This window comes from Cynocephalus volans, chromosome 5, assembly GCF_027409185.1.
Source record: "Cynocephalus volans isolate mCynVol1 chromosome 5, mCynVol1.pri, whole genome shotgun sequence".
In the NCBI taxonomy this organism is placed as follows: domain Eukaryota; kingdom Metazoa; phylum Chordata; class Mammalia; order Dermoptera; family Cynocephalidae; genus Cynocephalus; species Cynocephalus volans.
This window is the reverse complement of record NC_084464.1, coordinates 137,558,819-137,630,907: the sequence shown is the minus strand read 5'-3', so window position 1 is coordinate 137,630,907 and position 72,089 is coordinate 137,558,819. Positions and strand designations below refer to the sequence as shown.

Below are 72,089 nucleotides of genomic sequence, written 5' to 3'. Positions count from 1 at the left end.
TGAATTCCAAAGCATTCTGTAGCTGCCCATGAAACTAAATATAATATTAAATGATATGGTGATTTGATTTAACCAAAAGTATTTCTTTTCACAGCAGCAATGGGAACTCTTCTTTCTTCAGAAATTTTTTCTCATGTTAGATGTGCTCAATGTTCTAGATGGTATTTGCTCTTGTTAGTGAGGAGCTCTTCTACTCTCGGGGGCAGGGGCTGACTGACTTGGCCCGAGTGCTCTCAGGGGAGGCCCCTCAAGGATGTAAAGAAGGTCCCGGGGCTGTACTCAGTTTTTTGATGACTTTGGTCCCAATATAGCTTGTATTCTTTCATAGTCTCATACTGAATTCTAAGTGTACAGTCAGTTTTAAGAGAACAACCTAGTGGTTTGTTCACAGATTATGCTTTTGAGAATTATCTGTATCTTGCAAACTAAGGAATGCAAAAATTAGGAAATCTTGGTCACGTTTAATTTATTTGGATACTCTACTGATTCTAAATTAATAGGAATTCCTAAAACATGATTGAATTTTTCTAAAACATGATTGGTAGTATAAGCTCTATTTTTACCAGATATTTATAAAGTACTAGAAGAATCTGAGTTATGTTACTTTTATCATACCTGCCCACTCTCACTTTCTGCTCTTCCAGTCTCTATAAATTAATATAAAGGTTCCAGCTACCCAAAGTGTGGTCCACAAAGCAACAGCATTAGCATCATCAGGAGATGTCTTAGAAATGCAGAATCTCTGTCCCCATCCTAGACCTACCCAATCAAAAACACTCAGGAAATTCACAGACACATTTAAGAGTCACTGATATCCACAACTCTTGATTGGCTGTGCCAATAGGAATGAAAATAAGAAAGACCAAATGCTTAATTTTAGACAGTTTGATGTCATCCTTGTTAATATTTTCAAGAAATGCTACTAAGTTGCTATCCACTGTGGTTGGCTTTTCTTTTCACTTCTCTCAGTCACTAGTAACAACTGGTGAAATTCCTAAAAGGACAAGGAATGGCCAACACAAAAGTAAAGCATACACACCTCAGCTGGTAAAGTGCAGGTTGGCCCCAGGAAAGTGAGAAACAACTCTGCCTCCTACTGGGACTCCACTTTACGTTATAGTTACATTATCTAATACATATTCGTGTATAGTATAGACTCCACTTTACGTTATAGTTACATTATCTAATACATATTCATGCTATCTAATGAATATTCAACTAAGAGGGTGGTTCCCAGTTACATAAATGAGTCTTACACATTCTCTGTTGGTCTCCTTTCAGGGCATGTTCATAGGTTAAATCCTATCAAATGTACCAGACATATTCCAGAATATTCTGTGCTCTTTTGTGCCTCCAGTGGAAGGTCATTCAAAGGATAAACTCCCTTCTACTGAGCATGCTCGGTCACTGGGGTCTTATAAACCTGTATGAATTCCTTTTACTGAACATGCTCAGCTTCTAGATTTGCATAAGTCTGCCCCCTGTGGTGTCAGTCTCCAGTGTTGGTACCAAAAATAGGTCCAAGGAGTGACAGTGACTCTCCTCTAGGAAAGGGTCCAGAGGAGGGACTTGAGACCTTGGGGACTGGCTTGAAACCCAGAGGTGTGTCTTAAAACCTGAACACATGACAATTGAGCACCTCCTATCTCAGTACCAGGAGGGGCAGCAGGTCACAGTCCAAGTAAGCAGTTGGCTTGGAGCAGGTAGGGAAGTGGGGCCTAAGGAGTAGGTGGTGCTCTCCCAGGCAAATAGAGGCCAGCAATAGGGAAGAGCGAAAAGAAAGATCATGCTCAGTTCAGACAGGTTATCAGTGCCAGGAGGCAACGCCTAGCAGGACTACCAAATTATTATTTTTTTATTAGTAGTAGTAGTATATTCATTATTACAAATCATGATTTTTCGTTATGCCCTTTACCCGACCTGTCCCTCCTAAAACCCCTCCCTCCTTCCCACCACCTCCAGTAACCGTAGGTTTGTTCTCTCCTTCTGAAAGTTCAATGAATTGTTGTGGTCTTTGCTTTCTTTCTTTCTTTCTTTCTTTCTTTCTTTCTTTCTTTCTTTCTTTCTTTCTTTCTTTCTTTCTTTCTTTCTTTCTTTCTTTCTTTCTTTCTTTCTTTCTTTCTTTCTTTCTTTCTCTTCCTTCCTTCCTTCCTTCCTTCCTTCTTTTTCTTTCTTTCCTTCTTTCCTTCTTTCTTTCCTTTCTTTCTTTCTCAGCACCCAGTTATAAGTGAGAACATGTGGTATTTCTCTTTCCTAGTTTGGCTTATTTCACTTAATGTAAGTTTCTCCAGACTCATCCGTGTTGCTGCAAATGGCATTTCATTCTTTTTGATGACTGAGTAGTATTCCACTGTGTGTATGTACCACATTTTCATTTCTCAGTCATCCGTCAATGGACACTTAAGTTTGTTCCATACTTTGGCTATTGTAATTAGAGCTGCAATGAACATGGGAGTGCACGTGTCCCTTCGACATGATGATTTCCATTCCTTTGGATGTATGCCCAGCAGTGGGATTTCTGGATCATATGGTAGCTCTATCTGTAGTTGTTTGAGAAACCTCCATACTGTTTCCCATAATGGCTGCACTAATTTACAGTCCCACCAACAGTGTAGGAGGGTTCACCTTTCCCTGCATCCTTGCCAGCATTTGTTACTGTCAGTCTTTTTAATAATGGCCAGTCTAACTGGAGTGAGATGATATCTCAGTATGGTTTTGATTTGCATTTCTCTGATGACTAGTAATGCTGAGCATTTTTTCATGTACCTGTTGGCCATTTGGATGCCTTCCTTTGAAAAGTGGCTATTCATCTCCTTTGCCTATTTTTAATTGGATTATTTGTGTTTTTTATTGTATAGTTGTTTGAGTTCTTTATATATTTTTGATATTAATCCCTTATTGGATGTATAGTGTGTAAATATTTTCTCCCAACCCGTGGGTTGTCTTTCTGCTCTGTTGATTGTTTCCATTGCCGTGCAGAAGCTTTTTAGTTTGATATGATCTCATTTATTTATTTTTTCTTTTGTTGCTTGTACTTTTGGGGTCTTATTCATAAAGTCTTTGCCTGGTTCTATTACCTGGAGTGTTTCCCCTATATTTTCCTTTAGCTATTTTATGGTTTCAGATCTTATGTTTGGGTCTTTAATCCATTATTTTTTTTAAAAAAGTGGCAAGCAGGGATAAGGCTATTAGTAAAGATTAAGTTACCAGAAGGTCTGTTGAGGCCTAAACCAAGCTCTAATTCCTGGCTTACTGAAAACATTTGATATATTGACTGGATATGTTCTCTGTATCCTGCCCTCTGGATATAGAAAGATGTGGCATTTTAAGACAAAAAAATATGGTTAAATTTCAGATAAAAAGAATGTTTCATATACTAACAGCCAGTCTTCAGAATAAACTCCCAAAATATTATCTCTACCTGTATAATGTCACTTGTCTGCAAAGGTGGAGAGAGGCATCTGGAGGGACAATTTGTGCACAGACACATGATGGGCAAAGTCCAAAGATGACATTTCCTTTTCCAGATTCGGACCCCTAGTCAGAGGGTGATTTACACGTCAGTTGCAGCATGTTGGTCAATGTTCCAGGCTGTCAGCTCAGCCCCGCCCTCAGAGCTCAAGCTACACAGGGCATTGAAAGGTTAGTCAAAGGCCACATTATGTTCCTCTTGCTGCAGGAGCAGCTGCACTAATTTGGATTGTGATTTGGCTTGTCTTGCCCCCACTCTTCCTGAGGTCTGAGCTGGGTTTGTGTCAATCAGTGGTGTCACATAATGCAAGCATGGAAGGATGATGGCCCTTCCCAACCTTTGAAGTCATTTTTAGGATAAATTTTAGTGAGATATCTGAGACAGTGTGATGTCATTCTCACACTCGATGCCAATGGTAGTCTCCATTGCATCTTTGTGCAGACTTCTAGAAGGCGTATATCACATTTAGTGCATTTAATTTGTCTACTAATGGGTGAGAGGAATATTAGATCTGGGTCCAGAAGGCCTGGCTTTGAGTCCTGCCTTTGCCACTTATCTTGTGCCTCAGTTTACCTACTTATAAGATAGGGATATTATCTATCTCTCATTGTAAAGATAACACACTTGAGATCACTTTGTAAACTGTAAGTAGGTATTATGCAAATTAAAATGGATTATTATTCTAACTGTTGCAATATTAGAGGGAAGCCACATCTGAAACAAAGATCAAATCCAATGTCATCAGTGCTGCATGTTAGAGAATGTACATCATGGTCAGATGTTTTAGATTCAAACACTATCTAAAAAAGCCAGAATTATCAAAGGATCGTTAGAATCACAGGTTACTCTATTACAATGTTTGCTTTAGTGGCAAATGTTGATTAGGTTTCCACCAAGCATGAATGTTTATCAGTTACAAATAATGATGGTAACTGCCAAATAAAACTCTAATAGAAATATCTTCTGAGCTAATGGAGCAGATGAACAGGAGTTAACAAAGCATGGCTTTTTCATTTTTACAGATAATAATGTCTGGAACAAGTCACTGCTGTGAAGTGGCCCTGCCTGGCACAGGCACGCTCTTTCCTCTTCCCTCCTTCTGAGAGGGCTTTCTCCATTCTCTTGGTCTTAAGAGATGACAGCATACCATGCTCTCCAAAAAAATCTCCTTTCTTACTCTCCTTTCTTGTTTTCCTGAGTACTGATTACTCCTTTGGGTCTCTTTCTCCTGATCCTTGTGTCACTAACTTTTGTCTCTAAATGTTCAGCTTTCACGAATCTTCCCTGAGTCTAGTCTCGGCCAAATCCAGGGTACAGTCTCCTGAAATTATCTCATTTGTGATGTGTACAAAAGATAATTTATCCTTATTGTCTCATTCTTTTCTTCTGAACTTCCCATGGTAACTTGGAATATTTTGCTGTTTTGAAAAGAAGTGTTGTGGTAAAAGAAGAAAGTAGACTCTTTTTAACACGTAAAGTATGTAGATTTGATGGAGGAAAATAAGGGCATTATTCCCATCTTTAACTAATCAGAAATATACCAACAGGAGTGTTTTGTGGAATTACAGAAGGTATTATTAATTGCTTTGAGGAAAGACTTACTTTTGGAGGGGAGGGTGGTGTTAGGGCCCAAGATACCCTATTCACATACTTGACAATATGCATGGATTAAGACTGATGAGGACAAACTGGTAAGCTGAAACATAGGGAACTGATGATCCTAGCAGCACTCATGGAGTACAAGTGCTGTCATGACATCACTTGGTGTATTATTCTAAAAATGTCTCGAATTTCCTAGATTTTCTCATGCTTCTTATATTCTATGTAAACATGCAGCTGCTAACACTACGATTCAGGTTTCAGGACCTTGGCCACCTCCTCTCCTCCTCCACTGAGTCCCTCCTTGGTAGACTCAGAAGGACCAAAGCTTTGGCATCTAGATGGAAAATGTCTTGTTATATAAATGTATAAGACTTGTTCAGTAGCTATAGGGTTATTCATATAATATTTCTTTGGGACACTTAAGGTCTCCTAAAGATTACTAAGCAATCAATCTCTTTTCTTATGATATGGACAAACCATTTGGTTTTTAGAGGATAACATTTGCTGAGAACTAAAGCATTTCTTCTTGTTGGTCATAGAATAAAAGGACCAGAGTCTCAGCCAGAAATGGCACCATGGGAGTGGTCAGCAGGACTGGTGAATATAATGAATTTCAGATAGCTGCAGCACAGAAAACAAGACTATGATTTTCCCATGCTAGCTAGAGATTTCCTGTTCTTTCTGAACCAAATTGGGTGACTCTTGTTAGAATGGAATATGTTTATTCTTATTATACTTTATGCCAATAATTATAGTCCTGTTTTTCATCTCCATTTAAAATTATTGTTCTAGAAAGCATTCATCATAGTCATTAATAATACAAATCACCAACCCTGAGAAATTAATTCAAAAATCACTTGTGTATTTATGATACAAATCCCATGAAAACTGGAAATATTGCATGAAGTATAGTGCTGCCCCTGAGAAAAAACAGCAACCAATCCAAAGGAAACTGTCAGTAGATCTGATGAAAATCAGAAAATAGGTCTAAGAAATGTAATAATAATTACCATTTTTGAATATCTAACTGCTTAGTTTATGGTTCACATTTTTTAATCTCTAATCTTCCTAGCAACTCAGCAAGAGGTGTTATCTTCCCATTTTTTACATGGTGAGAATAAGACTCTGAACAGTCAGGCAACTGACCCAGATCACTTAGTTATTAGTTTCTGTCTGACCCCGAATACATGTTCTTTCCACTGTGCCAACTATATAGCCACACTCAAAAATGTCCTTTTTATTTGGCTTCCAAAATTAATCTGTGTTTGTTTGAGAATAAAAAGCTAATTCCACAGTGTGCAGCAGTAGGCAATGAAGGGTGGTATCAAGATTAAGGGTAGTGAAGAGAAGATTAAGTTAAATTAGAAACATGAATGAGACAGATACAAATTTTATAGTAATTTGAAGTGAAAGACAAAAAGAAAAAGAAAAACAGATTCTTGAATTATTTTCAAGATTCCTCTGTTGAAATGAAGGGAATTAGAAATTTGTCTTTCAATAAATTTTTTCTTATTATTCCAAAAAATTGTTGCATTCTGGTAAGTCTGCCAAATTTAAATATTTGTTAATTTTAACATTTAAAATATAGTCAAGAACAGTTTAGTGGACTACATTTGTTTTTGTGTGGTTCCTGAAATTTTGGGCATTAATTATTGTAATTTTTTGTTTTTATTCATAAGCATAGATATATTGTGCCTCTTGGAAATATATAAAGTGCTTCCTTTTTAAAAAGAAAGTTATAACTTTGTGCTTACTAAAGAGCTAAAAAAGAGTCTAATATACTATGGGTTAATTTAATTCAAAGCTGATCTGTAAGAACACAAAGTCTTGTGGCATATTTTCTTTACTTCAAACAAAACCCATTTCCATGCAAACTTACATTCTGTGTAAAGGGCCATTACCTGGGGCTCTCTCTGGACATGATGCACAGGCTGAGTGTCCATATTGGAACTGCCAGTTCTTTTGATGGCCCTGCCCATTTCACCACTATTGGGTCACAACTCTTAATCAAAGTCACTTCAAAGACTCCAAACAGATTGATTCACATGTGAATGCTATCCAAACTGTCTTCGAAAGGAGGAGGGATCCTAGACTTATGTTCCTTTGAACCTACTGTTGCTCATTTACTACTATTTACTTTGCATGGCCTATGGCTGAACCATGGAAATTGGAAAACAAACTCCTATTCAGCAAGTCATGTCAAAGGTGACTGCAGAGCCAGAGAGTTGACTGTGGGACAGGCATTCTTTCTGATCAGGAGGCCTCTTCTGCAGTGCTGCTGTCTCCACAGTTACATACCTGTCCATGGAAGCCTTTCGTTTATCTTGTCTAAGTGGGAAGTCCTAGACGATGCCATCAATCTGGGAGATGAGAGAGATGCTCATTTGACACTCTAACAATAGTTGTAGGGGAAAATTTAAAAAAAAAAAAAAAAAAAAACAATTAGCCAGACTCTGAACAAAGTTCTTTGGAACTGAACTATGGTTGTAGAGAAGATCCAATAGGCATTCTGTTCAGAAACATACTTTATACTCTGTTAAATACACAGTTAAGCCAGCATTTCCACTTAAGAATGTAAAATGGGTACTGTCCAAGGAGAAGCACAGGAAACAACTACATTTCTGAGTTTTTTATGGGGGAAACTCAGATTCCCCCAGAATAATGAAGCTGCAGCATGCATCACTGCCTAGTAGTCATTTATGAGAAAATATTTCCTATTGATTTTTCTCATGGCAACATCAGTATAGGGGTGCAAAGTATGTCATATTTGAATGGTGTGCAAATTCTGTGGTTCCAAAAACAGAGTTGCTGGTATTATTACTAGTGTAGATTGAACATCGAAAAAGGTTAAAACTGGGTTTTTCAGAGATACATTCAAACATATTTTAAAGTTCATTTAGATGTGAGAAATCCAAGAACCCAGATTGAATTATTAGTCTTCTCTTTTCCTGGGGAAAAAAAAAATGCTATGCATATGCATTTCTCACTGTATGGTGTTCTAAGGTCCAACTGTGAGGACCTTTCATGAGGCACGTGAAAGAGCCTGGAAAAGTATGAAGTGCTTCACACCATCACAACCACCCTCCTCATCGCTGATAGAATCCTTTGGAAGCCCAGCTGACTGCCGTGTCGATGATGGAAGCGAAGTCCCACTCATGTCACTACGATTGCAATGAAGACGAAGCTTTTCTTATGAGAAGGTCCTTGACTAAGGGACTTGCTGCCAAACACACAGTGCTCCCTCCTGCCAGCTGACCTTTAGGGCAGGGTGCAAAGTCCATCTGTTTACACAGACTTTCACTCCGTGGGGTTTAATTTGAGAAGAAATTTCTCAACTATGGTATGAAGGAAGATGTGACTGTGACTATGAATGTTTATTTAGTACTATTTATTTTTGTCTCACGTTATACATTACAAATATTCTAAATGCCTCACAAAAATATACCAGTATATTCATTTAAAACATCAAAAAATGTTACTTACAAATCTAATTGAATAAATTATGTTAAATAAAAGAATGAAAATTTTAAATACACATTGAGAATACAAATTTAAGTATGTTGTGACAGGAATAGTGCATTGTGTTTTAAATGATTGTGTTTTAATTGCCACTCAGATCTCAATATAGCTGAAAGAAAAGGAGATGAAGAGATAAAATTAGGAAAGTATCCATTAAGAGGAGAGTTTAATGCCGATAACAGTGATCTCATGTGTCTTCTGCATAGAACACGTCTCCATTCTTAGAGTGTTGTGACTGAAGAAATCCTCTGCAAGGCTATCTCCTTAAATGGCATGCTTAGACTTAGATTCCACAACTCCTGCTAAGACCACAAAATGCCTCACATCACGTTACTCATCTTGGCTTTGTCACCTCTGGGGTGGTGCATGTGGACATGAAGAAAGGCGAAGGTAGGTAAGTAGTTAGAAATACACTAGATAAAGGCACTAGATATCCTGTTCTCACTTACTGCCTGTTCTCTACACCCTCCTGCCCCTTAAAGATCTATTTCCTAGATTTTCCCTGTTAGACTATGAGTGAGAGAGATCAGATTTGAAATATTTCCTTGTTATCAAATCATTTTCTGAAAACTTAAGGAAGCAGTAGTGACTATATACATATTTAAAGAATTAGGGGGAATCTGGCCAAGAACAGACTTTCCTTTCTGTGAGCCTACTTTTCAATTCAGCAGACCCACATCACCCATGACCACCTACTTTGTGCAGGTAATGGAAGTGATAAAGTGACTATTGGTATATAGAACTGAGAAATAAATAACACTATGGCTCTCAACAATATTATAGGTCTTGAAAGAGGTCTATCCGACCTTGGGTTGAATCCTGAATCTGCATTTTTCTCCTCTTTGAGACAAATCTGCACACTGAGCCGCAATTAGTATCTGCTGGAGATTGTTTGTTCAGTAATATCTGACACTGACTGGTGTTTCCAGCATGCTATGTACAACTCTAAACACTCTTTTAGGCTGTGTTTCATTTAAATTTCACAAGAACCCTATGAAGTGGGTGCTATTTTTTCTCCACCTTACAGATGAGGAAACTGAGGCCTAAAGAGCTGAAGTAACTAGCTAGCAAGCAGGGAGCTGGGACTGACTCCAGAGCCTGTGTTGTTAACCTCTGTGCCCTGCCACTTCCTCCACACAATTTGAGCCTATGGGTGACCCACGAGACTGGGTGGAAGAGCAACACCCACTAAGTGGGGGACACTCTTTCTTAATTAGGAAGAGGATTGATATGTTAGAGGAATAGCTTGCGACATAGCTAGACACAAGTAAGTCCTGGCCAAGTTTGGGATAACCAAGGGAACATCTGCCCCAAACAGCCTATTTTGACGTACGAGGATCATTTTTTATTGGCACAGTAGTCATTGGAATACAAATGGAGGGTGATATAAATTTATACATTTTGCCCTCCAGTGGGAGAGGTTAAATACTCTCTTTGAAATCTGGTTCACAGTATAAGGGTACTTCAATAGGTTTGTGGAAAAATGGAATTAAAAGATAATACGAATCTTTCCATGTACTTCTTAAAGTACCCTCCTATTTTTTTCTTAAATCTACACCTACCAGAAGTCTACTGTCTAGGTCAGAATTGTGAGGAGCCCTGGGTATGTAGTTTGGAGAGTTGTAAGATCTTGGTGCATCTGCCTTTCAGTCTGTATTTGAGTCCTGGGTGTGGCACTCTCCTACTGGTGACATGCTTTTCTCTAAATGAAGCAGACTGGAACCTCAAATTTCTCTCCCTGGAACCCTTTTGACCCCGCATGTAACAGAATGCAAGTCTACCCCTGCCAGCAACAGGTGCAGCATGGGGAAGAACACTGTTCCACAGATAACAGGCACACATATGTCTGGTGGATTTAATTAGACACAGAGCCCATTAACAATTTCTGCAGATGTTCACATCACAGCAACTGAGCTAATTTTCTCACACTCTTCTGTTTGGCCTATTTTCTCTTTCCCAAGTGTATCTACTCTCTCCTTAACCTTATGATGCCTACATGGAAGCAAGCTTCCTTCTGCTCCTAGAATCCAGATACTTGGTTCAGTGTGATGCCAAAGAGATACGACTGCTAGTTGAAGTTTTGTCTTCATGGTGAAGTGCATATTATTTATAGTTAAGGGCTTTTTCTGGAGGGTAGGGAAATAGTGGCTGTGTCCAGCTGAGAGCTCCCATTTCTGGCACAAAGAACATGCGCACTGGGTTCCTGGAGATGCACTGGCGCACCCAATCAAATAATTAGAAAAAACAGTGGCAGCATTTAGCCATCCTGCAGAACCACTTTGCAAAAGCAAGTGCATGTGATCCTGGAAGCAAATGCTTTTTCTAAAGTGTGAGACTTACCCCTCAAGGGTTTCTTAGAGTATGTCTACATAGCTAAAGAAGCTGGATTTAAAAAAGGATCATTTTGTAACTCAGTGGAAGAAGACTTGAACTAGGAATGAGGCAGTGTGGGTACTCGTTTCAGTCCTGTCTCTAACTAGCTGGGTAATAGTGGCAAGTTACTTCACCTCTCTCGGCGTTAGTTTCTTCACTTAGGAAACAATAGGGTAGGAAGTTTTAAGCTTTCTTTTAACTCAAAAGTTCTGTGTGTTCTTTTGTTAAATATAGCTAAATTACATTGTCTTTCTCTGCCCTACAAACATAGCTTATAGCCATATAATAACGTTAGAATAACAGGCACTGGGCTTTACATACATCCTTTCTTTTAACTCTCACAAAAGCCCTGTCAGACAGATTTAGTTACTATTCCCATTTAACAAAAATCACTCCCACGGGCAGATTTAAAAATTATATTTCTAAAATAATAGAGATCTATAACAGATCGGCATTGACACAAACACAGAAAAAAGGTCTAAAATGTGGTATGTGCCCACTCTGCTTTCTTTTCCTTTTTGTCTCCCTGAGCCTCAACTACCTCCATGAAAATGGGTATATCTTACCTCTTCAAAGCAAAAGTCCAAAGCAGATGAGCACCACAGGTTGCCTCCAAATCTAAAATAAATGCCTGTGTTCACATGGTCTCTTCTAATTGGCTTGGTTATTAGAAAGTCTGGGGAAAATTTCTGTTAAGAAGGAGCATTCATAGACCATCTAGAAGTAAGACTGTAGCTGTATAGAAAATGTCTGACTCTGTCTTAGAATCTGCCTCCGATGATTGACGTGAAGTTGGGAGAATAAAGGAAGACCTGATAATTATGCAAACCAATAAAATAACTTAGGTGCATTTGAAGCCAACCTAAAGATTTAATATGAATAGAGTTCATGTTAAATATCATGTAGATATATATTTTAGTTTTTTCCTCCATTTTTCCTTCTTGTTTATATGCTAGCTTGTTACTTTCACATTACTACTATTTTCGAGATACGTTTTCTAGTTACTGTAAGTTAGAGTTTTTGAAGTCTCAAATTTAAGTCACTTGTAGACCCAGTGGATGCACCCATTTCCCCATAAATGGTCCAGGATCATGCATGACAACCAGACTTCACATTTTAAGATGAAGCGTTGGAATCTGTGGATGGTATTGACAGATGTAACACAGTGACAGGAAAAATGTGTCATGGGATTCCCCAAATCCCATGAAATCATTGAAATTAGAGGAGTAAATGTACATTAAGTGAGCCCGCATAGGTAATGAGTGCTGTTAGGTCAATAGCATTTGCACAGTTTAAGAGATCTATACCGGAACTTCCATGTCAAGCTCCAGGGTACAAACAATGCAATTTGATAAAAAATAATTCTGCATCCCTAAAATGAATGCCATACACAAAAATAGCAGGTTAAGAGATTTATGAAGAAATTTTATCTTCCTTTGACATACAGTAACCACTGCTGATGACAAGATGAATTAATACAGTAGTGATTTATATCAACATTTATTTCTCTAACCATTTGATTTTTAAAAAATAGTGTACTTTGAATGGTCTTTTCCAAGTTTTTAGAACTAGAAATTGAAATTAGCTTTGGTGGGTTGTGCCTTTAATCCTGGAAGCCTTCCTTTTAGGGGTAGGATTGGTAGATGGGTTCCCATAGGCCCCTCAATGAGCTAGACAGCCAAGTCCACTGTCACCCTCAGAAGACAAGCATTTTCTGTCATTGAAAGTGGTACACATCTTTTCTGTCTTTTTAGGTAAGCCTCATAAGGGCAGAGTTATCTGTACACCAGTTAGTAGGCTGATTACTACCATTTTAAGGAAATATTTACACTATATCAACACTCTGACAATCAGTATTAAGCATAATGAGCTATTAAAAATTCCCAACTATATACTCAAGTGCAGTGTTTTATTATCCATCTTTAGAGATTAGTATGTTCCACACTAGCAAATGGTACAATAATTTAAACTTCACCACTTATGCAAAAAGCTGTTTTTCTCCCCTATTTTTCATAGAAATTTGCTTTAAATATGCATTTTACATTTATGCCTTCTTAAACAGAGAATAGTGATATTATTCTCTGTGATATTATTTAAACTTATCCTGGTGCCTTGGAGTTGTCTCTAGAATTATATGTGTCTTCTGCAGGGTTATCATTGTGTCCTGAATTTCTCCTTCTTCCTAACAGAATGCCAATTGTCACATCACCTGTCCTTTAACAGTTCTCCTCACCTTCAGGTTTCTTTTTTTATTGTGACTTATGATCAGAAAAATACACCCAAAGAAATAATAAGGCTTGGAGTGTGTTACTAAGGAACTGTCATGTGTATCTCTAAGGCAAGAGATTTGCAAAAACTACTTTGGGGACCAGTGGCCTCTTACTTTGATGCTATCCTGGAGCACAAGGTTTTCTTAAATCTGACTCTAGAAGAATGAAGTGTTAATGTCATCACTTGCATATCCCTTAAAGATTATAATGCAGTGTATGTCAAATGGTTGAAATACAAAAGGCCACAATATGAATGTGCAATCTGTGTGGGCCAGGGACCTTTTTCATGGGATGTATAAAGACAGCATCCTTTCTTTATCTCAAATTCCTCCAGTCTGAATCCATAATTCCCATCAAAGTTGTACAGAGAGAGTCTTTGCAGGCTTCTCCGTGATTTGATCATCTCGGCCCAACCTCCCCTCCCCAGCCATTTTTGTTTTCATGCTCCCCAGTATCACTCTATAAAGAAAGCCACAAAATGGGCTGGGAACGCTTCTGGCAAAGAATGCCTTCTTCTGTGGGGTACCCCAGAGGTGTCCCAGAATGAAACCACAGGCGTCCTTAGGAGGCTGACCCGACCCTGGGAACTCTGGAGGTTGACACAGGGGTCGAGAATCGATGTCCCTTGGATGCCTGCAGTGCTGTTATATGACCCCACCCCACTGGGAGGTTGTCAGCAGCCCAGCGGACAAACGTTTTCACTAGAAATTGTGCCTTATTGTGAGAGGTTACTCTGGTATGAAAAGAACATTTTCATAAAAAGATCCATTAGAGGGCTGCTTGGAAAATTAGGGACCTGCTCGATTTGTATGCTTCAGGTTATTCTTCATCAAATGTACTTTCTTACCTTTCTATAGATTGGGATCAAAAGATAAATCACGTTGTCTTTCTGCTGCAGACAAGGAACATCTCAGGTGATGCATCTTCCGTTCCTTCTTCCTGCGTATAAAATACAGAAGGTATCGCCAAGGTCATCTCGGCACAGTTAGTGTTCATCTCCACACTACAAAAGAAGAATCACTTCCCCTCTGCATCTGTGCCAGGCATTATGCCTTAAGCCTGTGTACACCGAATGGCGACATATCTCAGGGGACAGAAATTGAACTTCGAAGTGCCTTTGGTGGCTTTCTTTTCTACCCTACCAGTCTCCTTTACCTGTCTCTTTTTGACTTTTGGTTTCTCAAATTTTGTATGCGGGGGCAATATCAGAATATGTACATGTATTTCCAGCTTTCCCTGGCAATTCCGAAGAAAACAGGCCAGTGCCCCAAAGCATGCAAAGGAGTCCCCTGACACCTGCTTGATTCCCAGTTATGTTCTCAGGTTGGAAAACCAGTTGTCCTTCACCTGTGCAGTCCCCTCCCCCAGAGAAAGCATGGGAATTTAGGGATGGCTCGCCTCCTGTTGAAACCTCAAGAAGAGTCTCAGGGAAGTGACAGTCCTTCCTGGAAGGTGCAGGGAGATCCAATCTGCTCTCTGGGGCACTGAGGGGGTGGCGGTGGGGGATATTCAGGAAGTATTAATTGTGAAAAGCAAAGTCACTAACCCTAGACCCTGAGCTGCCTCAATTTTATGTGGGACCATCGACCCCGGACGCTGCTATGAAGGAGACTGCCCAGCTTCCCAGACTCAAGGGTTCCACAGAGATGAACTGGATCCTGCCTACGATCACTGCTTTCCCAGCCAAGGTACCCTGTACACTGCTGGGTCCTGCTACCCCAATCCCTGCTCCACCCACTCAGCTAACTTCAACCACGTTGTTACCATCTATTCACTGCTTAGCTCGCTCAGTGGAAGGAATGTTTCTGTCCTTGCTCTATATGAGAGGGCTTTGTCAGGGGTTCGAGAAACCTCAAGAAATCTGGGGAATTCAACTCACAGTAAAAATAAGCAGCAAAGACAATAAAATAAGAATCTGATCCCCTTTATTTAAACTAACATTAAATAAATATATATTCAAATAAATGGTAATGCGAAAGTAATGACAAGAAAAATATTTTTATACACACGTAAATAGATTGCTCTGCACTTTCGTGATTCTTGAAGCTTTAGATTTATCCTTTTAATTTTGCAATTCACTCTATAACACAGATTTTATACAAATTATTATCATGTTAGACATACCAAAAAGTGTAAATAGTTTAGTATTGTTCCTTGGCAAGTGAAAGGAGTAATATTTGAGGTCAGATTATATTAATGTGCATAGAGGTGTTTCGGAAATATCTAATGTACCCACCACTGTACATTACTATGTATTTCTTATAGCTAAGATTTTACCAGTGAAAATATGGACATGAATGCATTTAGCAATCATCTCGATTTAACAAAATTAACAGCCGGCTAAAACTATTTTTTAAACTAGCCTTAAAAATACAACCCTCCCACAGTTACTTCATGCACTTGTGTTTTCCAAGCTTCTTTTAGAGTAAAAAACTCTCCTCATTCAATGTCATCTTAGTAAAAGTGATATCTAAATAATACCAATGAAAGAAGTTCTGTGCACATTTCTCCTTCTTTCCTCCATCTCCACCACAATTTTCTTAATAATTTCTTTAATTTTTCTCTATAATTAACTTCAAGAAACCCTAGTAAAGGTAATAAAGAGAGGACCTATTCTCAATGAGGGTATAGAAGTTACAAATTATTAAAGTGGAGATTTAAAGATCATTTTTGGTCATGTTATAACTCAGAGATCAGGGTATGAACTGAGGCAGCTTTAACATAAACAAATATCATATTCATTTTTTAAATGTTTAATTTTATTATCTGAAAGGATAGTCCACCAAAAAGTAATTATACACTTCAAAAGTAGCATAAAGAACATTTTATTGATACGTGAAAGACTCTGAGACCACATATATTGTGACATAAATACACTTCTTAGTAAAATACCTAGTTAACCCAGTCATTTGAATCATATTCCTGACCTTAAGAGATATTTGAATATATGGACGTTAGAAGCATGTTATAGCCCTATTGTCTTTCCTAACTCTTTACGTTTTTGGAGAGATGAAAATAAGAGTAGATGGGAGAGGAGTTAAATAAAATAGTAAAATATGAGGGCAGCTTTAAAAACTAGTAGATCTTTTTTATTCTCTTTCTTTTCTCCCCTCTTGAATGGTGTCAGGGCACAAAGGCTCGGCGGGCCTCCCTCGGTAGCGCTCAGCCAGGGATCTCCCTGCTCCGGGGCCTCTGCCGCCGGGAGGGCTCCACCCTTTCTCCACTGCCCTCCGCCCCTCCTCCACTCACTCCCCTCCCCCGGCCTCATTCCCCAACGCCATGTGCTCTCAAGTATGACCCCAGCCTGCTCTGCCTTCAGAGGGGCCAAGTGTGTTAAGTGGCCAGCTTCGGGGAAGACCAATCAGCTCCATAAAATAGACATGTGCATCTTTAAATGCAAGGTGACATAAAATTATAGACATAAAATGAGCGATTATCAGTTATCCAAAAGAAAATAACCTACAGCAAGGGCTTTGTTAACTTTAGGGTACTGTATAAATAGGAGGAATTGTTTTCTAGGTGCATAAACTCGTATCCTGTACCTGCATAACTCGGGGAGGTTGCTGGTCTCATCTAATCAGGAGAAAGTTTCACACATCAAGTGACACTATCGCTACTTAACGAAAAGGGAATTTACTGGAATGTGAAAAGCAGGAAACTGGTCCCCAAAATGGAGAATATCGCACTTGGATTATAGTCTGCCTCCCACCTCTGTGCTGATGCAAAAGACGCAAGTGCCTTATTCCTCTGGGTAACTAAACGTAGAGACAATGTTTTGCAGCTTTTAACACACAGGAAGAAGTATGTTAGGATTCCAGTTCCCAGTTCAGAACTTGCAGATGCAGCATCGGAGCCCAGCCTGGAACCTGGGAAGGGTGTCACATCATTAGCGATGAAGAAAGCCAACAGTTCACAATCGCGATCATTTATAAGACAGTCCGATCGATGACAGGATGGTGTCTAGTGCCTACTATTAATACATAGCCAGTTCTGTCCAAGGCACTTGGCCTTTGGTTTCCTGCCTGACAGCACAATAGCCGGGGAATTAAAGCAATACTACTTGCTCATTGTCCTCTCTGCTGTTTATGTGTATCAAAGGAAACAACTTCATTAAGGCTTGAATTATTTCATGAAGATGGTCTTTCTGTCTTTGCCCCACTCTGCCCACATAGCACATCATCTCCAAAGATGAACTCCAAAGGCCTATTTCTGAAGTTGGCGCCAATGATGCCATCTTGTGGGCACTAACCCCTCTACTGAAAATACCAGCCCCTTCCAACGAGCTCCTGCCAGCCTTCCAGGGGCCCTGGGAAACCTGCCTCTCCGTGCCTGGCAAGGTTATTGCTAGTGGCCCAGCCCGCAGCCACATCGCTCTCCACCTGAACTGCCCGGTCTGTTGGCCTCTTGAGGTTGGCACACAGCTCAGTGCCCGGCGCTGCTGTGCTTGCTTGGAGTTAAGCAATGCAGCGTCGTTCCCGGCCCTGCCCGGCTTTAGCAGGGGGAGGCCCACATCGCTTCCAGAGGGCCTCGCATGTGATTAGTGGGAGCCAATGAGCAGCCTCGGAAAAGACAGTGGTTGCCAAAAGAGCAGATGTGTCTGAATTCTGCATCGGTTCAACTGATGACCTCCTGAAATCAGGGAAAGATTTATATTGCTAATTATAGACTTTTTCTCTAATTTAGTCATCCTTCCCTTCATTAAAAAAAAAAAAATGGAGATACGTTTGCTGTTTAAAATCCAATGTTACTTTAGGAAGGGTTTCATTTTCAGAGGTTTTGCAAACCACAATTTAGACTTTCTGAAGGTACTCTGGAAACACACACACAGCACTTTTTACAGCGATATACCAAATTACGGAGCTCAGAGCAATAAAAAACAAAGTGTCCTCTGGTTGGAATTTGGTGCCCATTATAACTTAGAAGTTGTGAAATAAACTAGAGTTGACTGGGAATTTGTGTGTGCGTTGGATAACTACTATAGAGACAAGAGACTGTGGAAGAAATTGGATGAGTAGCCAAGCCATATTGCAGTGGTGAATTGTTGGAAGTACTGATTTTTAGTCCGATATTGTTTGGACCAAGAGGATTTTCTACTGTGACTTAAAAAAAGAGCAAATCCACAAAGCTTTCTGAAATGGTGGAGTAAAGGGAAAGGTGGTTCTCTATTTTTGCTAATGACTCGCTGGTTTGCCTGTGAGACTGCTTTACATAGGTTCAAGATTTTTATAGATACTTCCACTAACAACATCAAGATGAAAACAATTCCCTGTCAGTGTGCCTTGGAAAATGAAAAGACAGGTTTCCTGTGTCTCTCAGACAGGTTTAGCCACATCAATAAAAGGATGACAAGTGTAATTCACTCTTAGTCAGTGAATTTGCTCTTGCATTAAAGAATTTAAGGTGGGCCCTAAATATACCTTCCAATATTCACTGCAAAGCTCCAAGTCCAGAGATAGCGGTGGTATGCATGCATTCTTAGCAGGTCCATGCTGAATCAGTAATATTTTGGATTATTATAGTAACAGCTTTCTTGCTGTGTTGTTCCAGGAATGAAATGCAAGTTGTTTGTTTTGAAGGATTTTTTAAAATTTTAAGCAGAAGCAAATGAACCAAGTGGCATGACATTGTTTTCAATGTTAGCACTTAAGTTACTTTGATATTACTGCAAATTTCAGTAGATTTTGATCAGAAAATCTACATTGTCTATGCAGTAATGTCAGTTTTAGGTTCTGCTGGGTAAAGTAAATGAATTCATCTGCTTTTGCCAAGAATTCCTCTAGCAATGTCATAGGTGACTGTGTCTGGGTCCCATCACAGACCTAGATATATAGAACATGAACCAAAATGCCCAGATGGAGACAGCTCCAAACCAGTTATTTTCCAGTCCAGGAAAATTTGTTGTCAGGGACTTGATTATGTATGAAAGGAATGTTGTTTTGTTTCAGAACCAAAAATTTCCGACAAGATAGAGCATGAGCTTTCTGAAAGGAGAGAGCTTTTTGTTTTTTTCTCACAAACATGCTCAGACATAGCTTTCCTTTCAGCTAATTAAGCTGTTTTAAAGCAAACTGGTCAAACAGTGACATCTTAGTGGGGAGCTTTGGAGTCTATTGCATGATATAGAAGGCAGGACACTTAAAGGGTGACTTTTGCTATTGTGTTCTCTGGCTGAATATTTTCTACTTGGTCAATGCTGCCAGAGTGACCCCATACAATTGGGAGAATTCAAAGCCACTGACCTTAAGAGATGCCATTAAGAAGGCAACCACAGAATAAGATTTCATGGTCAGAAGCCAAACTTACTCTCTCCTACCAAGTCCTGATGCTTACAATATTTTATATGTATGTTTTCTTCCTGTCATTAGCATACTTTAAAACAGCTAAATGAAAAGAGAACACAGACATCGAGAATTGCTATAAATAATTATTCCTGTGTCAATGTAAAACTCTCAGGCTTTTTCATAAGAGAAGTAGTTGAGAAAAAAGCCAACTTCTAGATTAATGATGGTTCCTTTAAAAGTGTTGTGAAATACCTAGAACACATTTCTCTTAGCTAAATACACAGTAAGGATGATGGACTATCTCCCCTGTCAAATGTTATTTAAAAATGTATGACACCCATTGTCTTTTGAAACCAATAGACATAAAGTTAGTGTTTTGACATCTGTCAAGACAGCATATATTTTCCCATGCTGGAGCAAAAAGAAAAAAATTAAATTTTCTATAAACAATTGCAATGTTTTTGAAAATGCTTGTCCTTCGAATCTCTTATATTAAACCCCAGCAAATTGAATCAGTCAGTAGACTGGAAATGAGTGTTTTGAGACCCTAAAGTAGGTTTGTTTTTTTCATTAATAGCAAATGATTCATTATTTCTTGCCAAGTAGCACGATGTTTTTACTAAACAACATAATTCTGTGGCTAATTACAATGAAAACGTTGTGTTAAGATAAGTGTCAGATGCCGTCTGTTTAGATAAGAGACTTGTGTGAAAAGGAATTTTAAAAAATACTTAAAAATAGAAAAAGGAAAGGGACACAAAAATCAACTACACTGTATATTGATAAATTAAAATAAAAAGTAATTTTTTTAAAAAACAGAAGGAGGAATGATTAGTTATCTTCCAACTCTTCTTCATAAGAAATGTCACACTTACGTCAATACTCACTTAAAGAAAAAAAAAAGTATTCACTTAAACGAGATCCTGTGTTTTTCTTTGACTTTTAAACATCAACTAAACCAAAAATAAGTGATCCACAGAAATAATCATCCTGCTGATAAGGAAAAGGGGAGATGAACACCAACATTTAACTAGGTGCCTGTGATTGAGAGGAGTGTTACTGAGAGAAACTTCAGGAGTCAAACTGCTTGGATTCATATTCCCAGTCCACTGCCTCTCACTGTGTAGGCTCAGGCAAGGCATGTGACCTCTCTGTTCCTCCTTTTCCAAACCTGAGGGGGAGGCGGATAAGAGTGCCTACCCCATAGGGACTCTTGTGAGTATTAAATGAGTTAAGAGTCTGGCACACAAGAACCCCACTGTAAATGTTGGTGCTTATGATCACTATGTGTCAGGCATTATGCTAAGTGCCTCACACATGTTATTACTATTAATCGCCACAAAAGTCCTGTAAGGAGAAGATCATTCTCTCCTTTGCAGGGCTGAGAAAGCTAAAGTTTATAAAATCCAATGAATCATTCTACTGTCACAGAGTTCATATTTTAGCCCCATTTGCCTGACTCCCAAAGACTACGTTATTCCATTGTATCTTACTGCTTCCCAAACAGACATCAAAACAGATATTTTTGTGTGATTGTGAAAATAGAGAAAAACAGAAAGAGAAAATAAACACTCAAAATTCGATTTTCATGGAGCACCACTCTTGACATTTTATATAAATATAAGAGATTGTTTTTTATGTAAATATAAAGTATTATATAGATGCATCATTTATGTAGAACACAACTATAAAGGGATAACTTGGCCATATTTATACAGCTATGCTGTGGAAAGATGGAACCCAGTGACGAAGTTACTATAGAACTGTCCTAAAGGTCAGGAGAATGAAGGGATTAAGCGGCCTTTAACTAACTGACACTTCCCAGTGCTTTGAGTTAAAATCTAAAGGCAGCTCTGGCAAGATCACACACTGGCCCATGTCGTGCACTGACTCCAGGTTTCTATCCTCAGTCCTGGACTCATGCTGCGGAATCAGTGGCACACAGCAAGGAGGACCCGACCAGGCCCTCACCCTACCTCAATGCAGTGCCCAACATCCTTCTGGCAAAAGGCTGTCAGATGAGTCAGGCAGAGGTAAGTGCACAGTTGTTAGAACCAGGCAGACCTGGAGACAGACTCCAGTTCTGCCATTATGCTATGCATGTGACTTACTTATCTGAGTCAGTTTTTATCTCAAAGTTGGGAATAATTTATATCTTGCAGGATGGTTGTGAGAATTAGAAAAAAAAAAATGTTTGAAATGCCAGATATAGAGCCAGCCTCAGGGAAAATGCTTTGTAAGTAGCAATCCATATAATAATTTGTAATAATCACTTAAAACATGTTTTGAGTGCCTACTACCTCCATGCACTATTCCAGGTGCTATAGATATTCTTACCCACTGTTCAGAGGACACTGTTCTCACTTGCTGTCCAGACGACCACAGGGATGTTTGTCTCTGGAGAACAGTGCCATCTTCAAGTTTAGGAGCAAAGTCTCTTCTGCTAGAGATGCCTTACGTTGACAAATAATTCAACTCTGCAGAGATGGTCAAAATGACAAATGAAACATCCAAGTTTTTAAAAAGTAGCTGCTAAGATAATAATGTCTGGGCCAAGGAGTGGGACAAAGGAAATGTGACTTTATAAGATTAAACACAGAGAATTTGCACAACTAAAAGCTACCAAACCACTGAAGGAATCAGGCACTGTTGTTCTATCTGCACACAGCTGAGTCAGGAAAGATGAAAGGTAAGAAGAACCCACTGCTGAGTGATGGAAAGATTGCTAATGTCCCTAAGTATAATCAACATAAGATTTTGGGTGTGAGAAATGCTCACTTGTAGAAAGGAGATTCAGAGAACATAGGAAGGTGAAGATTCCAACATAATTTTCCCATATGCACGAGAATACTTTACATCTGACTTAAAGCATGGTGTGTCAGTAAAATGCAGAAGGGGCATTGGTTCATGCAATTTTTCTCCAAATTTAATGCTTTGAACACAATCAAAAACAAACTTTGTCACAATTGATGTTTTATCAATATTTGAAAATCTTAAGAAAAAAAGCTGAAAATCTGACAGGAGCAATTTTTTTTTAGTGCAAGGAGTGGCTGGTTTAGTCCACAGTTTTCACTACATTAAACAATCTGTACACGAATGTTTACAGCAGCTTTATTCATAATTCCCAAAACATAATGGAAGGACATCAACCAAGATGTCCTTTGGTAGGAAAATGGATAATCAAACTGTGATATATTCATACAATGGAATGTTATTCGGCAGTAAAAAGAAATGAAATATCAAAGCATGAAAAGACATGGTGGAATCCTAAGTGAATACTGCTAAGTCAAAGAAGCCAATCTGAAAAGGCCACGTACTGTACGATTCCAACTATAGGACATTTTGGAGAAGACACAACTAAAACTATGGAGTAAAAAGATCAGTGATTGTCAGGGGTTCATGGGGGAGGAGGGGTAACTATCGGTGGGGTACAGGGAATTTTTAGAATAGTGAAACTAATTTTTTTGAGTGGTATTGGAATGGTAGATACATGTCATTATATGTTTGCCAAAACTCGTGGTATGTACAACACAAAGAACGGGCCCTAATATAAACTGTGGACTTAAGTTAGTAAAATGTATAATAAGAAAACTTTTTAAAGGAATCTATTTTTAAAAACTATCTGGAAAGCTACAGTACAGATGAAGAAACTGTGAAGAATTTCTTCTTATGTTAAAAAAATTTTTTTTGATTCATGAAGAAATCCACATCTTGAATCAGGTTACTAATTTTGATGAGATATCTCAAAAGATTGTAGAAGCCAGGGTTTAAGGCTGACTGTGAAATGCCGTGATTGTTGGACGTTTACCTTTACTAGTATTCATATTAAAGTTGCTATTGTTTCTGCTAATGCTCTGGTTACAAATTCTATGGGTTTGTCCCAACCTGTTTTGCCCCTGAGCTCTGTTACTTTCAGCATGTGCCTTGCAATTTTTCAGAGCATGAGCCTTTTCAAGGAACACATACCTTGCTTTTGAGCAGAAATATCATATTTCTTTGCTACAATTATAATGCAGAATCTCTCCTTCTTGTCCTTTGACTAAATTTCTTTACTGTCTGATCTTCTGAATAGACTAATACTTTGAAAATAATAAATCGATGTATTTGTACCCTCTTTCCCATAATTCTCTAGCAAAAATTCTGTCATCATGACCCCAGAAAAATGGAAGACCAGTAGCTACCGTGAAAAAGAGGGGAGAAATATAGTACTAAGGAGAATCCCAATAAAATTAGAAGAAAAAGGAGAAACAGATGGTGAGACACATGAATTCCAAGCTCTTCTCTTGCAGCGGAAGCCCTAGAAGAAGGAGATGTGTTAGACTGCAGAGAGAACTCTAAAGGCAGAAGTCAGTGAGTCCTGCAGTGGGTGCGAGTGGGTTAGGAGCAGAGGCTGTGCAGTTCATGCCTAAGCCAGAGCTCAGGAAGCAGGAGAAGCTCAGGGAGGGGATCTAAAAGACCAACACAGAGCCCCAAACGGTCCTCATTACCCAGGAAGGACCCTGTGTCAGTTGGGTGGGTGAGAACAATCTCTAAGGTCACCAGGTTTCAGTCCCAAGCAGCAGCCAAGGAGCAAGGGCTGTCACCAAGGAGATCAAGGAGGTCAGAGCAAGGACACCCTTGGGTCCACCAAGGCCCTGGCAGTTAACAGAGGTGTCTCAATGAAGGAACTCAACAAAGAGATTACTTGCAGCAGCATGGGCAGAGTTGGGGGAGCAAACCATGGCTGCTGAGGCAGCTAGAGACTGGCAACTTCAGGAAGCTGCTCCTACCCCTAGGCCCGAGGGGACCAGAGGAGAAAAAAGCAGAGCCCACAGAGAGCTGGAATTGTGCCAATGTGTAATCGTGGAGGCACACAGCTATGCGAGACACACGGTGCCAAAGCAGGGAGAGAGCAGGGAAGACATGCCCCCCATCTTTCACCTTCTAAACACCAGTCTCCTGCTGGTGCCTCCCATTAACCAAACTAACAGAAGTCAACAGCCACCAGCCTGGGAGGCAGAGTCTGCAGGAGTCAGCCCTCCGGGACACAGAGAAGGGCACAGAAAGGCAGGTGTGGGGGCGGGGAGCAAGCAGAGAATAAGCCGACATGGAAACCCCTTCCTTACACACATGGACACCATGTTGGAGAAGAGCCATGGGAGGTTCTGAAATGTTGAATATTTACCAAAAGAAACTGAGCCACTTAAAAGGAGTGTTTAAATTATTGAAATAGACTGAGTTTACTAAACTAGACTAAAATATACTGTATTTTCCTCTCTGCCCATCAGGCCATTATAATGAAAATTAGATCAATTACTTAAAGAAATAAAAACGTTCCATTTTCATTGCACAGATTACTGAAGTGTGAGGAAGTATATGAATCCTCCCCACTTTGTACCCTCTCTACTTCCTAAGTAGCTGAGGTGACCTAAAGATGAAACGTGACAGAAACATCCTGACAGAGACAGAAGGAAGAGGATATTTCAGACTCCTCTTGTGAGCACATACATCTTAAACAATTACTGGGTGCTAAATTATTTGACATCTAAAATGGCAATAAAATGAATTGTGTTAAATCCTTGATTACTTAAAATAAAAATACAGATTTATTGAAAGAAATGAAATATGTTCTGAAACTCCATATAAAGAACAATTTATCACAAGGGTTCTTCTATAAAGCACATTGAGTGATATTGAGCATAGCCTCCCCTCAGATTTTCAGAGATAATGTAATGATGTTCAAGCGTGATATAAAGTCTGTGGGACCTCACATGTCCTAGATTTCGCTTCTGTCTCCTCTGGGACGTTTCACGCTATGTCCTTACCTGTGCCACACACCAGTAGTCAATTTCCTGATTTCTTCTGGACAGATTAACAATGACCTCCAAACCTTTCCAGAATTACTTAGATCAGCATGCCAGAATGTCCTCTTTCATGCACAGACCCAGCCTCTGTCTCACAGGGCTTCTCACTAAATATCTCAAACATTCAAATGTAATTTTATATTTTTTTGTTCAACCCTTTCTTTCTTACGTTTAACTATCCCAATATAGAATTCTCCTATAAATGTCATGCCAAACATTTTTGGACCTGCCATCATAACCTTTAACTGAACTCTTCCACTAAAGCTATTTTACATCTGTATTTTTTCTGCATATATCTATGTGCCATTTGTTTTTGTCTGTCAACTCCCTATGTCATTATAAATCAAAATATCTGAGGACAGAGGCTGTGTTTAATTTTCACTGTATATTTCTGAGAGCAAAATTTAGCCACTCAGGAGAAGATCAAAAACTCTATTAAAATGGATAAGTATATAATACTAACAAATTTATTTGGAGGAAAATGGGTTTTTTTCATTACATTAAAAATATTTTTTTAAAGATCAGAGAAAATACCTGAAATCCATAGAGCAATCTAACTATGGCATGATTTTGCTCTTATATTTTTTTCTTTCCCTTCTTTTTTTTAAAGCGCTTTTTCCAACTCTCAGTTAAGTATCAAATATTGTGATAACAACACCCTCTCTTCCCCTAACACACACGCACTCAAACCAACAGCTTTCCTGGAGAAGTCACCTACAACTAATGGGATTGGAAACCTGACTTAAATGAGCCTTTACTGAGAAGCAGCATTTTGGAAGACTTTATGCCTAATCGTGTCTCATTTGACAAGAAGTTCTAGGGGTGGCTTCTGATACCTTTTCCTGGACACTTGCTACTTTTCCTGTGTAGTTGCATGTTAAACATGATGACTTGCTGTATAGAAGCCATGTGTTGTCATAATGTAACATCATTAAACAAAGTGTTTAGAGCAGTTTGAGCTGAGCCAGAACATGAACAACAAAACCCGCCAATTACAGTGTCATTTTGTGTAGTTGTTAAGGTTTCAAATGTCTCCAACTTTTTCTGGTAGGCCATATTGAGCATGTCACAGTGAACATCTGAGATAACGATTTGCTAGGCAATGTGCAATTCTCACTCCTTTTTTTAATATCAGAGAAGAAAGAGTTCTTTATAATAATTTGGCTCAAATGTCTACACACATTGCTCCAGCGTCTGTAGCAGCATGTGTTTCTAGGATTGTTCTGGAAGAGAAAATGCAGAAACAGCAGGGAGCAGAAGATAAACAGGCAATCCGTGACTCATTAAAACAAGCATTGGTCGCCAACGCTGTGGAGTGTGTGAAGACCCCAGATCCAACTCGCCTATAAACTTTTCCTTACCAGCTGGACTTAGCATCTGTCAGAGTTTGGAAGGAGAGATAATCTGGTACAAATGATTTCAGTGTGTCGCATTTATTAACCTGCCACCTTACATAACTCTGCTGATTGGGAACTCAGGGAAATGTTTGAGCAATGACACAGCTTATTGTTGGAATGTTACAACTTCACAATAAAAATGCAAGTTGCTATTTAAAAAAAAAAAAAAAAAAAAAAAAGACCACAGAGCAATTGGAAAAGGATAATGAAGCAAAGCTAAAAAGCATCACAGTCTTGAGAAATGTACGTGCCAGAAGAATAATTGAAATTCAGTTTGGATTTTGATCATTTTCAACTCTTCACATCAATTAGGCAGGAAAAGTCTTTTATTTTTTAATAGTTGTCACATTAGCTTGTGTTAACAGCTCTGATGTAAACAAATGCCAAACTAGGAGAATTATCATGTCTTTTTCCAGCTACTCACTATTCTAAATAAATTATTCACTTCCGTTGTTAAATCCCTAACAATTGCTAGATGGACATTTTCTGTTTCCTTAGCATTTTCACAGTAGAACTGAAGAAAAAGTGAAACTGTGCCCATTTTTGTTTTTATAAAAACAAAGACAAAAACATGTCCATTTTTGTCTTAAATAGCTGTGCCTTGCCTCATAGTTCATTACGCACAAAGAACATTACCCTGGAAATAAAGACCACACAGATAACCTGCATACTTTTCATTCCTGGGCTTTGATTTACTTCCTTTTTGCCTCAAAGTTTGCTTAGGATTATTTGGCCAAGAGGGGGAAAACACCACAAAGCAATTTTCTATTTCATTTCCAGATCACATGGTTGTAATTTCAAATTAATGAGGATGTTTACTCTCTGGTACAAAATTTGCACATATTAGCTTATAAAATATGGATAAGCTGGTTTCCTATAACAAAATATAGCCCTGCCATTTCAAAAATGAAAATTGCAGAGACTCTGGAAAAAAATCAGCTGAAGGAAAGCTTCGCATTTCACAGCGGTTAGCCTATTATTTGTAGTTTTGAAATTTTATTGGTCCCCAATCTAATCTTTTCTGAGTATAAAAACATTAACATATGGTTTAACGCAGCACAGGGCTGGAAAGTCCATATCCCAAATGCACATTGTATGCAGGGTGACATTCACACTAAATACCATCCCTCAGGGTCTGTACTCCATTTTACCTGGGATTGGAGAGCCATGAAATCCCTGGAAAAGTTGTTCATGAGTCTGAACCAAATGGTGCACAGTGTACTGAGATACTCACAGTGTATGCTTCTGCCAAAGGTTGTGGCTCAAATGTCTCTCTAAGTAACATTAAAAATCTGCTGCTTCATGCCTATGAATTTCAATATTTATAGCATTCAATAAAACGGTCCACTGTCAGAGAGAGATGTGCCACTGTGCACTCTCTGAGCAGATGGGCGGCAATATGGCACATTTACATGGACCAGCTGTGGAGCGCAGAAATGGATGCTGGTCAGAGACAGGGTACAGGCCCCACATCTGGAATTCTATCCGACTGGCCTTGGTACCCATTGTAAACTTTCCTTCCGCAGGATGAGCTCTGATTTAGAGCTGCTCACTGGTGTGCCTTAAACTGCATCAAGAGTCCTCATTAACACAAGAGACTAGAGGGAGGTTAGGGCCTGGAACTCCTCTGCTGGGCATCTGTTAGAGTCTGTGGATGGCACTCTGTAGTCGGTTATAGATGCACCCAGGGGAGGATTCGCTCATGCATGATGCAATGTTCTCTATTTAACTGGTTTAATACCAAAAAAAAGGTTTTTATTGCAAACAGAGCTAGTTTTTCCACGAACCTTTTTCTCCTTTCCTCAGAGAAAGAACAATCCCTAGGATATTTAAGAATTTAGTAGAAATGTCTAAGTTTTTTCCAAGCCCCAGATGAAATGTTGTCTTATTTTGGGTAGATTGGGCTTTGTTCAAATGCATGGTTAAAGTCTCTAAAATATGTGAAGTTCTTAGGCTAGCTACCTTCATGGTGGTATCACTATTCAGATCATCAAAACAGGATAATTTTGTGTAGTTTAAATCATTCAAGTGACCTGATAGAAAGAGAAGCTGGTTTAGAAATCTTTTAAATATGAACAAGAAACTGTTTGTTTCATAAAAATATTCTTCAGCAGTTAACATTCTTCTTTTGTTTTTAATAAATATTTTTCCTTTAGAGAAAATTCTACTCCCGTTCTTTCATTTTATAAAATACTCTTTCCCACATTTTCCAAGTACTGGTTAAAATTTATTTGGTCCTCAATAGTCTCATTTATTGAAAAGTTGTTTATATCCTGATGTGACTGATGACTCATTTTCTATGACAATCTTTCAGCATCTATTCCAATCTCCCCTCACTCTCAGGGGAAACAGATATTTTCAGCAAGTGAGCCAATACAACTCCTTACCAATTGGATTATGCTAACTTAATCACATAATTTGTAAATATTTTGGGGCTTCATAATTCAGTAGCCATTTACTTTAAAATCTAAAACTAAAATTGTATTTTTGCTATTTGGCCTCAATCTTTAAAAAGGAAAATTTTGGTTATAACTATCAAACATATTTTAGGGTATGGCTGATTCGCACCTACCAGAAAGCTAAAGGTTGAAAGTACTCTGACTGATTAATTGACAAACTGATTGATTGAATGGTATAGTGGGTTAGTAATTAATGCATGACTGAATGCCATCCAATACGTGGTAGCTTAAAAAATAATTGTTTACATAAAATAATATCTACTATGAAAATAACTATGTGACATGTACCCTAAGACAAAGAAGGTCTATAAGCAAAGAAGGTGAAGTGGGAAGGCAGAAATAAACCACACTAGGTACGTAGAATTGTAGCAATAAGAGGTATAGAATTATTAAAGGTAAAGAGTGTTTAGGTAAGAAGAATGCACCAAAATTGGCAATCCAGGAAGATGTGAATGATCATAACAGTTGCAAAGAATTCTTTGAGAGAGAATTTTAATCGTTCTTTTATTTTTCAACCACAATTAAATTTTTTGGGGGGGAATTCAGTGTCCCAAAGATATCATGTACTTGCTTCAACAGAAAATGTCAATATTTAGATCATCCCTGACTGCCTCATAAGTGTACTGATCATGAATACATTGTGAATGAAATATGTGATATCTCTGGATAGAAATATGGTTTTCTGGCCAAAGGAAATATTGAAAACAGGAAGTACATACAAAACAAAGTGCAACTGATGTGATATGAACATTCCCAAATGGCTGTCTCCATCCACAGTAGCTGCCTCCTCTCAATTGTGACTGATGCAAGCTTTACCAACACAAATGATCCCATCTCCAGGTGTCCATCAGGCAAGCAGTGTTCTAGCACAGTGTTGTCTGTCTCAACATGCGCTTGCCCGGATTGCTGAATGCACATTTTTCCCATCTTGTAGAGGAGTGTTCACTCCATTGCTCCTGACAACAAATAAATCTATTTATGCATCCTGTTCCTGGTTTTAAAATGCAGAAAGATCATTTTTTAGTATGATATTTTAAAAATCACTCTATTAAAGTAGTACTTTAATTACAATTAAATGGCTGTAAAGGATGATAGAGTACCATAAACCTGTACAAAAGCAGAACTAAAATGTCTTAGCTTTAAAAAAGTTGTAGGTATTACTATCTAACACATTTGTCTGTGTTCTTTAAAACGTTTAGTGTAATAGAGCTACCAATAAGAGAGGTATTTTGCTTAATAGCTTTGTGATTTTTTTAGTTTAGCAGGTGCTAAAAATGAAGAAAATCTCCAGATTTTCTGTGTTGGTGTTTGTTTCAAATTCCTAAACTCCTGAAGATAAGAAAGAGTTACAAATACTGAAAAAGGGAGAAAACTAGAATAAACATCATGGTATTGTACTGTGACTGGAATTAGTGTGAATTCATTATTTCAGAATATATAGATAGAGTTAATAATAAATATAGATATAAAAGTGGGTGCATGCACATATTCATATTTACACATTTCCTACATTTATACACTGAGAGGGCCTAGGAGCCATGATAGCCCAATAGCAATGAGCACACCTAGCACCCTGAGCTTGGCTTCTAATACCATTCTTCATGTGAGCCTTGGCTCTTTGGAGAGATCACTGATTCCAGGCTTAGGTAGGGAAAGTACCAGAGGAATCTGGAATGTCTTGTGGTGCAAGAAAGCAGGATGCACTCAAAGAATGATGAGAACATGTGAAAGGATACAGGAGCCAGCTTAACAGGACTCCCACTGGCCAAACTGGGGACCATTTGAGCATCAAAATAAATAATAATATTAATGGAATAAAATTCATTGAATAAAATAGAAAATTATGAAACATGAAGATACTAATTAACTGACTAATACATTTGAAGTTTGATAAGTTACAAAATATTTATGCAGTTCCAAAGTATCTCTGCACAAAAATATTTATAAGTTGCAAAGGGGGGAAAGATGAACTTTACAGTTGAGAAGACTAGTAGACATCACCCTAATCAAGCTATCGAAGTGAACCTCATCAGTAATGGAACAAATTGAAATCATGTGCCCAGATCGGAGAAGCCAGCACCACTTCTGTGATATTCTTGTCAAGCATGTGCAACCTGAATCCAATCGTGAGGAACCATCAAAAGAACCCCAAATTGAAAAACACTCTACCAAATAAATGGTCTGCAATCTTCAAAAGTGTCAAGGTCATGAAAGTCAGGAAAATATTGAGAAACCAATCCAGTCTAAAGAGACAGGACAACTAAATGCAGGGTGTGGTTTCAGACAGGTTTGGTTTACAGAAGACATTTTTGAGGCAATGGGTGCAAATTGAATGGGATTCTGGATATAATCTTGTTAATCACCTGATTTTGATGGTTATGTTGCTTGTATATAGGAGAATGTACTTGTTTCAATGAAATTCACACTAAAGTATTCAAGAGTGATGATGGGTCAATAGGTGAGCAGCTTGCTTTAAATTGTTTAGGAAAAAAAATGTTCATTGTTCTGTATTTCCAACTCTTCTGTAAGTCTGTAGTTTCAAAATTAAAAATAAAAACATTTAATACCTGTGCATGAGACCTACACACAGAGAATCTGGATTGATTTGAGGTGGGATCCTGGCATGTGTGTTTTTCAAAAGCTCCCCTGGTGTTTATTATTTGCAACCAGGGTTGAGACTCATTGCTCTAGACAAATCCTCCAATTTGCCAAAAGAGTGAACAGAATTCAGATGCCAGGCCAAAGGTCGTGTAACTGGGAGAACAGGCTCCAGAAGTCAGGTCTTCAGACTTCTATTAGTTCATTCATTCATTTTATTGATATTATTTTCAGGGCACTGTGTATTTTGGAAGAAAACAGTAAGACATATGTGCTTGTAATAGTAATAATGCCTTCCCTTGAATAGCATTTTATGGCTTGTAAAATGTTTTAACATTTCTTTTGGTTGTCAGAGCAATCCACTTGAGTATTGTTACCTTGACTTTACAGACAAGGAAATGAAGGTTACGGTGAGCGAGTGATATCCTGCTGTCAGGGCCAGGACTTGGGTCGGCTGACACCTAGGCCAGTGTTGTTCTGCCACACTCCACTAGTTTAATGCAAGACAGCAAAGATTAAATGTCAAATAGGTAATAAAGAGAATAAGCATTCTGGGACACACAGGAACTTGAGGTTACTCCGCGTGAGGTATTAGGGAGAACTTCGTAAAGGAACAAGATGTGAGTTGCAAATTGAAAGTACGGTAAGATGAAGCAGAGAGAAAAGTAAAGTCATTCTAGACAAACTGGGTAAATGAGCAAAGGACAAGGAGAGAATAAAAGCTCAATGTCTTGCGGGAGATAGGTAGAGGAAAGGCTTCAAATCAATAAAAAATTCTATCAGAAAAATTATATGAGGATAAACTATAAGTATTTTTAGATGACCTGGAGTCTCCAGTGGACAGCCACAAGTTAGCTGAACAGCATGGGTTAGAAATCGAGGAAAGCTGGACTACGAATTTGAGCCTCAGCTTTTCATTATTGTCTGCTGTATCATGCAGAAGTAATGGAAACATCTAGAACTCAGTGCTTCCAACAGTGAAATGAGGAGGCCAAAGATAAGCAATCTCAAAAGGACCATACTGAGCTAGGATCATTATTGAATCTGGAAGGAGGTGGGAAGTGGTATGCATTGATCTCATATTAATTGCCTGTCCCTGTGCAGGGCACTAAATTAGGTGATCTCGTGTATACTGCGTGGCAACCTCATGAGGTAGAAATTACTGTCCCTCTTTCACAGATAAGGAAGCTGAAGGTGGGAGGAAGTCATTGAACCCCTCAAGATCATCCTGGCATGCTGCAGAACAGAGGTTTGAACTTGAAGTATGCATCTTTCAAGCCTTTTTATGTCCCTGCACAGGGCCAGGAAGAAACACTGTGTACCTAACTCTGGTGAGGATTAACTGGAACTAAGACTTTTTGAACCTGAAAGTAATATTTTGTGACAACATTCAAGCCCCAAATTGATAGAACTTGTTTGATATATGCTTCTCTGAATTGATTTGTTTCAGTTTCACTTTAAGTAGAGAAAACATCTATTTATTTTGACTTTTATCAAAACCGTAGTTTGTGGTACATTTTCATGCTTGTGAGTGCAGAACTGGAAACTTTATGTCAATGAAAAGGGTTGAGGATCTAGCAAAAATTCTGACTTTGCTAGAGTTAGGAGGGATTGCAGGGACTAGGAATGGACTCAAAGAAAGTAGTTTGAAAGGAGTTTAAAGAAATTCCAAAAGGAATGAGTTTCCCTACATCCTGGTTCTCACTATTGAAAACAAAACAAAACAAAACAACTCATCATTTCCTATGGTTATCAAACCATTCTCACCTGAAGAAAGATGCACTAATTGATAGCTTTGTTGAAGGTCAGTGGAAATAAACCATTGGCTCACACCGTTGATGACTGAGCGTGGGAGTGAAGAAACGTTTTATTCTGGGAAACAGATTTGAGAGTGGGGATTAGAAAAGAGGATGCATTCTGTGCCAGGCTTTCAGGGCCAGTGGCATGCAATCTGGACAGTGCTTTTTCTGCTCAGACTGATACATGTACAGCACATGTAGTCAACTGACAAAATGGTTAAACCCAACCGTTGCTTACCCACATCAACTAGCTGCCACACATCGTTTGTTCAACCTCTTCGATGCAATGATCATGCTGTTGCTTAGACACTGGGTGGGGGGGGGACAGGGGGGAGTTTGTAGGGAGGATATGGACGAGACATCACCTCAAGGGTCTTCAGCCGGGGGAGATGCTTGCAGTTATGATGACAGTCATAGGGTTCTGTTTATTCTAACGTGTATTACCTTTAAACACTTGCCACTTTAATTGGTGAATACCCATTTGACTCCTCCGTGCTTACTCTTTGGCACTTGAAATTAATCTTAGAAAACGTAGGGAAATGATAGGGACCAAAGGCATAAGAAGATTAAGAAGAAATAAAATTGTTTCTAAAATGATGGGTTCCGGCAGCTGCTCAGACCTCCCGGCTCGACAGGCGGCGCGGGCGGCGGTAAAATGTCGGTTCCAGGACCTTACCAGGCGGCTGCTGGGCCTTCCTCAGTGCCAACTGCCCCCCCATCCTATGAAGAGACGGTGGGCGTCCACAGTTACTACCCCACGCCTCCAGCACCTGTGCCTGGGCCAGCCACGGGGCTTGTGACGGGCCCGGATGGGAAGGGCATGAATCCTCCTTCGTATTACACCCAGCCGGGGCCTGTCCCCAATGCCAACGCAATTGCTGTGCAGACTGTCTATGTGCAGCAGCCTGTCTCCTTTTTCGACTGCCCTGTCCAGATGTGTTGTCCTTCCTGCAACAAGATGATCGTGACTCAGCTGTCCTATAATGCCGGTGCCCTGACTTGGCTCTCCTGTGGGAGCCTGTGCCTGCCGGGGTGCATAGCAGGCTGCTGCTTCATCCCCTTCTGCGTGGACGCCCTGCAGGACGTGGACCACACCTGTCCCAACTGCAGAGCTCTCCTGGGCACCTACAAGCGTTTGTAGGACTCGGCCGGACATGGAGGGAGCCGTGTGCAGCAGGAAGTCCTTTCTGACTCATCCAGCCCCACCCCTGGTGGAGGTTCTGCTCCGGTGGTCTCATCTCTCCAGGGGTCCATCTTCATGTCTTCCTTTGGGGGGAAAATATCGCAAAACTAACAAACCTCTAAACCCAGAAATTGCTGCTTGGAGTCATCCATGGGACATGCAAAGACATTACCCTTGAGTGTTGGCTCAAGGGTCTCCCACCTACCCGTGACCCTAAGTCATACCATCTAACTGTGATCGTAACCCCATCTGAAACTTCCTGTGATTTGCCATTGGCCGGCTCCTTTTCCTGCCTCAGTGGGCCTTTCTGGTGGTGTCCAACTGAGAAGCCACAGTTGCCTTATTTTTGAGACTGTTCTGACCCAAACCCAGCAGGATTTGCCTTTGGTGCCTGCCATCTTTTCCATCTGTTCCCACCCCTGATGACAAAAGTCTTGCCTTATAGACGTTATGGGCTTGGCTCTTAGGTTCTGTAACTGCAGATTTTGTTAGCACACAAACTACTTTAATTTCTTAATTTTTTAAAAAGTACAAGGGGTGGGGGGCTGTTAACACTCATCAGACACATATCCATGAGGTCATAAACACATGCTAGAAAAACAGGCCTGGATCTTACTATGGGTAGGCCTTCGCTTGTTTCTTTGTGCCGGGTCCTCAGCACCACTTTCCATGAAGGGATTTTTTTCTCATAGAGTAATTCTATTAACAGCTTTTATGACCTCCTTTTGGTTTTAAACACTTGGAACATAATTTTGGAAGGAGGGACATACAGAACCATTTTCTGTAACCATATGATTGTTATCATTTTCCCATTTGCCAACTTGCTCCCACTTTTTTGTTTTAACAGAAAAAGAAAGGGAAAATTTCATCCACTTCCTTTATCCACCTGGGTTTAATGTGGTTCTTAAAAACCTCCATAATGGAACTCTCCAAGTGGAACCCCTTTGGGGTTCCTGGTGGTGTGTTTGGAAAGATGAGGAAAAGCATGTTTGAGTATTTCTGGGGTACCACGGTGCTGAGAAGCTTGGGAACTGAAACTGTTTCAAAGGAGTCTGACGTCTGATTTTATTTTTCAGAGATACAGTTTGTTGTATAACGTCAGCAGACATGATTTCTAGGACTCAAGCAGCAAGCCAAATTCCTATGTTGCTGCTGTGGTCTTTTGAATCCAGACAAAGCCGAGAGTCCCCGTTTTGATAGTAAATTGGCACAGGGAACTCATATAATAATACAATGTAGAAATCAAGACTAGATCTTGAACAAAAATCTGTATATTGGTTGAAAATGATAGTTGTAACCCTTGATTCCACTCCTTCCTTAGATGTTTTGGAAATTCCAGTAAGTATTTTTGCAATGAGTATGGGTACTGCATACTATTTTGGTATTATCTGCTTTCAAAAAAATAAAGCGGTTCACTCAGTGAACTATTTATCAAAAAAAATAAAAAATAAAAAATAAAAAAATAAAATAAAATAAAATGATGGGTTCCGCTCCTCTTGATTCCTGACTTACTAAAGAGCAAACAAGAACAGTTTCTGTTCCAGCCAGAAAACTACTGTGGGACACCCTTTCAACTTTTTGTTACAGAAAAAAGCCAGTCACTAAAAACAGCTGAGTAAAATATGCTAAGTTTCTATCTGACAGAACCCTATGGAGAACTATCTTTAGTAAACTGTTCATTTTTACTACAAATAAGTGGATAGACAGATATTATTACATTATAAAAGTTACGAGAAAACAAGTTATAAGTCATATTTGACAAACATTAGTTCAGATGCTCTGCATTTTGTGAAAGATAGTTGCCCACCTGTGGGACTCTGTTCTCCCTGATGAACTACAAAGAACTTTCAGCTGCATCTGATAACGGAGGGAACAGTGGTATAGATCAGCCACAAATTATTTCTATTTTGGCTTTAAGATATATTTTTATAATTTTCTTTAAAAGGGATGTATTTGCTTTTTTTTTTTTTTAATTTTATTTTGTCGATATACATTGTGGCTGATTATTGCTCCCTATCACCAAAACCTCCCTCCCTTCTCCTTCCCCCCCTACCCCCCAACAATGTCCTTTCTGTTTGCTTTTCGTATCAACTTCAAGTAATTGTGGTTGTTATACCTTCTTCCCCCCCCCCGGTTTTGTGTGTGTGTGTGTGTGTGTGTGTGTGTGTGTGTGTGTGTGTGTGAATTTATTTATTAATTTTTAGCTCCCACCAATAAGTGAGAACATGTGGTATTTCTCTTTCTGTGCCTGACTTGTTTATTTGAATGCATTCTTTGGAGTAATGCTAAGCTTCTGTAACAAAGAGATCCCAAAATCCAGTGACTTAAACATGTTGAAGTTTGTCTTTCATAATGCTTCTGCAGTGAGTGGCACAGGTCTGTGGGGCAGTCCTGATCAGCACAGGATTCAGACGCTAGGGATCCTTCCACGTGGCTTCACCACCCCTGGGACATTGTCATTGTGGCTGAAGCTGGGTTATCACCATGTCTAAGTTCAGCCAGTAGGAAAGGGCAAGAGGATGTGGACAAAACAGCTGAATGCCTGAAGCTCCAGCCCCAGGATGCACACATCACATCCTTTCACATTCTACCAGGGAGAACTTGGGCACATCTCACTGCAATGAACACTGGGAAATGTAGTCTGTAGCTACACAGTCATGTGCCCAGGGAAAAGCAGAAAGAGATTGGGGGAGGTGGGGGGGGAAGCAGCAGGCTGTACCATGTTGATGTAGGGGAGAAGATTTCTTTCCTCACCCATTGCTAGGTACATGGCTGAGGTCCCTATAACAAAAGGCATATTGACAAGAGAAAAGCACGCACATTTATTTAGTGTAAGTTTTGTATGACACGGGAGCCTTCATAAGCAAATGAAGACTCAAAGAAAGAGGTAAACCTGTGGGGGCGGTTTTTTGTTTTTTTTTTTTTAATGCTAGTTTTGATGACAAGTTGGCAGTCATGAAGAAATATGATAGGAGGACAAAGGGGTATAATCTAATGTATTAAACTGGGAGAAACTTAGCAAGACCTTTTTGCTCATATTCTTTTTGGTGTCTCTGTGCCTTTGGCTCCTTTCTTCTGGATGTAAGGATGGCACCTCTCAGATGCAGATCTAGTGGCTGCTTCAGAGTAGAAGGGCGAGGGGAAGGTGTGAGTGGCCTTCCTGCTTCTGCTGTTTTCTCAAATGCCCACATGCCATATTTGGGGGTTAGCATGTCCTGAACCCCATCACTGTTACTATAAGAATTCATAACTCAACATGTATGGTTTAAACTACTTAGGAAGTTGCATGGTAAAGACCTCCAAGAAGTTGTTCCACAGCCCAGTTTTTCTACTGTCTCCTGGGAAGAGGTTAAATTCCTCTAAACTTTGAAGTGATCAAAGCCAGTGTTAAAATAACTCACTGTTTTGCCATACAACTTGCAGTCCAACCCGAGACCTAATAAACATTAATGATATCATTGAGAACTAAGAGGAGTTATATCTGATACACCCCAGATCACATACTAGCACCCAGCAGTTTGAAAGGGGCTCCCAGACTTAGTCCATTAATATGGCACAGCATATAACCTCTACTGGGAAAAAAGAGGAACTATGACAAAATATGAGGCTGTCATCTCCACCTAGCAACAGGCTACATTGGGCTGGGACACATGCTAGGATCACCACAGTCCCCAGCACAACCTCCTACCTTGCATGCACACTACTCTGGCCTGGTCCCTAAAGACATTTGAGCTTTTCATCCCGGGTTATACAAGGATGTAACCAACCCACTCAAACCTAGTGTTCAACTTCAGTTGTGATGGCAAGAAATGCTGTTGTAGGAAGTGAGATAGATGCTCTCAATAGCATTCACACTTTAACAGTCTGACTTCCTCTTAATAATTAATTGTGGATTTCTCCTTCATTCAATTTTTGTGACCATTTTTCTCTTTGCCTTTTTTGTACACTTTACTGATATAATCTCTGCTAAGTATTGAGTTGTCAATTTTGATAAAACCTAGATACATTGACTCTGTACTTTTCATCAATATTAAAGGTGATAACTATCAATTGTAGTGTAACAGCATGTAAAATTTCAGGACAAGAGACACATTAAGGAAATTGGGCAGTTTTCTAGCTTCTCTAAAGTCAACTTTTAACATCAAAGTTTCATTGATTCATTAAAAATTAAAGTTAGCATAATAAATTCCCATAACATCAGACAATAGAACACAGCTTGAGCAAAAAATACACTTTAATGCCAAATGTAAATCATCTGTGGTTCTTAAATCTCACTGGTCCCTCCATTGCCATAGATTGGAATCACCTTGAAAGAAAAACCCCTGCAATCATCAGGTTCTCGTATGAATAGGCATGTAGAATATCACTGGTGTGTCATTAACAAAAAACTAGAAATAAGATTTTCAAGCATGATTTAACTTTAGCACAATTAGAGGAATCATTAAGAAATTATGTACCTGGTGAATGTAATGTTGTTAACTTGAAGAAATCTTCAGAGGCATGAGCAAAATATTGAGAAGGACAGAAAGGTAATACACATTACTTGGAAATAACATTTAAAAATATTTTTGCTGTTAGAAAAATCCAAGGAAGTTTTAAAAATCTTACAATAGTATATTCATTGGATTGAAAAAATTAATTCATGATAAAACTTGGGTAAATAAAGAACAGAGTTGGAAATCTATCAATAAGAATAAATATTGGATAGAAGGGAATCAGACTATGTGTCTAAGAAGATAAACTTTTTCTTTTCTTTTTTAATTTCTTTGCTGTCTTTTTACATAAATAGTTTCTTTAACTTTCCTCTGAGTGAAGCGACAGACAGGACTGTAAGTGAAATCAATCAGCTGGTCAAATAGTAGTATTCTAAGCCAAATCCTTTGAAAATGTACCATATGCATTAATTGTCTAGAGCTCAGTTCAGATTGCATTGGTTAAAAATTATGTTAGGGTATTGGTTCTCTGGTCTCCCTGGACTGTCAGAACTCATCCTTTGCACTTATAAATTTGAGCTGGTGTCTGGTTTTGTTTGGGAAGAGAAATAAATAATATAACAAAACACACACAGGGGAATCCAACAAAGCCATCATTAATGTGCTAAATTATTTCTAATATCTATCACCCTCCTAACCCTATGACTGCAAATGCTTTGCATAGCAGTAAAGCTGTCTTTATCTACCGAAATGGAGCAGAGGGAGGAACATTTGCATCTGACTTCTGCTGATAAAAACGCAACATTAAAATGCTATTTGGCAAGTACGCAAAAGCACAGAACAGCAGAATCCTGATTCTTTTTTAGATGTAGTTCTTTACAGAGTCTCAAGAGTGCTCAGTAGGGTGTGACCATATTGCTCCCCGCGGTCATCATATGGTTTGCCTACGCAGACGCTGAATTGTTTTGTGGATGTGAAATATTGTATGTTACCCCGAGAGCTGTGGAGCCAGTGGATCCAGGAACTGTTGTTGAGACTGACAGTTACATTGTGTTACTGAATGGTGAAACGGCAGAATCAAAAACACAAATGGACCCAGACAGAATGTCCTGACCTTTCAGAAAAAGGCTGATTGGATATGGTGTAAGCTTGCCTTCATCTCTTTCCATAATCCATTACACCTTTCTCAGCCCACTTTCTCAGAGTAGGCGGCTCGTAGATGAGCTTCTCTTAGATTCTTTATGTGAAATTATTTATGGGGGAAAAGAAAAAACAGGAGCGCTGCAGTAAGTAGCCACCTCCCCCATATAATTTACTCTTGATAGTTATTTTATATTAACACCGTTCAGAGGCAATGTTAATAACAAATGGTGTTATCTTCATTAATCTAAGCATATTGATATTTATGCCTGCACCTAAATGAAAAAATGAAGACAGATGCCCAGATATAAGAATGAATGTGTAATCAGTGTTTCCAAGCAAAAGTCATTTAGATATGTTCAAACTCATAAATTCCTGCTTGCAATCACTATTCACCATATTGCCAACTTCTTCAAGCAATCTAAATCTAAAATGCATAGAGAGTTAGAAGTAGTTACTTTCTCATTTCTTTTTGAATAAGGTTGTAAAATGATGGTTTTCTTTATGGTGAAATGCATTCATTGTTTAAGTGTATGATACAAATATAATAATTAGAATATATTATATGTTTTATAAGTTGATGTTTCGATCTTAATTTCTTTCACTTTATATATGAGATTATTAAATATCACCAAGTAAAGCGTTGATGCTGTTCATGTGTGAAGATACATGTGATATATTATTAAATTCAGTGTTCTGCTCTGTTACAAGCACCATTTTGGTAAGTTGGGACAAGAGTATAAAAGAACTGAGATAGTTAACATAACATAAAGAAATAGTTTAAACTAGATATTTGCTTCAGTAACATTAGAGGTGGATAGGGAAGTGAAATTTTGACTGGAAGGAAAAATCGATTCCAACACAAGTAAAACAGTCAGGATATATGTGTTTATAGTAAAAAAAAAATCCTCTTTACTTTTACTAAAAGATAGATTTCTTCTTTGCATTTCTTTTCTAATATTTTTTTATTATTAAACCTGTGGACACACAGTGGCCTTTTCAAGAGTTCTCTGTCTTTCTCTTTCTCTCTCTCCTGTTTAGGATTTCTAGGCTGCCCCTCTGCCTAACAAAATCACCTCCATAAGTTAATAAAATTGATTTCAACAGTTTCTTACTACCTAAACATTTACCACCACTAGATTTGTAATATGTGATTTTAAATACTTGTAAGATTATGCTATATTTACCGATATATTTAATATGTCTCATCAGACACAGGGATTTAACTTCCCTTCCTCTTTTTTAACTCTGAAAATCTGATGTTCTACTGGTATATCTTGCATCTCTATTACACAAGAGGAAAGCATCTTCTAACTCAATTAGCATGCTAAAGAATGGGTTTGGTTTTGTGCTCCATTAAAGTCAACTAAATGGATGCGCCGCATGTCTTTATTTCAAAAATAAAGCTGAACAATTAAATCCCATGTCTCTTTGCTCAGCTTTTGATCCCACACAAAGCTTTCCCACTTGCTGCCTTTCGATGTAATGTTAACAAAGTCAGTTAACATCAAGCGCCGCAGTAACAGGCATGGCAGAATTCCTTGTTTTTGCTCAATCGGTCTGTGTTCAAACTATCAGTTTGATTTATTTGTCCACATTGACCCTTATTCACCACTTAATTATCCTCGTATAATGTTTCAAGAGGCTCCTGACATAAGGAGAAAGACAATTGCCGATGTTCTGTAAAACAACGGTTGACCTGATGGGCCCAGATGAAGACCGTGGGTCGAAGGTTGTTTGCTTTTGGAAGAACCCACTTCTCCTGCCTTCTCGAGAGCTGCGGCCAGAGCCACTCCCTGTGGGTGCCAGAGGCTGTCCGGTCAAGCTGTGAATCAGTGTCTCAGCGTGTGCTGACCAGCACCGCAGGAGATTCGCAACGTTTCCCTCGGCTGGCTTCTCCAAATCCCCTGATACGTTTGGGGTGATAGTAGAGTTTAAAAAGAACAAACAAGCAGCACACCCACATACACACACACTGCACTTTAATGTCAGCAATGTCCTTAGCAGTACGTGGTTACCATTGTGATTGGAAACATATTTTCTCACATTATGTACGAAAAAGAGGGATTTCAGAATCAAAGACAGGACATGAGAAATTATAAGCCTTGAGCTGTTTCATAGTGAGGTTGATCTCTAAGCTCCTGCTCACAGATCCGATGAATTATCATTTTATTGGGAAAGCAAACCAACAGGCGTCTTTCGTACCTTGCCAGAAATACCATTCATATTAACAGGTTCAATTTGAAATTAAGGCAATTCTTTCAGAACTTTTGAAATCTAACAACTATTGTACCTTCATAGCCATTAAAATTCAGAGATAAATAAAAGAGAACTAAAAACACAGATGACAAATATTAACATGTATAGAAAAAACAGCATGTATAAAGGTAAATGTATAATTTTACATTTATGAAGTGATTTTCTATAAAAATTTGAAATTCTTCAAATTCTGGCAATTTGAGCCCATATTTCATTTGGCTGCATTAGACTATATATAAACGGTTCTTACAACACCCTCCCAATCTCAGTTTATCGTTTTAATTTTTCACACATTTTCCTCACTCGTTGAGTATATTCTCCATCTTATTAAATTTTGGTTTCCACAGTTACCAAGGACAGCATAATTGTTTTTGATGCTTTAAAAATGTCCAACAATGCTGTTTGAGCCTAATATTAGAAAATAACTCAGAAACTTGTGATCTGACACAGCCTACATTTGTTGGTGATTTTTATCCTTTTGTGTGTTGACCTTTCTTTCTCTGTAATGGGTATATGATTACAAATGTTGCTGCACAGAAAAAATATCATTAAAACTGAGCAAATTACAGGCAGCAATTTCAAAATGAAAAATACCAAAATTTTCTTTTAAAAGCTGCTTGGGGCTGGCCAGTTAGCTCAGTGGGTTAGAGCATGGTGTTATAACACCAAGGTCAAGGATTTGGATCCCCATATCGGCCAGCCACACAAAAAAAGACCACTAGAAAACTTATTAAAGGAGAAGAACCAACTTAAAAAAAAAGCTATTTTTAAAAAAAGCTACTTGGTAGGGCTTTTTATTGCTACAAATGTAACTAAACCCTGAGGAAGCATAGTTGGAAGCCCCTGTAACCAGTGTGAAAAACAAGTCTTGTACACACCGTAATCCTGAACCTCGCTCTTTCACCCTGAGCAGGTCTGAAATCCCAGTGAGATGGTCTAGCAGCCAGTAACCTTCTACCTGATTTGGTGCAGAGGGACTGACTGTCAAGAGGCTGACCGTGTGGCGCTGGGTGTCCCACTCAAACATGCTAGCAGCAGTTTTCTCACCATGAAGGGTATGCTGTCACTCGAGGTTTGGAACAGAGTCCTCAGGAGCCCCTGTGATGTTCAAGGGGATAGATATTGAAGCAGAAGTGAGTTGGGGCAGGCACACCAGCAAGCTGCAGCCCTGCACACACAGCTTTGACCAGAGTGGATCCAGAGATTCAGTTCTTTTCTGCATAAGATTTTTCTTCTAGGACAAAGCGTCCCATAGCTTTTAACAAGTTTTTTGTTTTGCTTTATTTTTTAACCCTGAATGTATAGGCCTTCCAGATCTGGCATTACATAACTCCACAAATAAAATTGTATTTCTTGGAGCTGAAAGAACAGACAAGTGGAACAGGCAAAAAAAAAACCTCAGGTGGGAAACTTGACCTTCAGCTCATCCACCATCCTTCCAGGAGGTTCTATCATTTGCTGCTGGAGAAACCATTCCAAATGTTCCTCTGTCTGGAAATACACAGGGCCGAGATCTCCTGAGGGTTCCTGCCCACTCAGAATGCTCATGGGAAGGTGAAGATTCATACAGGGGATTTTTCCTGCAGGGAATCCTGCTCTAAGAAAATTCCCAGAGCTTCTCTCTCTACTCTGGCCTTGGCCTCCAGTACCAAGAAATTTTCATTGATCATTGTGGGATTCTCTCACAGATCCACTTTTGCATCTGCCAGTGATTAAAAACAGAACACAAATGCAAAATTAACCACAGTGAGAAAGAGTAGCCAGGAGCCACAGAAAGAAGAGGTTTTAGCAGATATGCCTAACTAACTCCCATCAGTGTAAACCTCCCAACTAACTGCATTAAGGTTAATATGAACCTCACCAAGAAGATAAGAAGGAATTGGACTCTGAAGATAATTCTGAATTTACCGGAGTATTTTGGATTATTATGGGCAAAGTTAATACTTCATTAGATTTGTCTTTGGATGGGGTAAAACTTTAACCAACCATACCTTGGCCCCCCTGAAAACAAGTGAATAAATAATATTTCGGAGCTCTCTTTATTTCAGAAATGGAGAGATGTGCTTTAGGTACACTGAAAGCACAGATGAATGCCCCCCAAAAGTTATTCTGTCTTTCAGAGCAGCAATTTCTTTGTATGTAAAATGAGGATCTCAACATTAGGAGTATATAGTGAGATAACCTGAGTACAGCACCCCATTAGCATCCTTTCAATTCAGTTCCTTTTGGAATCCTGCAACACCTATGAAGCAAGTGTGATCATCTTTTTAAGGATGAATTTGGGCTTAGGGAGAGTAATCAGAATGCAAATCTAAATCTGTTGGACTCTCCAGCCTGTGCTCTTTAACATTGCCCCATTCAGTCCCTATTCCTCCCCGGATGGCCACCATAATAAATTGAAAATTTACAACCTGTACGTATTTATGGGGAAGTATGTTACAGGTTGAAGGGGGGATAGAAGAATGTAGAAAAATAATGGAGACTTATAACTCATGACCATATACCCTATATCAAGTCTTGGAAGGAATGCAAAATGGCAATGTCCTGACTGGAGATATTGGAAAAGAAGCAATAAAGTGCACAGTTTATTGGTTTAAAACAGCGATTCTGGGAGGAGATGGGAATTTAGCCCCTCACAGGGCACTGAATAATGTCTGCAGACATTTTTGGTTGTTTCAAACGGGAAGGGGGTGTTATTGGCATCTGTAGGTAGAGGTTAGGGGTATTACTAAACATTCTATGCCACACAGGACAGCCCCCTACCACAAAGGATTGTCTGGCCCAAAGTGTCAACAGTGGGTTGAGACACCTTGGTTTAAACTGAAAAATCTAGTAACAAAAATAGACTTTCATTGTACTGGTTCCTTTTTTCACTAACAGTTTTTAAATATTCTGCCAGTAATGTCAGGTGGAGGTTTTCTCAATATACTAATTCTGAATTGTGAGAAGGTTACAATGGTTCTGTGGTGAGAAAATTAAGTATTCAAATAGATGTAATATCTCCAATACTGGAATGAAGATAGCCCTGAAATAATTGACATTCAGAGTATTTATAAGTTTTAAATCACAAAAGACACTATAAAATCTTCAATGTTAAGCTAAAATAAAATAGAAAGATTTTCTCACAATATTTTTCTTCTTTCAGTTATAAGAGTCTGAATTTCTTGCCTTAGATTATTTGGATTCTTCAGATTTGCAACAAATGGTATCTGAAATAGACCATGCATCACAGAAGACAATCGCAGGAAAGACAAAGACACAAGCTAAAGATCGTTCTAAACCTGTGTGCAGCTGGAAGCTTCTATATTTTATACAGATTAGCTCCTTCCCTATAAAACAACCAATGAATCCAAACAAGATGACACAATTATATTCTACAAAGAACAAGCAGTAGATTTAATATAGTTTGATTGTATGTCAAAAAACAAAACAAGCATTAGAAGCACATTTGTTGATGAACTCCACAATACAAACACTACTGGTTTGCTCATTGAAAACCAACTACTTGCGGAGGAAAAAAATAGACACTTCATTTTCTTATCTTACACAAATCTTTCTAATACAAAAAAGCATTTGAGACTGAATGTTCAGTAGAGTCTATAATGTTGACCCCAAAGTTCACGATTGCATTGTTATGTTTGATTCTCTGTCTGATGGCGGACGGGCATCTGTCTCCCAGAATCTAATAAGGAAAATCAAGTTGTGTCTCCATGTGGTGACTCCTATCAGAAAAATTTTAAATACCCTTTTAATAAAAACACATCCACTTGTGAGATTTTGTGATTGGTATAATTAGATGAAAAAACATTAAAATTTTGTTTTAATATGGAGAATTTATGACCACAAAGTCCGTGTATATCAAAGAGTTTGGCCAAGGCACACTAACAAAGCATTCACCTACTGGGTAATGTTAAAACAGGGCAAGATAAAAGTAAAGTTGGTTCATTTCTTCCCATCACAACAAAAAGGTTGATAAAGAACATACTTGATATCAAACAGAGCTTCCTGCTGGTTTCAGTTACCTGGGAGTTTGGAGCCTGTGGTTTGAATAATGTTCCGCCTACAATGGGAATGACAGCAGAAGTGTGGAGAGACTGATGGGGCTTCCTGCAGGCTGAGCTTTCAGAGTTCAAACTCATTCTTTACTCTCAAGTAGAAACGATAACAAATGTGTAAATAGTCACTGATCTGAGGTTGCTTTTTTGGTGCTGGGAATTGTATAACAGTTCACGCAGCAGAGGTGAGCTGCCTTCACCAAACTACATTCCAGACTTTTGTAAGTTTTCAAAGGAATTGGTAAAGAAGAGTTTTTCATAATTTCACTTGAAAATAAATGTCTCATGTAACTTTCTTGAAGAAATAGGATTTATTAGGCCATTTACTAAAGATGATTTGATGATGAAAAACATAGAATTTGTAATGTTAATAGTTTTATACACATGTGTAAGTTATCATTTTAATGACTATAACTTTGTCCCCTTAATTCTGGAGAATATGCTGTCTAAGTAATAAGATTTTAATTTAAAAGTTTTTAATTTTAAGAATCTAAATTTTAATATGAAATAGAATACCTATTCTAGAGATCATAATTATTTTTTTCTAAAAGGAATACTTGAGTCAATATCAAAGAGATCTCCTCTTGATCTCAGGTACTTGGTTATTATTTATCTCATTTTCAAGCATATCAATAAAAAGACCTAGACAAATACATTTTGTAATTGCATATATTATTTTCTAATCATTTCTAACTATTCAAATCAAAACTATAATATTTAGTTGTTATTCCAATTTTTGAAATCCATATATATTTCTGTGACTTAACAGCTATGTTTCAAGTAATGCCGAGAAAGAAATACTTTAACTTCTGATAAATTAACCTTTAAGTTAAAGGAACATGGAGACAAAGAAGATTCCGACCTGACTCAGACTGTTACATTATCCCTTCTGAGGGCCCACCAGAGGGCAGCATCCTCAAATAGTTGTGGATGGGGGACAGGAGAAATGCAAAGAGGAGGAAATTTATGATCTTTAGCTATTTAGAACTTCAGTGTCTTATACTGTTTCTAATTTCCCCAAACCCAGAAAGGTAAGAGGCAAGTATTTTCTTCTCCAACTTAAAAAAAAAAAAAGTGAAAGAAATTTCAAAAGAGAAATAATATTAAGGCTTTATAGAACTTAACCATGTGCCTGGCACCGTTCTAAGAGCTTTACATAAATTAGCTCATTTAGTCATAACTGCCCTGTAATATGTACACCACTATTACCCGCAATCTTGCAAATAAGCAACCTGAGGCACAGGGAGTTTATCACCTGCTCAAGTCACACAGCTACCAAGTGATAGAGCTGGGATTCAGACCAAAGCGGTTGGCTCCAGAGTCCAGGCACAAGGCTTCTCTCACAAAACTGAGAATTCCTAATACACTCTCCTTTCTATCAGGTCATTAAGTCTCTCTGATAAACTGGAAGTCAGAGAGTAATTTCCTCTTCTCACCCCATCTTCTTGGAAGACACAATGTGATTTTTTTCTCTTATTTTCCATAATCATACAGCCATATTTTAAAAATATATATTCCATATTTCCTCAAAATTCACACTATTACGAGCATATCTGTCATATTAAGACTTGCCAAAGAGAATGAGAGAATGAGGTCCATTGTAGGTTTGGAGTTTTCAGAAAGCAGGAGAATAAATGTGCAAAAAAAAAAAAAAAAAAGCTAGCACTGGGCTTATAAATTGGTTAAATAACAGCCCACAAATGGGGGGAAATGAAGAATATCTATAAAAGAATATATTACTATATCCTCATCACGATACTGAAAAAAGTGACTAAAGAATTACTGAGGAGGATCCCAAATTACAATATGAAAAAGACATATTGAATGAATTGATCAGGAATATCAAATTAAAACAATTTTTAAAATAGAGTTACAACCTTTACAGAAGAGGGAAGCAGTAAGTTAATGCAAAACAAACCTGAACTGTCAAATAAATAAATTATTCATTCATTCATTTATTTGGCAATTATGGGGAGCTAGAGGCAGAATTAGTGACCTTTTCATAAAGCAGAAGCTTGAAAGAGGAGTAGGATTTTCCAGAAGAGGCAAAGAGGGGGAGAGCTTTCTAGCAAAGGGATCAACAAAAGCAAAGTCCAAAGGTGTAGAAGAGTAGAATGTCTTGGAGAATGACAAAAAGCCATACATTAGCAAAAGTTTGTGGTCTGTGGAGGGAAGCTGGGAGAGAGGGGCCTGCAAATGTAGAGCGTGTAGTGGAGCGAAAATATCTCTTCTTCTACCATCCCAGGTTCATGGCGGAAGCCACCATAACAAAAGACATTAACAAGAGAAAAGCATACCAATTTATGTAATGTAAGCCTTCATAGGGAAATGCAGACCTGAAGAAACAGTTAAACCTGAATGTTTTTTATAGCAGGTTTGATAGAGAAATAAGATAAGGCAAAAAGGGTAATAAACTGGAGGAAATCAGCAAGGCCTGCTTGTTCAGAGTCTTCTCTATGAACCTCTGTCTTCAGAGAAAGGACGCTCCTGTCCTCTGAGTACAGGGAGGACTTCTCACATGAGGGTCTTATGACCTGCTTCAGGGAAAGTTCAGAAAATCCTGCCTAGGTTTTATGACTTTCTTCAAGGGAGAAGGGTGGGGGGTGGGGTAAGAGTGACCTTCCTGCTCCTGCAGTTTTCTCATATTCCTTATGCTGAAAATATTCAATATGCCAAGGTGCCATATTTTGGGGTAGTGTGTCCTGAACCCCATCAGGGGCAATGAAGTCTGAAGGTCCTGAAATGAAAACCTTAGTAAGGGACTCAGCCTTGATCTCATAGGAAATGAAGAGGGTATGCATTAAATTCTAATGCCAAACAAAAGTGCATATCTAGTGTGCAAGTAAAACGTTAACCTTAGATGTATTATGAAGTATTTGCATGAAAAATTGAATCATGAGGTCCTTCAGGCTTACAGATGCTGCTAGCTGGAGAAAGCAAACTGACATTTTCAAATGCCTTAACAAATTGGAGAGGCAACAATTAAAAAGTAAGCAGACAGGTGAGGAGAGGAGGTAAGTAAGGACAAGTACAGAACAGCTGACAGAAGCGGTGCCTCCAGAACAAGGAAGGGATTGCATGTAGATAATAACGGTCTGCTTGCCAGTTAATGTCCATCAGTCTCAGGTCAGCAGAATGATCAAGAGGACCCAATTATCTAAAGGAAACTTTTTGGAACATAGACACGTGCCCTTCAACATTTTGTCTCTTACTGTGTTCAAGACAATGTGCTAAATGCTGGTAATCAGAGCTGATTCCTGCCATCAGGAAGCTCACAGTCTGTACAGGAGCAAGGTTGAGATAGACAATAAAGCAAAGCATTGCTCTATAGTCAAGACCTTCTAATGAAGAGCTGTCTGCAAAGTTCTATTACTAGGCATTAGAGAAACAAGAAACTGGTCATTCAGAAGAATGTTCAGGTTATTGTTTCCTGGAACTCTCTGGGCCAAGGATGTTCTTCCTTTTCTCTCCTCTTCTAGAAAATTCTGTGTATCTCTCAAGACTCATTTCTCTGAAGAGATCACTAATTCTTTTCTCACCCCAGCTCTTAATAAATGTCTAGTAAATAAATTAATTCAATAATGAGTCAAAGGAAGGTTTATCTGATAGTTCAAGTCAAAGCTATTTTGCATGATAAAATACAAGGAAAAATCCTTCCTTGCAAAGAAAGCCTTTGTGCTGCCTCCCTCCTCAAAAAAAAAGATTAACAATGTGCTCTTGTTTTACAAACAGTAAATTTTTAAAGAAATTTCCTTGAAAGAGAACTGAATGATGTCTATGCAGGCAAAAAGGAAAGAGAGAGAAAAGTAGAAAGTACACTGGATAAGGAAATTAAAAGACTAATTTTTATGCTAGCTTGGCTACCGTCTAACTGGGTGACCTTAGACAGTTTGTACTACCTGAGTCTGTATTTCTTCCCCCTGCTTCAATTAATAAAAAACATATTAATTAATGTCTCTTCCTTGGGGTATGGTGGAGGGAAAAGATAAAAGTAAAAGTCAATTCACAATGATCAGAAGAATAAAAATGAACTATTTTTTAGGCACTTATTAAATATCCAGCTTTACTGTGCCTAGTGTATGCAATATCATGTTTCCAAAATTATTCTAAGCTTTATTGTTCTTGTGCTGCAGGTGAAGTCTAAGATCCAAAGCTGTTACATTTTCCCCCAAAGTGTCAAAATCAATAAATGGTGGAGTAGTGCCATGCCCTATATGTACTGAGATGTATTAACAGAAGAATAAAATGCAAATCAGGAGTGAACGTTTTTCAAAACTGCAGTCTTCTTGATGTTACAGTTAAATTAATTACAAATCCAGAATAAACAGTTCTTAATCACATAAAACAGTTTGCCATATTATACACACTTTTCCTATGATGTCAATTAACAGCCAATGGAATATCTTTTAAATAAATAAAGCAGCATGTTCACGCACACGCACACACAAATAAAATGCAAAATCCCTAAATATGATCTTCTCATATCTTCTGACTCAAAAGTTTTCTGAGAAAGTACTACAGTGGTAGGTTAAGGTTATTTATACAAACATGATGCAGAAAATTTTTTTTCTTTTTTTGTTAATTTAACAAATAATTGCTGAATAAGTTCTTGTGCCAAGGACTAGGGTACAAGAAGGTAGACTAGCATTCTTCCCAGGGAGCTTTCAGTGTAGTGAGAGACACGAATACATAGTCAGCCAATTATGGTTCAATGGGGTATGTACTTACTGGTGAGGTACAGGATACTGTGGGGTACAGGATACTCTGGGAGAACATAAAATGAGCTCTGAACCCTACTTAAAGAGTTGGCAAAGGTTTGAAGGACCAGCAGAGTGAGCCAAGTGAAAGTTGGGTGAGAGTGGTCTGGAGAGAGAAAGCAATAGGAGCAGAGACCTTAAGGACAGAGAGATTCTGAGAAACTCGTATAGGTTTCCTGTGCCTGGAGGATAGGGTTTCAGGTGAGGAGTAGAGAAGGAGGCGGGTAGAATTAGGAATAAAGGAACCAGACTAGCATGAGCCTTGATGCCAGGGCTAGGAGGTTGGACTAATTCTAAGGCTACTGAGCATCACGTGGTCCTGTTTGTGAGGCAGGCAGAGTGGAGGCTGAGATGGACAGGAACACAACTCAGGCAGGTTACCACGTGTGGTAGGTTCCATGACTTGTTCACAACTGTTTGTTTCTTCCTTACTCTTGCCACAGTCTCCCGTGGGCATGGTGTACTGCTTATCTCAGCAACTCTGAGCTCAGCCATGGGACTCACTTTGGCTGATGGAATCTTAGTGGACGTGACTTATGCCACCTCCAAGCAGAAACTTTAAGCGTGTGTCATCCTCGAGACTCTCTCTGTCCTTGGCCATGAGCCCCAAATAGAATCTGCTCCTTCAATCTGAGTCCCAGAATGAGAAAACATGCAGGGCCTGGCCAAACCCAGGCAAGCCCAGCCAAGCCCATGGCTGGCCATTAGTCTGCATGTAACATGAGCAAGAAATAAATGTTTGTGTTGTTAAACAACTAAGATTGAGGAATTGCTTGCTGTCACAATAATTGCTGACTAATCATTCAGGGAAAATGTGCTAATCCAGATGCAAAATCATAGTGGCATATACTAATGACATTGAGTGTAGGAGATTCAAGGGCTATTTCAGAAATAAAGCCAAAAAGACCTTAGTAATGAATTAGAGGTGAAAATGAAAAATACAGAGGAGCGAATCATCTTATCTAGATTTCTGGCCCAGCAACTAGGGAAAGGAAGAAAAGGTTTATGTTCAAAAATTTTAAATGTTGGATTCTTTAGTGGGTGCAAAGAAAGTAATAGAGAACAAGTTAACACTAAAAAATATTTTAATACATATGCATGTGATTGTAATTATTAAAGGGACTATCATCCATCTCTGTTAAGCATCTAACAAGTGGAAGTAAGTTTAATTTGCATGAAAAGAGGTTATTACACTCAAGAATGACACTTCTGACTAAAAAGGTTGTTTGATATTAGAATGCATTATCCATGGTATTCAAGGATTTTCTTTTACAGGATACATTTAGTTCCAGATTAGACATGGAACTTTCAAAATTAATTATGAAGGAAGACCTTTTCTAGCCATATGATTTTAAACTATTCTTTTCTATTGGGTTAATTTTGTCTGTCTAAGCCTTCATTTCACCATCTGTAAAACCAAGAAATGGGACTAGATGATTTTCAAAGCACAGTTCGGAAATAGTAAAACAGACCCCACCAGTATCACAGAACATTAGAGGATAAACCCACGTCCTGGGTTATAATAGGGGCTATGGGAACTATGGGAAAGATGCCTATATATGGTGTCCATTTATATATCAATATTGATTTCTATATAATTAGAGAGAAGATACTTTTCTTAAACCACAGGAATATTTCTTTTCTTAAAAGGAAAAAAGTGCAGTTAAAATTATTTTTCACATAATAAAAATGTGCAAAAATAGTTAAGAAATGTAATTTCCTGTGGCTTTTTTTCCCATGAACATAAATTCCAAATACTTAATGCCTTAATCCTTGCTCCATGTGCTAACAGAATTAAACTTTACCATTTGGCCTGAGTTGCCACATATTGCCTTGGAGAAAATATTAGGGTAAGTGATATCTGCATCTGGCTTTAGACCTAACCTAGCATAAAACATAATATGTTATACTCATAATTCTTGAGGTTGACAATTAAGCTGATTTTACATCTATGTGAATCTTGAATAACTAGGTCCTTTAAGGTATAATTTGACATTATTAAATGAGATTTCACTTACAAAATGTCTGGCACATCACAAATATTCAAAAGAACAATGGGTCATTAATACTGTCATGCCAGGCCTATTGTGGAAAGTATGCAAATGCAGGTAGTTCTAAGTTTGATCACTTAATAACTGAAATCATAGAGTACTAATCAATTAAAACATTTATTGGGTAGAGAATTCTGCAAATTTAGACACTACCTAATGCAGAAAGGAAGAAAATCAGTGTTAGAAATTAGACTTTGCCACATGAGACCCAAAGAGGAAGTTAGGCTGCAAAAAAGACCAGAAAGTTTGTGACCACAGTGTTCCTCAAACTCTAAAAATACATAAGAACATGCTGACTCTAAATCTACCAGCTAATGATAATAGGTAGTCTAAAATACAGGGGGCCTGGGAAAAAAGACTTGTAACCAAGAATTATGAAATAATTACTTACGCTATCAACCCAACATTCTTTGGGCCCTCAAGACTAACAAAGAGTTTTACAGAGGATTTTTGCTAGATGCAGAGTTAGTGGGAACAATATTTTTGAGCTAAAAGATTACCAATATGTAACTGCACATAGTCAGCACTCAATAAAAATGTGTTGAATGACAGATTAGTAGGGTTAAAACCCCTCAACTCTGTAAAGGAAAATTAGCTATTGCTCTGTCTGTTTAGCCCAACATATCCCACATGGAATAGAGTAATCTCTAGGTGCAGAAGATTCCATACTGGTAATTATTCATAAGCAAGTTAACCTTTATTTAGTGGGAGGGGGAAAAATCAAATAAAGTTTATTTCAGATTCTATTCTCTGTGTTATGATATGAATACTGGTCTTAGTTTATGTACAAATAATACATATGTATAATAATACCAAACACTTGTCATACATATATGTGCCAGGCCCCATTCTAAGCACAATTACATTATACACTCATATAATTCTCACAAAACTCTGTTTGGTTAATACTATTGTATCCTCATCTAAAAGATGAGGAAACTGAGGCACATAAAAGTTAAGAAACTTAATTATGGTCACATAGCTAGTAAGTGATAGAGCCAGAATTCAAACTCAGGCAGTTTATCTCCATTATGTGTGCTCTTAACCAAAACATTATGATGTCCCTTCAATACCTAACTAAGTTTTATTTCATTCCAGTCTCTCTCATAACACTGGAATTTCACCCAAAGCAAACTATAGCAACTCAAGCTAAGTCTCCTAAATTCCAGTGTTGCTCATTCTCCTTAATATACTTTAACAACTTTTAATGTTAAAGAAAATCTTCTTTTAACAGATCTGAAGCCCAAGTTCAATTTAATCTATTCTTTTACTTTATAATATGAAAAATAAAATGTCAAATTTACATTTACATTAATGATAGTCACCTTATTTACTTATTTGATCATCCAAACATTGAATGAAATTGGGAAAAATTGAGTCCAAAAGGAATTCAGACAGAGAATTTAATCAGACTTTTATGTCCCCATGTTTTTCTACCTTTATATACTGTAAATAAAATTATAGCCCCCTATGTAATCACTTCCATTGATACTGAGTTTTTGAATAGTTTGAGTGATAGAAACTTGTCAGGTTTATAACCAGTGTATCAAGTGGGGAGAAAATCATTAGCTACATTCTACCTGGATAATGCCTAATTCCAGATGTGTTGGTCAAAACACACTTATGATGACCCTGCTGCAGTTTGGAGCCCTGCCTCCTGCCTGTCAGGAGCTGTGAAGTATCTGAGATTTTTACACTACATGCAAGCTAACAATTTAGCCTGCCTCACTTTCATGGATGATGGATGGCAAAAGGCACGAGACTCTGGATTAGAGACAAAGGACTTCATTACTCCCAGCACATCAGGCAGCATGAGTTTTCAGTTCACATCAATCCCTTGTTTCACTAAGTTCCACTGGGGTAATGAAGGTGGGTCTGGGTGGAAATGTACATGGAGTGGTTTTGTGCCATAGCCAAGGAATCTCAGGTTTAGGAAAACTCAAGTATTTTTAATGGGCTGTAAGCAAACCTGTCCAACCTTTGCCCCAGAGAGAGATAATATTATACTGGACAGCATACAAACTTGCCTTCTGTTCTGAAGAGAGGTACTATCTCCATTTTCCAAGGCTGTTCATTATACAAACGTCCTTGAAAAGATAGTCCAGAGCAAGAACAAGAGCTGTCAGTGCCTCTGCCCACAAGAGGCAAGAAATGAGAGAGACCTATGGAGAGCTGTCTTTTAACATGCCTTTACTGCCAGCGCCACGTGACTGCAGCCATTTGTCCCACACTGGCAGAGCCGGCTAGCTTTACTGAATCAAGGGCCAGGATCAATTTGCAGAAACTCTGAGTCCTTTCCAACAATTAAGTCCTAACCATGATCCTCCAAACCACAGAAGCCTGAAAAGGTCACAAATACTACTCACCAGACACTGACCAGCGCCTTAAACATGAAAGAAGACTTTTGCTCTAACTATTCAGAAGAGAGAAGCTGTCCCTAGGGGTTTGTACCTACCCTTTTTTTCCTCATCCTTTAGAGCTCGCACTACTACATGCTACTACATACTACCTGTCTAATCCATTTAAGTTGTGTCTTTGGCAGTTTATGGACTTAGCAAAATTTATCTCTACACTGTCTTTCTTCTGCTCTCATCATTCCTCCCACCCTTGCTCGGGTGCTTACCCCATCCCACAATCTTGTACCCACACTGATATGGTACATTCGCAACGGCTCAAGAGTTTCCTCTGCCTGCCCTGCTCCAAACTTCCTCTCCTAACTAGCTTCATTTTTCAGACTGAAATAATCTGTAAGAAGGCTTCCTTGTTCATTCCCTCCCTATTAGAATAGTTGCTAAAATTTGCTCTTCCACAATACCATATGCAAACCACTGTCACTGAACTTACTTATTATTACCAGTTTACATGTTAGTCTCCTTGCCTAAATTTTGAGTGGCTAGAGGACAGAGAGTTTGTCTCATTATTCACAAATAAACAGTAGCCTGTTAAGAGATAAACTTAGGCACATTAAAATTTTAGAGCTTATTTGAGCAAACAGCAATTCATGAATCAGGCAGCTCCAAGCTACAGATGGTTTGGGGCTTCACCGAGGGAGCTTGAGGGGAAAACTTTAATAAGATGTTCTCAGGAGCAATACAAAGAAAATATTTGACTGGTTAAAGTGGAACACTAGCCTAAAAGTCTCTAGTTTCTGATTGGTAAAGTTGCTAGTTAGAGATTAGTTGACAGTTTCTGATTGGTAACTAAAGTCCCTAGTGAAAGATTAGCTGGCTGTTTCTGATTGGTAAAGTTTGCCTCATTTTACCATTTACATCAAGTCAGGTTTCAGTTTACTTCCATAAGAAGCCAAGGCATTGGAGCCATCTCAGCCTAATGCCTCCCAGTTAGTTTTTTTTAACAAGTTTAATGCAATGCCTGGCACATAGTGAGCATTCAAAAACCTGTCTGTGGAATGAATGAATGAATGATGAATGAATGAATTGCGCAGTCACCCTGAGCTCATTCACAATTGAAAAGAAGACCCAGAGGAGCAAAGGCCTTAAGACTAAGGAACAAACCTCCAATGGTGAAATAACAAGACCTGTTTCAGACAGGACATATTTGTTTCCAATTAATAAAATAGTGAGCAAGGTTACCTGTAGAATAAGGATTTATTATATCCACATATCAATAAATCACTTTTTAAATACACAATTTGAGAACAAGCTTACAAACTAATGGCACCTCTCATAATTCCTCAGAAACAGGAGTCATGTTATTTACAGAGTAATAACATTTTTTTAAAAAATTGAATATTTTAGCATGAGAAAGATACATAATCAAGGTGAGTATTAGTCATGTAGTCACTAGTAACTTTCTTTTAAAATCTGATGATGATGTTCAGGACACATTACCTGAATGTTGGCATTTGAGAAAACAGCAGAAGCAGAAAGTTCACTCTCACTTTCCCCTCACCTTTCTCTTCTGAAACAGGTCCTAAGACCTCCATGTCAGAGGTACCCTCCCTTTACCCAAAGGAAAGGAGCATTCTTATCCTACAAGACACAGATTCCAAGAAGAAGCTGTACAAACAGGCCTTGCTATATTCCCTGCAGTTTATCACCATTAGATGACATCCTTTATCCAATCATACTTCTGCATGACTGTTTACTCTTCATCAAAACTAAGCATTAAAATGTACAGGTTTCCCCGTTTCTTTGGGTCTTCATTTCTAAAAGCTTCCTTGTTGTGTAAAGCTTATATTAAGTAAATTTGTATGCTTTTCTCTTGTTAATCTGTCTTTTGTTTTGGGGGCCTCAGCCATGAACCTAACAAGGGGTGAGAAAAAGATATTTTCCTCAAGGCAAAGAGCACATCTCAGAGGCTTAAACTAATCAAGGTTTATTTTCTGCCCACATGGAGTCTGCTCTGCCCAGGAGAATCTCCGAGGTTTTTGCGCACTAAATAATGGCTCGACTATGCACCTACATGTCAATATGTGCTCCCACAGTCTCCATTGCAGGGCAGAGGTCATGCAGAGTCTTGCGCTACCAATGAAATGCTTATGAAGGGATTAAAATTACTTTAAACCAACAACATGTGAGGAGCAACCAAAGAAAGAAACATTATCTAAACTTAAGCAGATACTCCTAAGAAAATACAGCTGAAATAGGGGGAATGATCACCCCTATTTGTTGAAGGGAGTTTCCCGTTTGGAAGAAGACTGCACATTGGGAAATGCAAATCCACCTTTCCATTAGTATTGAAAAGCTTGACAAAACCTTCCTATATTCCCACTGAAACTCTAAGCTCCCCCTTTTTTAAGTCGATATATAAACCTTTACTTGTGACTATTCAGCGAGTTACGTATTACTGAGTACTCCCCAGTGTACATGTGCATGTAAAAACAAACCTTGTCTTTTCTCCTGTTAATCTGTCTATTGTCAGTTAATTCACAGGGCCCCAACAATCCGAACCTAATATGGTAAAGGAAAAGTTTTCCTCCCAATAATGTCCACACACGTCACTTCCATCCACATTTCATTGGCCTAATAAATTATATGGCCAAGACTAAACTCATGGGGGTGGGAAAATACATCAGTTCATATGCCTGGAATTAGAAAATAGCCAGAGACTGGTGAACCCTTGTAATGTCTACCTCGGTGAGGCTTGAAAAAGAAATGAGCTTCACTCACAACTGAATCAAAAACAAACTAGAAATAGAATGAGCACCAAAAATTACTGTTCTGGGAATCATCTATGTTGTAAAAGATGTGTCCTATAGCATGAGATTGAATCCACTGGTGGGAGACAGATCTACCTCTTCTATATGTGTACCTTTTAGACAGAGGTAAACACATGAAAAATTTGGCAGGAAAAGTCTATTACTTCTAGTCATTCAGAATAAGAGTAAAAAGAATAGCGTAGCAGAGAAGAAATATCTTTTCTTCCCATCTTTGATTTGCAGCTGAGGCCTGTATAACAAAAGACAGATGAACAAGAGAAAAGCATGCAAATTTATTTAATATAAGTTTTCTGTGACATGAGACCCTTCAGAAGCGAAAACCCAAAGGAACAGGTAAACGTGCATTTTTATGCTTAGATTTGATTAAGAGTGGATGGTTATGGGGAAGAATGATTGGAAGACAAAGGAGGTATGATCTAAGGGTGATAACTTAGCAAGGCCTGTTTGTTCAGATTCTTTTCTGTGTCCCTGGATCTTCAGAGATAAGGACATGCCTTTCCTTGGGATATAGGGATGGTATCTCTTGACTGAGGTTCTTTATGACCTACCTCAAAGAAAGGTAAGAAAATTCTTTCTATGTTATATGACATGCTGCAGAGGAGAAGGTTGGGAGAAGCTCAAAGGGACCTTCTTGCTTCTGCAGTTTTAAGTTCCTTCAGCTTAAAATACTCAGTATGCCAAGGTGCTGTATTTTGGGGATGCATATCCTGAACCCTATCATTACTTTGAATTTGATCCATAGGGGTTGGAGAAAACAAGGAAAGTGAAATAAAAGTTGGAGGGTAACAGTAAGGGAGGTAGGAGGTGACACAAAAGAGGATTAGAAACTCTTATTCATACTCAGGCTTCAAACTAGTCAGAGATCTGTGTTTCTCATCGGCTGTTTGAACATAGGTTTGTAAGGAAGCATGCAGAACAAGTTATTATTTCTGTCTACAAGGAGAATAGGTTAAACCATGAATGTTCATGTTGGATATGGTCTGAAAAGTTACACATCATGTTTCTTCTTGGAAGCTGGGGTAGTCAGGGATGACATGCTCCGGCTTCCCTATCACGTCTCCTGTGGTTCAAGGACAAAGGGAATGGCAGGCTTCCCACCAAGCATATACATTAGCAAACTGCTGCCAGTCAGTTCCCAAGGCTAGGGCTGGCCATTGACAAAGGACACTGAACTACAGACCTAGGCTGTTTTGCTCTCCCTGCCGGGCAGGCTCTGCTTCTCGGAGAAAGCTACAGGATTCCTTCCTTAGAGAACTACAGAGTTCATAGCTGGAGGCAGTAGACAGAAATAACTCAACATTTCCTTTTCATGATAAAAGAAATACTTTCATTAAAGAAAGACCTTTATTAGAGCTTCTCACCCATGTCTCTCAGAAAGGAAAGAAAACCGAAAAAGAGCTCTCTCTCACAACTGGACTTTAAAAATGTACTTGTTTTTGGTGAGTTTGGTCAGTTACATAGGGATCAGAAGCTTCTGGACAAGGCTTTTGAATGCATTCAATTCTTAAATCTACTCACAATAAGGTATGATTTTATCAAGGACTTAGTGTCTAATTAGTTCCATCACTGCACTTCAGAAGCTTCCAGATAGACGCATTGAACTCTGCCGAGGTAAATGAATTTACCCCCATGTGAAGCAGTAAAATATGCAACCTGAATATACCTTATAAAACAAAACTTCTCTTGCCAAGTGTGTTTTTCTGGACTTCAGCCTTAGATAATATCAGAAGTTATTTGTTTATTCCCGTTCCTGAAAATCCTCAGTGAAAATAGCAAGACCCAATATTTATTAAATGCTTACTATGACACATCACAAGGTTGAATTCCTTTAATCCTTCCCCTCCCTTCCCAACCCCATGAAAGCGTAACATTATTATACTCATTTTTCAAATAAGAAAGTCCAAGGTCACGAAGGTAGATTTGTCAGAGAATTCAACCTAGGAAGGCAGAGTTCAGAGCCCACATCCTAATCAGCACATTTTATACTCCCATTTAAAGCAAGATCTTTATTTTCCATAGGATTTTACGATCATGCCCTGGAGACCTTTGCACACTCCTTGAATCTTAGAGATATTTCGTCTATAGATATTTATCTAATTTCAGCTTCTTTGATAATTGCTATTTAGGGATAAAAGATGAACTTAAAAGGGATATAAGTGAAATTTTTTTTTTTTAATTATAGATTTTAAAAGCTTGTCCAATATGTATGTATTTGTCAAAAGAGCTAGATGCCTGGGCACCTTCAGCCATTAAAGACAGAGCAAAGGGAGATTTAAGTGTATCAAGGCTCCATGTGTTACTTGACTTCTTTATAACACTTTGAAATAGAGATTCTTGTTACCTCTATTTTTGTAGTATAGAAACTGATACAGAGGCATTTTGTAACGTTTCAAATAACCTCTAAATGGCATAGCCAGGTTTTGAGCCTAGGTGCGGTCTCGACATCTCCCAACCCCCCACTGTCTCCTGACAGCACAAATACATGGTGCTTAGTTACACACAGACAAGGTGAAGTGAGCTTGCTCCAGATACAGCTTCCCAGAATCTTCCAATACTCCTCACAATTATGAATTGTGAATGCGGGACAGAGAAAGATATTCTTAGTGGAAATTGGCTTGGGAGGAACACTATGTATAGAGAGGAAAGAGACAGTGACAAGAGAGACTGATGTTGTCAGATGGTCCATATGTACCACACTGAATGCAGAAGGGCACTGATGTGAGGAATTAATGACATGTCACTAGGCTGTGAACCCCAGTCATTCAGGTTGGCCACTCTGTACTGCCAGACATAGCTACTTACTGCCTCTGAGCCATACCTGTGTGGTTGTAAAGTGGAGATATTAACTTCTACCATATCACAGAGTATATTAGGTATCTATTGCTGTACAATAAATTACTCCAAAATGTAGTGGCTTAAGATACACATTTATTATATCACAGTTTCTGTTGGAATCCAAAGACAGTTATCTGAGTCTTCTGCTTTGGGATCCCTCACAGGCTACGGTCAAAACTATCCAAAGGCTCAACTGGGGAAGGATTCACTTCCAAGTTCACTTATGTGGTTGTTGGGAGGATTCAGTTCTCCAGTTTATTGGACTGAGGACCTCAGCTCCTCACAAGCTGTTAGTCAGAGACTTCCCTCAGTTCCTTGCCACGTGGGCCTGTCCAAGATGGCAACTAGCTTCACCAAAGCCAATGAGGGAATCTGTTAACAAGAGAAAAATCACAGTCATTTGAAATCTAATCACAGAAGTGACATTCCATTACATTTGCCATATTTTATTGGTTAGAGGCAAGTCTCTCAGTCCAGCCCACAGTTAAGAAGAAGGGATTATGTAGGGTGGGAATACCAGGAAACAGGGATCATTTGGGGCCATCTTAGAAGTCTGCCTAGCACAGGCAGGCAGTGTGAGTGAAATCCAATAAGGTGAAATGTTTGAACACCTAGGAGTCTGGTAAGGTTCAAACACGGCATTTCCTACAGCTGAATTTTTTTTTTTTTTTTTTTGGCAGCTGGCCAGTATGAGGATCCAAACCTTTGACCTCGCAAATTTTAATAATGAGAATTAAATATAATGCCATTGATTATTGTATTAGTTTCAGTCCATGCTTCTTGGTTAGAATTTAAGCTTGATCAGGTTTTGGCACCATGTGCCTGAGAAAACAGCCGTCCCAGGAACTCACATCTACTTTGTTGGAGTGCTAAAGACCAGTTGAGCCATGAGAACTATGCTACATGTGCTTTTTAAGAACCAAGTTATTTTGCTTTAGGCTTTTATTTAAAAAATGGATTATAAATAATAGTGGTCTAGAAATTCACTAATTTTGTTCTGGATCTAAATTGCTATTTCTACTATTCTCTGTAAGATATGGGTTTTGTTTCTAAGTTTTGATTAACCACTTTGTTCTTTTAGCTTGTTATAACAAAATACATGTGTTTGAAACTTTTATAATTGAATTTGCTGCAGGAAAAATAACTTTTTCATGAGCTTCTGAAACCTAGTTTCTAGCCTTTTACCTAACCCCCATTGAAATCAATATTTTATAAAGCATTTGTGAATACACAAGGCCTCTTAGGAACCCAATGATTACATGATAGCCGAAAAGACTTTACACAATATAATTAAGGTGCAGGTGGATCAAATCCCTGCTGGGATACTCTCCCCTCTATATGCCCTTGCTTATTTCAAGGTCCACCTCAGTCCTATCTCCTCCACGACATCTCTAATTTCTCAAGACAACATGAATTTTTTCTTTATATATGACATTATATTCTACTTAGTGTTACTTTCCATAACATAGCACTTAAGACTTTTATATTATTTGTTTCATGGGGTCATGTTTTTCTCCACGTGATGCCTGTAAACTCCCTAAAGGTGGAAACCTCATCATCACGTGCTTGTTATACCCACTCTTGGGGAGCACATTAGTGACTGACTGAGCAAATAACTGAAGGGAAAAGGACTGAGAACTCTGTAAATGCAGAAGTGGAAACTGGCTAAATTCCACACTCAGCCCACACAAACCACTTCCCACACTAGTGTGCACATGTTGATCTTTCATTGGACTGTAATCAACTTTGAAGATGACCATTATTGTTTACTCAACTTTGTCTTCTTTCACGTTCACTTTGCATCAAACCCTCTCCCACCTCATTAAAAGAGTCTGCCAAAGAGGCTTGCAGTTACACTGATCTGGCCTAGAATTTATACCAAAGAGCCATTTACTAAGGGAATCCTGGTGCTAGAAAGAAAAATGGTGGATCTGCCTGACACCAAGAGCACATTCTGGTGTAGCCACCTGGAGCCTCTGTTTGGGAGCCTCCTTTAGTAAACACTGAGCAGGGAAGACACCTGGTGATGAGATGAATTTCCTACCACTGCTCTCCCTTCCCACACCCAACAAAAAAAAATATTAAAAAAAAACAGAAACAAATGGAGAGCATTTCTTCTCTCACAAGACAGGGAAACTGGATCTCTTTCAAATGGGGTCTGTTCTATATTCCAGTTTCAGATAGTATTAAGTACTAGCAGGAAAGCCCTGCCCTGGCCTCCCCAGTGAAATGGCCCTATCCTGTGACCTGAGGAGCCTGCCAGCCTCTACCCCTACCTGGGCCAGGAGTAATAAATATACGACTAACTGGGAAGGCAAAATTAACTTTATTTAATGGGCGGAATTAATGAATTCTACCACATTTTTATGTTATTTGGTGTTTTGCCAATGTCAATTCCATCTGTAATATCTCCTTTCCAAGAATCAGACAATCTGTGTATTTTATCTCCTCTTCTTTCTGCAGTCTGTGGGTTTTAATCTCTATCAGCTGAGTTCCCTGGGATTTGAGGAAGTTGAGGAGTTGTGACTACGAGAACCGTTGGCAGAATGTGTCACAGGGCAGAAACGCAACCCAAAAAACATGGATTGGCATTTGCTTTATTCAAGGTGCTGGGTTACTTTTTGGACATAAAGATAGGTATGATACAAGTCCTACCCTCAAAGAACTCACGAGCTATTTGTGGGATATATGCATATGCACACCGCCCCCTCCCTCACACCCCTAATACAAGTCAGAGTACTCCAAGTGACTCAACAGAGGGGCAAAGATGACAGAAGAGAAATGAAAAAATTTATTCTGACTGGGATGCTAGGAACTTCATGGGTGAGTTAATATTTCAGATACAGTCTAAGACAATTTCAAAGGGAAAGAAGATGTGGTTGTTACACTGAGGAAAAATTGACAATTGGTAGGTATGGTTTTAGACTCAGAATTTAATTTGACTTCTCATACTATGAAGTTTCACTATTAATAATAAAACTTGAATTGAGGTATTCAACTATATATAGGATTATTGGGCATTCTATTATAAATAGGATTTTCTATGCCTTATCTGGTTTTTCTGTTAGTAAGAATTATGTAAAGATTTGAGTTTGGATCTGGGACATGTATAGACACAAACCAGGCAGCACCTTTATTCCTGCTTCCAGTGTGCTACTCAACGTTATACAGTTTCGACTGAGAGTAACCTTAGGGATTAAGGAAGCTCAACTTCTCATTTCACATCACAACTGGTCAACTGGCAGTTAGCAATAGAATTTGCACCAGAATCCAGGTCTTTTGATATTTACTCTCAGGTACTTTCCACAAAAACCTCCCTGAAACTCAGTCCTGTGAAAGTGCTTGGGAGAGAGGGACCCTCTCCTTCTATGTTTTACATTTTGCTGGGAATAGAAGGACAGAGGTCATCGCAGGAAGTTAATCTCATCCCCAGCCTCATGGGTGGCCTCTTGCTTAGTCGTGAAGGTCACTCTTCTCAGGCACAGGCTTTCTGAGCTCCTGCACTACTGGTCCCCGTCCCCTTCTCTCCCAGCCCCACAGCCCTTTTCACTGTTGAGCAATGGGTGCTTCACACACGCTGAATCCACACACCCTTACTCAGTTTCCTCCTTCATAGTTTCTAGTAATAATTGGGCAGGAGAAGGGAGCCTGCCACCATGAAAACCCCACAAGGGCAGGAGTTTTGTCTCCTTAATGCACTGCTAGCAATGCTTGGCACACAGCAAGCTTTCAATATTTTCTGAATGAATGGAGATAATCTTTTCCTTCCACTATTCAATTAGTCATTTTCACTTATCAGTGTGACTACAGCTGTACACTCTTCTTTTTGGTCACTCTGTCCAGGCCCTGGGTGGCCAGGCTGACCCTGACACCTCACTCACCAGTGTTAGCAGTCTTCGTGGGGAGGACAGACGTCACACAGACACTTTCAGTTCCTTCCTCAGACACCATTTAGACATGCAGTGCTTTACTTTTTTCTAATCCTTCTGATACTGTTAACTCATTTCTTGTTTTTTTTTTTTTTTTTAAAAAAAAAACCCTCCAGAGAAGGAACAATAACGCTAGTAATCCTGTGCCCACCTCAAATAACATATTTCAAAAATGTTAAATAGCAAAACATAGTTGGTAAGATTAAAAGCTCATGAGACATAGTGGAGATGTAGGATGAACAAATTTGGAGATTTAATGTACGACATGAGGTCTAAAGTGAGTAACGTTGTATTGTATGAGGGATTTTTGTTAAATATGTAGCTATTAGCTACTCTTGTCACAAAATAATTAACTGTGAGACGATAGAAATGTTAACCTGTTTCATCATTGTAACCACTTTACTATCTATATGTATCCCATAACACCATGTTGTAAACCTCAAATATGCACAGTAAAATTTATGTATTTATTTTTTAAAAAGGTGAATTGATAGAAAAAAAATATATATATATATATAAAAGAAAGCTCATGAGAGCTGAGAGATGTTACTTGGGGGGTGGGGGCAGAGGGTTGTCAGGGAACAAATAAATAAATACATATATAATCCCAGAATATTTCATATAGAAAAGCACTAAGTATAACTTAAAACATATTTTTAAATACATAAAAGTATATATTAAGACTATGAAAATTTAAATTTTATATAAATATTTTTAAAAGTATATCTCTTTAAATAAATTTTGAAAGAACATCTGCTTTTAACACTAACCTACCACTGATAGGTAATTCTCTTCAATTATATTCTTCAACTGTCCAAAAAATAATGCTGCAACAGGTGAATAGTCTAAGAAAGATTCTCCTTCACCTTTTATTTCATACCATAATTTTTAAAAGTTTTTATTCTAATCATCCCTTATTAGCAAGAAATTGAATGCCTATTTCACTCATATTTTCCCTTATTTCATTCCCAAGAGCCTCAACAAATTCATTGTGTGGGCACTGAGACTTCTCACAAATTATTATAGTGCTTAAAATCATAATTTTCAGCACAGAGCTGCTAGATGTTAAGGAGTGTAAATAGATCTAATCTCACTGTACCTTCAAAGATGTATAGGGATCAAAGCCACTGTGGTCATCACTGTGAAACTAAATCAAACCTGTTCATACTAGTATTTAGTATTCATTCAGCACATTTCTATCAAGTGCCAAATGTATACCAGACCCTGTTCTGGTATAGAATAGATAGAATCCATGTCCTCATTAATTTTTCTGAGAGTTTTCCTCATGTGTGTGTATTTGGTGGGTGGGAGTAGGGAAGACTTGCCCAAAGATTTGGAGAAATGAAGAGGCTTTAACATCATAGAAACACAATTTTAAACTGAGTATACCAGATAACTCTTATCTTTCAAAAGCAGTGTTTTTCGGGCCATTTCTATTATGTAGCTCTTCCTGTTTATCTCCTCTTTCCTCCCGTCTCTTTTTTAAAGTGCATAATTGGTTTTTAGCCTATTCACAAGGCTGTCCAACAATTACCACTATCTAATCCCAGAACATTTTTCAATCCCCAAAGAAACTTCATAGTTTCTCCCCATAGTCATTCCTCATGCTCCCCTCCTCCCAGTCTTGGCAACCAGTAGCCTATTTTCCTTCTCTATGGATTTTCCTGTTGTGGACATTTCATGTAAATGAAATCATATAATATGTGTCCTTCTGTGTCTGACCTTTTTCACTTAGCATAATGTTTTCTAGGTTCTTCCATGCTGCAGCATGTATCAATACTTCATTTTTATGGCTGAATTATATTCTACTACATGGATGCACCACACTTTATCCACTCATCAGGTGATGAACATTTGGGTCATTTTCACTTTTTGGATACCATGAATAATGCTGCTATGGACATTTGTGCACATGTTTTTGTGTAGATATCTTTTCAATTCTCTTGAGTACCCAGAAGTGGAATTACTGGGTCTTATGGTAACTGTATGTTTAACATTATAAGGAACCACCAGACTGTTTTTCCAATGTGGCTGCACCATTTTACATTCCCACTAACAATTTATGAGGGTTCCAATTTCTCCATATCCTCCCCAGCACTTTTTATTGTCCTTTTTAAGTCATAGGCGTCATAACAGGTGTGAAGTGGTATCTCTTTGTGATTTTGATTTGCATTTCTCTAATGACTAGTAATGTAGAACATCTTTTCATGGGCTTATTGGCCATTTGTATATCTTCCTTGGAGAAATGTCTACTCAAATACTTCCCCATCTTTTCATTGAGTTACTTGTCTTTTTATGGTTGAGTTGTAAGAGTTCTTTATGCATTCTGGATAAAAGTCCTTTATTAAATACATGAGGTTGCTTAAAAAGTTCATGGAAATATTTGTATCATCTTTCTATTCTATTTTTTCACAAACTTTTTGAAATACCTTCATATGATTTACAAATATTGTCTCATTCTGTGAGCTGTCTTTTCACTTTATAGATGATGCCTTTTGAAGTACAAAAGTTTTTAATCTTAATGGAGTCCAATTTATACATTTTTTTCCTTTGGGTTGCTTGGGCTTTAGAAATCACTGCCTAAATAATTTTGTAATACAAGACTAGAAAAATTTATATCTATGTTTTTTTCTAAGAGTTTTATAGTTTTAGTTCTTACATTTAGGTCTTCAATCCATTTTGAGTTAATTTTTGTATATGTTGTGAGGTGGGGGTTCAACTTTATTCTTTTGTATGTGAATATCCATTTGTTCAATTCCTTTCTTCTTAACCCTTAAATTCCGCCATAGAAGGAATCATCTCTTCACTAATTTCTTGCCCACCTCAAAGGTAATATGAAAAACAACGGATTTAAAGACTTTTGTACACAAAAATAGCACTGTGTAATTTCAGAACCTCAGCTAGAAATACCATGTTTGAGAAGCTTCACTGTATTTCCTCTGTATATCCACTCTCCTGCCTATAGAATCAATTCTAACTCGGCAGACTCTTAATTAGCAAGTAGCACTTGCGTAAAGACTTGCAAGAAGACCTCAAGCTAGTTCTTAGAACTCAGCTTTTCATTCTCACAATCTAATCATCTAACCATAAAAAGACACTTGCCTAATAAGCCTCATTCATACATAGGAGTGGAAGAGAGAGAATAGGCTTTCTGCAATCTCAGGAAGTTGAAATTAATCTAAGAGTATGATTTGAGCTATAATAGAATGGAGAAAGTAGATGTTTTTCTAACACATGAAACAGTCATTCACAGAGTACATTACAGCCTTGTAGGAAGCACTAGAGCATATTAAAATATTACCTACAGCCACATCAGTCACAAACAAACCCTTGCATTAGTAAATATTGCTATATTTATTTATTTCAGGGAAATGATTAGAAATATAGAACTCATCATGATATTAATTGAATTTTGTTTTTGGATTTCCTATTATAGCAATAATTTTTTATGTCATTTGTTTGCTTTTTTTGTTTGTATTTTTCCTTTTGGTTGGTAAAAATTATTTATACACTCTGGATTCTATTCTTTATCAAATTACATTCACGTAAATATTTTTCCCAGTCTGTAGATTGCCTTTTCTGTTTGTTTATAGTATCCTTTATGGTCTAAAAAAATTTTTTGGAAAGCAATCTAATTCCTCAATCTTGTTTTTCACATTCAATATTTAACCCACCTGCATTATTTCTGTTTATGAAACAAGTAGGCATCCAACTTTATTCTTCTTTCCAGTGAGGATAATCAATTTTCTTAATTCCAATGATTGAAAAGACCACTTATTCCTCATTGGTTTGTAATATCACCTCTGTCACATATCACATTTCCATTTATATCTTGGTCCCTTTCTGTTCCGTGATGTATTTATCTATCCCCATATCAATATCAAGAGCATTTATTATTAGAGCTTTATAAGAACTCTTGATGTGTGGTAAGGAAATTCCAATCACTTTACTTTTATCATCCAAATAGTCTTGGCTATATCTGGGTCTTTACTTTTTCATATAAATATTTTTGGATCAAATTGCCAAAATTCATGAAAAACCTTGTGGGAATTTAGATTAAAATTACGTCAAATTTGAAAATTAATTGGCATTTAAATGATTGTTACTTCCTACCGACATACATGGTATGTTTCTCCCAATCTTTAGCTGTTTCTTCAGTAATTTCAACAGTTTATATTTTTTTCCATAAAAATCTTTATATATATTTTATTAGATTTATCCTAGGCACCTAATAGTATTTATTACTGTTTTGAATGGGATATATTTCTTCTACTGCATTACATTTTTTTTCTTTTACTGGCCTATAAAGAAGCTATTTATTTTGCAAATTGATCTAAAATTTAGGAAGCTTATTTTGTAACTTTTGTATAGGTTATCTTGTATTTACTGTCTAAACAATCATATTGTCTAAATACAAGAATAGTTTTGTTTTTCTTCCAAATTCTTAAACCCCTTATTACTTTTTTGTCTTATAACATTGGCCAAGAATAGAAGTGAAGACAGGGGCCATCTTTCTCTAGTTCCTATCTTTAAAAATAATCATTTATTTAATCTTTCATTAGCCTTCGGTTTTATTGGCTACAAGATTCTGTGGATCACTATTCTTTTTATGAAACCTTTCAATCAACATTAATTCCAAGGTTATTAAGCATTATATGTAAATTAAAGTGCATAAAAACAGTCTTAATAGCAAATGAGATTTTGATTCCAAATAAAACTGAACTAATGTGTACTATTAGCTCCCATCCTAACTCCCCCTCTTTCAAAAATTTATTTAAACAACCAGTTAGACTTATTAAATGTAGTTCAACTCTAGCCAAGGGAAAAATAGAGATCATCTTCAATGACAAAAGTGTGCATTATAATCTTCAATTAAATCTAGTCTTAAGAATTAGGTGCTCTTGTTTTTTACTTGAGGAAGAACATTTTAATAATATTTTGAAGATTACATTATTGTTTGTAAACATTTGCACATCCCCTCCTTAGATGGGATGTATTGACCCACCCCTTGACTTGGAGTTGGCCAGATTGCTTGCTTTGGCCATTGGAATGGGGACTGAACCGATGAGATCAAGGATTTGAAAAATACTTGCATGAATGGACTTATATTCTTGTTCCTTAGTCATCATCCAGAGAAAAACATGTCCATGCTAATCTGCTGGTCCAAGGAGAATGGAGCAGAGCTGCCCAGCTGAGTCCAGCCTAGATTAATCAATCCCTATGCAATCTGCAGATGCATGGGCAAGTTCAGCTGAAATCAGTAAAATCGTCCAGCAGACCCACAGATATGTAAGAAATAAATGCTAACTGTTGTGCTTAACTGGATTGCAGTGCTGTTCACTACAAAGCAGTGGCTTCCTGATATATTCTCCTAGAACTAAAACTGAGTTTGATGAGTATTTGTTATAAACACAAATTGTTTTGTCTGCCCATTTCTACCTCCTTTCTTCTGCCCATTCTAATCATGTAGTTGTGGTAGGACATTCAATCTCAAAATGTAGACCCCTGACAACAGGTACTGGCACAGGACCAGGCTGGACCTATAATGGTCTCCATTTCATATGAGCACAGTGATTTGCTCAGGTTTGGGTGGATGACTTAAGTGAGGCTAATCATAATCCTTCCCAGGGAATTTTCTCATCGAAGCTAGAAAAGGAATTTTTTGTGTGTTTTTTTCTTCCCTGGTTGGGATTGATGTGTTGATGATCCCAGAAAACCTGCTGGTCATGTCTTCCATAAGTGGAGAAGTCTGGAAAAATTAAACCACTAAGCAGAGAGAAGCGATAAGTCCTGAAGCTGTTCTAGCCTATGGATCTCATTGACCCTCACTGTCTTTAGGTCTCATTGTTCAGATCTTCATTCAGTCCTATGAGCCATCCCCATTATCCTTCCAACAAATTTCTATTTCTGCTTACTCTGAAGCAAGTTAAGTTTCTGTTATATTCGATAGAAAGAAACCTAACAGATGCAATATTGAAATGAGTGATAAAAATAACCCTAATCAATAAGGTAAGTAACTTTACAGTTATAGGATGCACTTAGCAATCTCTATGCAAAGCACCAAATTTTATCATTTTTATCTTAAAGTTTTTGATTGGTTACATTTCCCCTTCATTTTTTTAAAAACGAGATTATGACTTGTATTTTCTTGCACTTCATACTTTCTCAGGTATTCATCAACTAGTTTTCCAATATTTAAGTGGATTCGAAGATTTTTGCACAAAATATTGATCTTTCTACTGGGTACCTTTGCAGACAGTTCACCTTTATTAGAGGCTGAGATGACCTTGAGTGCCTGAAAATACGAGTCTATCTTCATAGTGAAATATTTGAGATAGCCTCTTCCGTTCACTACACATAATGATGAGCACTTAAGACACTTGTGAGAGAATTAAACTATAAACTGATTATGACCCAGGGCATCAGGTGACACATGACTATTTGAAAGTAGAAAATCGTACACTGTCGTGGTTGAGAGTTCAGGTCCTGGAACCAGCCTGTCTGGGTCAAATTCCGGCTCTGTGCTCTAGCAGCTACACCTTGTAACAGTTTTCTTGGAAACAAGTTTTTCTCAACAGAAAATTAAGACGATATTACTAGTACATCCACTATCAGATAGATGTGATTATTGCATGAGATAAGGCTGTGTGAG

General features: G+C 38.2%; 1 protein-coding gene across 1 annotated transcript; it reads left to right on the top strand.

Annotated features, from left to right (window-relative positions):
* The first annotated feature begins 34,237 nt into the window (after nucleotides 1-34,237).
* On the top strand, nucleotides 34,238-36,219 carry LOC134378415 (lipopolysaccharide-induced tumor necrosis factor-alpha factor homolog). Its single transcript, XM_063097498.1, has one exon. The coding sequence runs from the start codon at nucleotides 34,269-34,271 to the stop codon at nucleotides 34,752-34,754; it is 486 nt and encodes a 161-aa protein (XP_062953568.1). The 5' UTR covers nucleotides 34,238-34,268; the 3' UTR covers nucleotides 34,755-36,219.
* Nucleotides 36,220-72,089: the final 35,870 nt, after the last annotated feature.

What these genes read in the sequence shown, in the direction of transcription:
- LOC134378415 (XM_063097498.1), top strand. Translation starts at nt 34,269, where the DNA reads ATGTCGGTTCCAGGACCTTACCAGGCGGCTGCTGGGCCTTCCTCAGTG.